The sequence below is a fragment of the Blennius ocellaris genome, assembly GCF_963422515.1.
Source record: "Blennius ocellaris genome assembly, chromosome: 7".
Lineage (NCBI taxonomy): Eukaryota > Metazoa > Chordata > Actinopteri > Blenniiformes > Blenniidae > Blennius > Blennius ocellaris.
This window is the reverse complement of record NC_137656.1, coordinates 9,564,861-9,636,949: the sequence shown is the minus strand read 5'-3', so window position 1 is coordinate 9,636,949 and position 72,089 is coordinate 9,564,861. Positions and strand designations below refer to the sequence as shown.

The window sequence follows — 72,089 nt, the reverse complement described above, 5'->3', positions numbered from 1 at the left end:
TCAATTCCAAACACAAAAATAACCGCTGTTGGAAGATATGCAGGGATTTCTGATCACGTCAGACAGGAACAGATGCTCGCTTTGTAAATACTCACATTTGCATGCACAGGAATATCCCACATCTGCAGGAGTACACACACACACACCCGTGGTGGGATCAGGTTGGAGGCCAGTGTAAAACCGGAAGGTTCTTGGTGATGGAGAAGGCTCATCATCAATCAGTCAGTCCGTAAATTGTTAAATCAATCACACAAACACAATCAGGTGCAGGGCCTGAGGTCTGCTGCATGCAGAGTGTGCATGGCTGCATTTTGTTCTCTGGCATTAAACTCAATTCTCTTGGCTATTTGACTCACCTTGTGTTTGACGGTGATGATACAGACTGTGGTTTCTCTGTAGACTCATAACATTTTAGTCCCTAAAAAAGGTCCGTAACAGTTATTTTAAGTGAATTATTTCTTCACTGTCTGATTAAAATTTCAGTCCTAAAATGCAAAAGATCAACTTTATGTCTCAACATACAAGTAAAAAAAAAATTAATCATATCATAAATATAGCAATGTAAAGCGTAGGAAGACTTGTATAGTTCTAGCAAACATGTTCAACCAATGCACAAAGCATTATTTTAACCTGTTGATAACAACTGCAGGTACGCCTACCTCAACATTTACATGTCCTACTTTCTTCTCTCTCTCATACAGTTTTGACATTCGGGTGTTGAAATCAAATCACGCTGTGAAGCAACTGGGTGCCTGATATTTCAGTGTGTGTGACTCACTGTGTTTTCTTTCTTTTCTTTTTTTGTTGTTGTGAAGAATGACGACCGTATGGTCAATACGGGTTAGTTGTTGTTGCCTCATTCTGACTCATTTTTCTTTAGTGAGACCAGAGTGCTGGTCGGAACAGACGAAGCCGAGTTCCGCCCTGACATCGTCTCACATGCGAAATCATCGCGTCTCATCAATCTGAAAATTTGTCAAATTTCTTCTGAGGAGAATTCCATTTCCTTGCTGGAGCGATCTCATCTCGTCTCTACTCATTCCCACCGAGACGCCAACTCAAGAAGCCGAATGAGGATGACATAAATTTCTCTTATCTGATTGGGTTGCATAAAGATGAACGAAACAAGATTTCTTCATGCCCAGCTGTGCCCTGGTCTTTCAGTCGAGACACTGATTTTTTTGTCTTTGTATGATGGAGCAAGTAAACGGGGGTGAAAAGCTTAAGCTTGAGCACTGAAAGTAGGGATATGATTAGACTTTGCCTTTGATTTTACAAACGCTGTTCAGTCTATTTTCAACTAAGCTGAGGTTGGGTTTTATTTAAGGCGCCAAAGAAATGGTTCTGACTAGTTGGAAATTCAACATCAATCATCGTTGATTTCCCTGTTCGCCAAAGGGGGTGCCTCCGACTGCGACCACGAGAGTGCAGGGACCTTTTGAGGTCATGTTTTAAAAATAGTGGTCTATATGAACAACATGAATAAAAATAAAATAGTTACTGAGTCCCTAACGAATACTGAATCAATGGATTGTATAAAAGTGTATCAATGACATTTTGGGTAAAAAAAAATAATTATTCTTTACCTTTAATACATGTCTATTTTTTTTCTATTTTCTGAACTGTTTTGTAATCATTTAACAAACCATATGGTTAATTCTCATTACTGAAACGTGTCCAGATCCCTCATTATTTAGGTGATTTCTTTACCCTCTAGTATCTGCACTGTGCCTTTATACTGACTGACTATTTAAAAATAATCAAAACAATGTGATCGCGATTTTGTGATGTTGAAACAAATATTGTTGTTCAGAAAAACGGAACTAAACGATGTTTTCCTCCAATGTAAATCATTAGGGATGCTTCCTCACATATATGAATAGCTATGGTCATTTGAGGTCAAACATGGGACTATTCGGGAACTGTGTAACAAGTCGGCCTCCATATAACCCCAGAAGACACTTCTGAAAACAACTCAAGCTGTCGACCTTCTTTTGAGGACATGCTCATGCATTCTGCAGAGTCTGTGAGTATTAACATGCTTCTGCCATGTTATCAGATTTGAAAAAAAAAAGTTGGTTATAATGCTATGGAAAATCAGCCCAAAGCTGAACTATTTAAAGTAAATCCCTCTCGGGGCTGTTTTGAAGATAAATGCTTCACTAAGCCCATCCTGGTGGAGTTTTTTCCTCGAACAGACAGTGTAATGTTGCAGGTTTTCTCCGGGCAGCGTGTCAATCAGAGCAGTCAAACTGAGCGGATCAGTGACCCTTCGCCAGACAGACTGACGACATCTCACACACACACACACACACACACACACACACACACACACACACACACACACACACACACACACACACACACACACACACACACACACACACACACACACACACACACACACACTGCACCTGATATTGAATCTGAAAGACCCACCTGTTAAAAAGGTGGTGTGATTGGTAGATTTAGACTCATTAAATAATTTAGTCTGGTAACTGTATCCTTTAAAGTGGGAACGGGGATGGGCACTACACACTTCCAACTACCAACTTCCACACCTAACAGAGATAATGGCTCCTCATCTCAGTACTGTAGCGAGAAAAACAACACAACTTGCTATGAACTGAATAATATGAGCTTTTTATCTGATGATTTTAATTCTATTCAAGATTTAGAGAGTAGTGAAATTAATCATCATAGTTTTCCTGCAAATTAATAGATGTTTTTTCTTCAAAATTATATATATATATATATATATATATATATATATATATATAAAATCAAGATGCAGAAAGACACTCATAGCTGCACTTAAATGAGCACAGACCACTCTCTTGATTGTATGGACCAAGAAAAAAAAAATAGAGAGGCACATGGCTGCAGCTTCAAAGGATAAATTATTGATTAGATGACATTGTGATGGTCATACATGGTATCTTTATTATTGGTCAATATTCTGTTTGCCGTGTGTGTGTGTGTGTGTGTGTGTGTGTGTGTGTGTGTGTGTGTGTGTGTGTGTGTGTGTGTGTGACAGAGAGAGAAGGTGGAGCTGATAATTGAAACATGGCTTCTCTATTGCTCGGAGGCTCCCCAGAGTATTAATTCTTTCTCTACATGAAGGCTCACACATCAATATAATACTTGCTCTTATGCTCTCTGTCTCTCTGTCTCTCTCTCTCTCCCTCTCCCTCTCTCTCTCTTACACACACACACACACACACACACACGAGCACAGGCAGCCTGCTGTCCGTATGGATGTGCCGTCCTTCCCACAGACACCCTGATTCGTGTTGACAGCCATCCTGAGAGGCTCAAACAGTCAGGACACAAATAGTAGCAGCTTTCGACCATCGGCCCGCTCACATGCATTTCCTTCATGATGCCACTGATGACATGTGTAGAGCTGCACTGAACCGCTTTCACAAGAACAAGAATGAATTATTCAGTTTTTTTTTTTTTTTTTTCCCAATCAACTTTGGATAATGATTATCGTTCTGTTTTCAATTTCATGCAACAAAGCTAAAACAGAAGTTGCTTAATTTCTGTGGTTTTTAATTAGTTTACAGCATCTGTGAGGCTCTTTTACAGCTGTCGATTGTTTTTATTCTGCCTTTCTTTTCTATAAAAACTTCAGATCAGTTTTATTGGACCGACTGTGCAATGTGTAAACAACACAACAGTCATTCAACATGGAATTCTTAGAGGCATTACTCAGTTTTACTGTTGTTTTTTTTTAACTCATTTTTATGCATATTCTTTGGTGTGTGTTGTTTTTTTTAGTTTTTTTTTTACATTTGATGTGTCTGTATTTCAAACTTGGTGTTTGCTGCTTGTTATCCTGACCTCCAGTTCGGATTTTTGATCTTCCGTGTCGCCCCCATGCTGTGAGATGACAAAAAAAAAAAACTTCTCACCAAATTAAAAAAAGGTGGGGCCTCCAACGACCCAGAGGAAGGGTTTCGCACCCGCTCAGACCGTTTTTTGCGGCTCCACTCCTGCAACACACTCAGCACCAAACGACCCACCTCCCTGTGAGTGTCTCTGGGTTGTTCTCCTGAGATCATTTCACTCTTCAGGAAATCCTGCGCTATGTGTGAGAGTCTTATTGAGGATTCAGTGAACTGTTGCCTTGATGCTGTCAGTCTTTATCACCACTCTGCTCTTCCTGCCTGCTGGCCACTTTTCCTCTCTCCAGTCCTTCTACACAGGCTGGCGGAGGCCTAATCCACCTCCCATCAGTTCGGATCCCAGTTAGTGTAGGCCGGCGACAGGTGACATTATAGTGCGGATGAGGTGTTCCTGCAGATGGGGCAGAGATGGAGAAGGAGTGATTGACAGTGGAATAAATTGGGAGGAATGAAGAGGTGACGAGACAGAGCGATGGAGGGCAGATTTTTTGCTGACATCCAGACTGAGGAGAAACAATTAATATTAATGTGAGCACTAATGAAGACACTGCTGTTTTCCGTGTGTGTGTGTGTGTGTCTGTATACATTCACCTTCAGTTTCAAGTGAGGACTTTGTACAGGAGTGACTGTACTCCTGTAGATTGATTCCATACTTGGATTTTTCTTTTTTTTATGTGTGATAAACAATAAACAGAATGAAAGTAGCTCAGCAAAACACAAGATAAAAGTAAGAGCTGTAGAAATTAATAGTGACAAAAGAAGCAGTTTTTCCTGAATACCATTAACTTTTATTATTTTCTTCATTTAAACGATGACTTCCTTGGTAGACATGAAGTGCTTATTGAAGTGCTGTTTTCATTCTTGCGTCACAGATGTGCAGTCAACAATTATAATTGTGACAGTTTTTAACGCTCAGACCCTGTAGCAACAATTAGTATTTATTACCTTCCCGAAAAAAAACAAACAAACAGCTATCGTCCCCTTCATGTTTCCAGGCTCACGTTTCTGCTTCCAGAGGGACAATCGTAAAATTGGCTGTATTTTTTTAATATCAGCTCACATTTTTGTTACATGTTGTCTTTGTTTTGTTGTCAATTGATTGCGTGATGTCAGTGATTTCCACATTATTGCATTGTTGGTTAGTTTTTACACTTTGTCCCCAACATTTGATGAGAGCAGACAAATGCAGTAATTCACTTCAGCTTTGAACTAACCACCGCCCTCTGAACTTAATACAGGGCCATTTGAACGTTTGCAGCATGGGAAGGTGGCCAGTTTGTTGGATTAGTGAAGGATGTATAGCAAACTGTCTGTGTGTGCGTGTGTTTTATAGTCTGTGCACACGTGTATGCTTTTATGTTGCTCTTTACCGTCTTCTGTATGGTGGACGCGGATGCGGAGCCGTTATTGTGCAGTGACCTGTGTCCTGTGTTCATGCAAGTGTTCGGTCAAAGTCCTACACAGTATCCTGGATGAATTCAAGCACATGAAAACTGTCTGTTCAAATCTCTCTGTTCTGTGATGCAAACGCAGACAATCATTTATGTTGTCAAAACTGACAGATGGACACTGATGTCATGCGCAGACAGGAAAATGCTATTTGACGACAGGAGATTAATAGTGTTTGTCTGGCCTGTCTCCTGCACTATGACCTTGACGGAGCAGTGACATCGAACAGTGCTCAGTGCGTCAGTTTGAGTCACACTGAGCAACATATCTGATCTGCTACCGACTTTAAAGCAGAACACACAGAGTGAGACTCTGTCGCCGCCTGCCTCATCACTTATAAGTTATTAATGAAACTCCCATCCACTAATATAACATTACAAGATTTCACCCTGCTCTCTCCCTCGCATTTCCTTTGCATCACTTTCACCTCTCCCTCCATCAATGTTTTCATGTATTCATGAGCTTCTCTCATCATCTCTTCGTTCTAAAATTTGCTTCACTGTCACATGGTCATAATCAGCGTCATAAAATAAAAAGTACTCCCAGAGCAGGTCATCCAAGATTTAACATTTGCTGGCACGAATATGGGCAAAAAGAGAATTGTGCTGTTGCGTTTGGAAACATCTCAATTCCTAATTGCTCCAAATGACAAGCACTAACAATTGAAGTTGTATTAATCATTTTAATGTGTCTTTACTGCTTCAACCATATTAGCAGTAAATACGGACATTGAATTAGCAGTCATTAAACAGGTCTTTTTGTAAAACCTGTAAGTTGAAGCTAAAGTCTTAAAACGTGTCTGAATTACTGCAAAAAGTACTTGACAGCTGAAGCAACCAGTTAGTCTTTTGTCAGAAAATTAACAGTTATTGGTTTATTTATTCATTTTGAGGGTTTTTGTTTGTCTGTCCAACTGACATTTGGATCTCTGTTTTATAATAGTGAAATATCTTGAGGTTGCTTCCTGAGAGGAAAACCATCATGTTTTAATTATAAAAAATAAAAAAAATTTGGTGCAGCCTTTATTGCTAATAATATTAACAATCAATAATCAATGTTTTATTTACTATTTTTAACCAAGATTGTCTTTCTGTCTGTGTTTTATGGAGATTATTTAATTTGATTTAACCTGTTTTGTTGTCATAGTTGTTTTACACCTGTATTTTTTAGATTCGGGTGTCCTGAAAACACAACTTTCATCAAAAATCTTAAGCGTTTAGTAGCATGACAGCCATAACTCTGTCTCAGGAATAGTTTGCAAATGGAAATTGGAAATTTGGGCCGGAGCGCCACCTTAATGTTTTTGTTGTTGTTGTTTTATGCTTGTTGAATGTGTGAATTCATGCACCTCAATGCACCTCTAAAAGTCATTTGATTCGATGGAAATAGAAAGAAAACAGGGAAACGGAATGATAGGATGGAGCTGAGTTCAGTATCTTGTGTTGTTCTGCAGGTTTTCCCTCAGGCGCTGACATATTGTGCTGCTTCCATGGCAATGTCAGTGTTTCCCCACAGTAAATATTGGATTTTTAGTTTGGTCGGAGTGTCTTGAACTTCTGGTATTTGGGTTTTATTTCCGTGAAGAATGAGCTGTTTCTGTCTGGATGTGGACTGCAGAGTAGCCGGAGGTGATGCTCCTTCTTGCTGCCATTTGGCCGCAGCATGGTTCTCTCCGTGGCGCCATGTTTTGACTTGTCCCCGTGATTGCAACCACCAAGTTGAGGACACAGTCAGAGCCCTTCTGTTTTCGAGTTGCTTACAATGCACAGATTATGTAAAAGTCTGTTTGTTTGTTTTTTTTCTTACATGCTCAGAGGTTGCGAACTTGTTTTTAACCTTGTAGATCGATGTGCAGTGTGTTGGTGTTGGGTACAATAGAGTAACGGCATGTAATGAGGCCACAGTTTACGCTTCATGTAAACCAATATTCACTGAACCAGCAGCGCAGTGACTGATATTTAATAATTTATGACAGAGCATCGTGATGTGCGCTGCGACGCTACCCCGTGTTTGCTTTGAGCGTAATGAGTATATGCTCCCGTCTTATGGGATGTGTGCGTCTCGTTCATGTGTTTGAGGGGATGCTGTGCAGACGTTACATGAGGGAAGTGCTGCCCCTGGTCAAAGCCAGCTGAAGCGTTAAAGAACAGAAGATACTGCTGGGAAATGTGTCCAGTAGTCCATGAATAAACAAGTAATGCAGCCATGATTTTTCTTCTATTTACACTGTGTCTCCTGTGCACGTCTGCTCTGTTTGTCTCGCAGCACGTTTTCCCATTTGTGACTTTCACTAAAAAGCCACAATGGAAACTATTATTCAGTCTAATTTACTTCTCCAAGGAGGCAAGTCATTTCTCTATAATCTTTTCTAAACATATTACTCCTCTCTATTTTGCCACAGTTAATATATAAATAATCAGACATTTGGATGAATAGAATTTTTTTTTTTGTAATTCCATTCTTTTGTCGTTCAGTACCTTCTGAACCAGCCATCAATGTGGATGTGATGTTTTCTTTCTTCATCCTTTGCCATCTTTTCCTCTCTCAACTTTACCTCTTTTTGTCCATCTGCTCATGTAGAAGATGCCTCGAAATAGCTTTGAAAATGTATTCCCCAGTAAAGTGCTTTCATTTCTCCACCTCCTCCTTCATCTTCCCATCCTCAATCCCTCCGTCCTCTGGCCGTCCTTTGCTCTTCTTCTCTGATAGGCCGTGATTCATTATGCTAATTGACTCCACTTCTTCCAGGAACAGGAGCAAACCTTGTTTTCCTCACATCTCTTTTCTTTTGCTCTCTCTCTTTCCATTCTCCATTTCTCATTCTCTCCCTAACCTTAAAGTAAGGGATTTGCATGGTCAGACTCCCAAGTCATCAAATAGCTGTTTAAAATCCCCTTAAAATCTTGTGTGTGTGCAAGTGTGTGTGCGTGCCTGTGCACATGCAAGTGTATGCTACCTCCTCCCGTCTCCTTCGTTTTCTCCCTCTGTCATCCCTTCCTTTCCTCTCCTCCCCATAGAGTAAACAGAGCTTCTGTTTGTTCAGTCTTCACCTCTTTCATCTTTGTGTGTGTGTGTGTGTGTGTGTGTGTGTGTGTGTGTGTGTGTGTGTGTGTGTGTGTGTGTGTGTGTGTGTGTGTGTGTGTGTGTGTGTGTGTGTGTGTGTGTGTGTGTGTGTGTGTGTGTGTGTGTGTGTGTGTGTGTGTGTGTGTGTGTGTGTGTGTGTGTGTGTTGCATGCGCCCAGCAGGAGCAGCTTAATGGGGCTTCTCGAGAGTTTAAAGAAAAGACATTTTCCCTAAATCAGTTCACATCAGATCAAGTCGGAGCTCGCTGGATAAGAAACTGAAACGAAGGCGAGATATGATGGAAAGATGTATTGGAGCAAAAAAAAAAAAAAAAACAACAACTTTATCAGCACTGATGAAAGAGGATCCATTCTGAGTATAAATGACTTGGATGGAATTGGTCTTTGCACGGTGAGAGTCACAGGGATGAAGAGGGGGTGGATGATGATATGAAAATGAAGTGAATCAGGCTTGACGCTCACCTTAAAGTGAACTGAAGTGGTTTCTGCGCTCACACCTTAAAAAAAACACACACACCAGAGACCCGAACTCTTCTCAAATCATAACCGCTCTGTCAATAAGCTGTGGGAGAAAAGATTCAAAATGGCACAGAAGAACATGAAGAATCAGCTGACCATGTTTAGCCTCATGAATATCGTGCATATCGATCAGAACACGCAAACTGCCGGGAGGAGTTTTACTTTTAATTCAACCATTAACATGATTTACAGTGCCTGAAAGCGTTTGCGTTGTTAATGACTATTTCCGTATGCCTCTTCTTTGGTCTTGCCATCTCTCTTTTCCACAGCGTTGACTTTGCGACAGATCTTCTCCCATATTGTGTTTTTCTTGTCTTCGCCAATTCCTCTGATATGTTTGATAACTTCTCCCACCCACTCATCCAACCCACTGTTATCACATTTCATTTTCATCTTGCAGGCACTCGCTGATCCAATCAGTCTTTCCATGGCAGACGCAGCAATAACACACAGTATCGTCACTAAATACCCCAGGTTTCTTGTGGTGTCACTCACACTATTATTATTAGTTGATCGTCCCCAATAAAGAACCACAACAGGAGTCAAACTAGATTTAAATACGAACAACCTCATGAAGTAGACATGAAACAAATAGAATAACACATAACAGCAGGGCTGCCCCGTGGCATTTTCTATTTTAGCCTTAAATTGAAGTGTATGTTTTTCTATTGTATCTCTGTCACTCACTGATTGTTATGAGCTGCCAGATTATTGTAACCCAGCCTTCTTCAAACGTTTTGAAGGCCGTATGGCGAGTAAAGCTTCATTATGGCGTTCCAGCCTGTGGAGTGAGCATTTGAAAACAGGCAAAAGCTACGTATTATACCACAGACAAAACATTGTTGATGGATTTAATCCTTAAAATAGAAACCAATTCCATTATTACCTCTAAAGTGATGCAACTCAGAGAAATCTAACCGAACTCACTCAGATTGTTATGATACAAGATATCTATCTTAAAATCCAATGATTCACGACATTTACAAAGAAAGATTTATGAAGTAGTCAACTTATTTTAGTTCAACAGCTTATGTTTCATTCAAAAACTATCTCAAGACTATTTTGACTTTAGATTTTACTCAGCTGAACACTATTGAGTCTAATGATCTGAGGTATATGACATCTGCCCAAACACTTTAAGGCCACATTTTGGACTTTTAGACAGAGAAATATCATGTTTCACATTATATGAATTTCATGTCAATGTTGTAACATATTGAGATGTTGTGTTCATTATGAATGCTGCATACAGTTGTGGAAGTCATTCTTTCAGCTGCGTTGATGCATTTGAGTTTTTCGCTTCGACTCTATGATTCATTTGGACTTTCTTGAGATTATGGAAGCATACATGCGACTACAACTAATGCTAAAACAGTGTTCTTGAGAGGCAATGTTTTGCATTCAATAAAGAATAAATATTATTTATTATCAATTTCGTATTTCTATACAAATAGTTTATTACTCTCACAGAAATGACTTTTGGATGCCCACTCTTTACTTTTACTTACTTTTCCTTAAGTAATATTATGCTAAATTAACGATTCTTGAGTATTGTCATTATCACTGAGAACATGTTGAGGGCTGTCTTGTGTAACGCTGCCCATTACATTATACATTGTGTGCATCATTCAACCATTCAGCTACATTATGCAAAGAAAAAGAAACACAGTTTTTTGGGGGAGGAGAACAACTGTCAAATTAATAAGACATAATAATGCATATACTAATGATAATCTACTTAAGCAGTTGTATTTGAGGCAAATCATATTGTTTCTGCACTATTCAATAATGTAATTGCGCATTCACCTGGTATAACGCAGCCCTACTTTAGGGACTCTGCATCCTATTAGGGACGATGTGATGGAGGACACTTTTCCATCTCTGCAGTTCCTATCATGCGGTTGATCCACTTGAATTTTGGTTTCTTTCAGGTTGTTGTTTTGATTTATTGTGACCACTCCAATCAGCATCCCGTTTCACTGCGGCTGTTTTCATTGAAGTAAAAGCTCCAACACACCTCCAAAGACTCATTAAAAAGAAAGAGCTGGAGACGTTGTGTTCTGAACTCTTCCTGAACCTCTTTATGGTGTTCCTAAAAAACTTCCAGATCAGAAGCTAATCTCCTGCTTAATTTAGAGATCTCCGCTTGCTTTGTTTAATCTCCGTTTTGACCTGTACTCTCTCTCTCCGTCCTCCTTCCTGCTTATCTCCCTCCAGGCGGATGGCAAGGTGGTCGATGGGAGCCTGCTGGGGGACGCCAACGGCGTTGAGCCTGCGCCCGGCAGAGTGAAGGATTCTGGGAAGTGGCAGAAGCCACGCTTCTCCCGGAAAGCTCTGATGAAGTGCTGCCTGGTGAAATGGATCATTGCCAGCACGCAGCCACAGGACAAAGGTGAGACGGAGGAAGGAGTGCGAGAGAGAGAAGTGTCGGTGAAAGTGACGGCACAACACGCAGTCTTTGAATTGATCGCCGAGTTGGACTGATGGCCCTCTCCCAGCCTTCAGGATTGTGGCGTGGAGTTGACCCCGGGGCCAAGTGCCAAGCAATCATCTGACTGAATACACTCATTTATCAAATGAATCTCCACCCTCATTTCGTCATTATTATTCCCCACACAGAGAGGAAACACAGCCCTTCTCTGCCTTTTGTGCTGCTTTTGAGCTGACCGACTGACACTTTCTCCCTTTTTCATAAACAAGAGTAGAAATGCACACTTCTATAGTGGAAAATCTCAATGGACGCAGATAAAAATGTTGCAATCTTGTGACATAAACATAACATAATTCTTTAATAATCAGGTACTGATAAAATGCTTACGGGCCCCTACAGGTATTTAAATGGAGAAACGGCTGCCCGGTGAGCACAAGTGACTGATAACAAGACCGTTTATAAGAAATAAACTATAAATTATCAAGTAGATTGTAAGTGCTGGCTAACTGCAAGGTAAGTATTGGATAAATACTTGATCTGCATCCTTTTCATTTTTTTACAATATAATCGTGAGAACACAGTAACAACAAGACTCCCTGTTAAATGTATGCATTGATCAATCCACCTCTCTTTAAGTGTTGGTGTTTAACAGACAATTGTCGGTTATAAGTGGTGAGCTTGCTCTGATGATTAGTATTTGTCTCTGATTCATGTAGAAACACATCAGGTTACAGATTTGACTGAAGCTAAAGACTCAGCCCTGTGTTGTTGACTGACCTGAGTTCCCGTTTCAGGTTTATCAGAGTCTCGGTGCTCCACCCAGTGGTTTTTCTGAGACTGTGCAACATCTGATGTTTTTTGCTGAAGTGTGTTCAAATCAAAGGTTTCAGTCTGCCTGCTTGACACCGAGCAGTGTTCACATTTGGTGTAACATTGTGTGGTTAGAACGCCTCTCATATTGTTACTGATGTGTCATGATCATAAAAAGCTTCAAATAAATTGAGTGAGGATATAGTGAGCAGTAATGGACCCCCCCATCTTAACACCAAGAAGCAACATTTAGAGGCTTTTTCTCCATCCCCATCAGCTTTCTGTCCTCGTCGTTCATGACCTCTATTCCTCTCCTTGCCATTTGCTGTCACATCTTTTTTTTGCTATTCCCTCGTCTCCTGCTGGACCTCTTTCTGCCGGCTCCTGCTTCTTTTCTTCCTTCACAACTTCTCCCTTTCCTTTTTCCATTAAATCCCCTCCACCACTGCCCTTTTATCGCCTCCTTTCCATTTCAATTCCCTCCTATTTTGTGTTAATAATGCCCTCATTTTCCTCACTTTGTCTTTTTTTTTTTGTCATTCTCTGGCTTTTGCCAGAGTCTTCATTTCTTATCTTCATTCTATTGTTAACTTGTTCCCTTGCTCTTTCTATTCGTTTCTAATGTCTCCATCATGGTTAAAGTCATACTAACTCCTTTTTTAAGCTGCTTTTATATGACTCTGTGTACACCATGATCTTTTATACCCCTTTTGTCTTCCTGTTGGCCATTTTTCTTTTAACTGCTGAATTTTATCACATTGAACTTGGGGGGGGGGGGGGAGTGTATGGGAGGGTGTGTGTCAGGTCTGAGGTTAGTTCAGCTTCACGTACTGTGTAATTGTAGCCTAGCAGGTCAGTGAAATGTGAGCAGTTTGATAAGAGCGGTCATTGTGGCTTCTCACACAGTGCTGTTCATCACACACACACATACACACACGCACACGCACATGCACATGCACTTGCACGCACTATCAAGTTCATGTCTCCTATTCTCTCCTGCTCTTGGACAACAACTGTGTCTTTTTTTTTTTTTTTTCCAGTGTCACACAGATGCTTCAGTGGCCCCTTGTGGCAACAACAAACTGCTGCTCACATGAACTGAAGGATTTTTAAACATTAAACGTGCAATTCATCAGATTTTATTCACACTAAAAATGGCTTGATATGCTGATGGATGTTTTCACAACACATGAAACATGTGTAGTTCATCAGAGCTTTTAGAAGAGAATCCAATCGCTGTAGTAACGTCCATGCCTAATTTGCACCCACTCAATGGGAGCAGCATGTTTATAGCTGTGAACCCAATTTGACACCGATCTTGATGCACACTAAAACAAATAGCCAATATTTTCTAGATGAATGTGATTGTTTAGGTTTTACTGCAAAACAGGTGTATGAAAAGGAGCTTGTTGTACCTAAAAAAAAAAAAAAAAAAAAAAAAAAAAGACGGCATGAAAACTCACAGAAAGTATAAAGAAAAGACATGCTGTGTTGGGGTCATTACATCTCTGTGGTTTCAAGGGAGCAGAGATTCAGCATCAGCAGTGGGCAAACCCTCCACTCGATAATGGCCAGGATCTAAAAATAGCAGCAAAGAGAAAGAGACATGTATCGGACTGAGGAGGGTGGTGGGGGCGGTGGTGGCTTGTTTTAGGTGTGAAGAGGTTGAGACACAGAGCATGGCTTGAGCATTTGTATAGACCGTTGGATAAGACGCACTACAGGTAATAGTTTGTGGTAAGAAATTATTTGATAATGATGATAAAGAGATGAGACGCAGAGTAAAACAGCTTCATGTTCAGACCAGGATGTTTCTCTGGTCTGCTGCAGGCTGTTAATCACTTTATAATCATCCTGTCGGCAGTTGTTTTTCTTGGTAACCAACTGATCCTGTGGGTTTATGTACTTTAATGACAAGTGTCATCGTAAATCTGATTAACTGATTATTAGAGTTGGGTTCACATGCATTTGACTGAATTTACGACACACACAAACATAGCATGCTCTTGAGTTGTAGTCCTGACAGCATGACGACGACTTTGAAATGGCGCAACAATAAAAATGCTCTTGAACTTCACCGTCAGGACATCATAAAAACCTCTGCTTGCACTTCCTAGAAGGATGGGAAAGATTTGAAGGAATTAAGGGCCCGATAATCTCAGAAAATTGTTTGTCTGGCTGCAGCCCTGATCTTCTGATTTTGTGTTTGCACATGTTTTTTTTGTGTGGCATCGGTTTGTGTCCCTTCTTTGACATCGCTCGTCATCTTTGAAATGAGTCCATTTGAATGGATCTCAAACCGAAATGTTACGTAATGTCCTTATATAAAGGAGATTTTGGAAAAGATGTTGAATGTGGTTTTAATTTGCGCTGTGCTCCTTTAAGGGTCAGACGCTGTTGCCAGTCTGTTCGCATAACTCAATGTTTTATACCCAGATGCCGCTTGTTTTCTGCGAGACAATGGAATTGCATTCAATGTTTTTCAGCAACAAGGCAACTGAAAGTGTTGCACACAAACAAATATTCACATAAAAATAGAATAGGAGCGGAGGAAGCTTGGTTTCAAGAGTAAACAAGCTGAAAATTAATGCTATATTGCAATGGAATACTACAACTTAGGTTAAAGTGCAACATAAAATTAATTGCTTTCAGAAAAGGGAGCATCGACCACAAAATTGATCAGTCTCATTTTGAGAGGACTAAAAGGTCAGATCCATCCTGCAGTTCTCTGTGGGCTTGTGCATGAAGCCCAAAAGCAGCTTTTCCTGTTTGTTTCTGACTCTGGGAACAGAAATCAGGTTTGATCCAGATGACCTGACGAGTCCGGGTCGTTTGTAACTCAACTGAAGGTCAGAGTTGTGTCTTTGGCCTTGTAGACCAGCAGTAGTAGGTTGAATGCTCAGTTTGACAAGAAGCCAGTGCCGTGACAAGTTAGATGTAGCTGTCTGATACTTCTTCTTTTTTTAACTAGAGGAAACCTGTAATAACAACATCGCAGTAGTCCAGTTTCGTAAAGATGAATGTATGTCGCTCTTTAATTCTTGCTCATCTTCAATAAGATGTGTCTTTTTTATACCTGGTCAGATTCTATGCCCACAAAGTGGTTTCTTGGTGCTTTTTGACCTCACAGATTAACGGTGAGCAGTAACTTATTTTCTTTTCTTTCCTCTTCAGCTCATTCATCTCGTTATTAAGCTGAAGAAAGTTTTGTCCGACTGAAACGCAGACATGTTCAATACACTCACTCAGTGGTTGTGCTCCTGGTTGAAGAAGTGATGTGACTCTGCAGGATTATGTGAACACATTGTTTTGTTTCTCCATATTCCGAGTTCCTGTGGAAAAAAAACAAACCCTGTGGAACTCCGCACGTAACTTTGTCCAGCTCAAACTGTAAATTTCCTTATGACACAGAGTAGTCCCTGTCATTTCGATGGGATTTAAACCAGAGATGTCCTCCCAAGTTGTGTCTTTGTTGAATGGAAGATTTGATATGGGTCTGTCATTATTGATAGGACCGATGAGTCTCGAGTCCTCTTTTGAGAGGGTAAGAAAGACTCCTGAAACAAGAGAGGCGTCAACATAACCAGTAATGTTGAATGTTTGAAAGAAACCTGTTGCTCTATTATTCTTCAGGTGAGTCGGGTTTATCGAATGGGTTTGAAATTTTAGGCTTGAAATGTTCTGTTTGTGGGTGGTTCTTTTCTAAATATGTTTGTTTATGGTATTAACACTGGAACATGTGTTGGCAACAGGGAGAATAGATTATGTCCAAGGTGGGTTGGATCCCCAAATTTACTCTATTTTGTCTCATACTCACGAACATCTAATCTCAAAGCAAATTGGCATCGGAGATTATTGTTTATACCACACACCCATTATCATATGTGATTAAGTTTACAGTGATGTAAATTACACAACAACTAAATATATAATTACCAATAGACTGATCGAACTCTAACCAAACTCTCGTCGACACATTTTTTTTCTTCTTCTCCGTATTAACGAAGAATTTTCTGAGTACAGATTGTATTTTACTACTTTCCACTCCCTTATGAGGGAAGATAATGTCTGTATGTTTTAACCTGAAGGGTGAAGAGGAGAGGAGGCATTGACTGTAATATGAAAACTGCAATATGAGCCGGATTCCATATGGAAGCGCTGTGACGAAGGGGGGGGGGGTAGGTAAGAAATGTGGCTGCATGACTTTTGCCAGTCAGAGAAAGTGAGATGAACTTCAGAGGACGAGCGGTGACCACGCAGCCCTGCGGCCTCATGACAGCTGAAACAGGAGGAGCGTTGACGGGTGTTGTTGCGTGCTGCGGCGTGTCAGGAGATTCGCGACGGATTCAGTTGAAGTGTAGCAGGGAAGAGGAGGAGGAGGAGGAGGAGGAGGAGGGAGTGAACATCACCTGTAGGCAAACTGGGACACCAGTAGAGAGCGGCGTTTTCTAAAGAGAAACCAATACCATCAGAACAAAGAAACTTGGTTTTGTATTAGCTGCACAATATGATCTTCTTTTTTTAATAATAATTGTTTTATTTCACTTTTTCTGAATTTTCCCATTTTCAGGAGATGTTTTGACTCGTTTATCTATCAAGGACTTCTTTTTTTTTTTTTTTTTACTCTTTTGTGGCCCAAGTGGTCAACGTTGGTAAGGATGAGTGCACGCAGATCACAGTGTGAGAAGGAATTCACAAAGCTGCTGCGCTGCTTCTTTGGCTTCATCACTGGCTCTCTGGTTCAAGGTATTTTCCTCTTTGTTTTCTGTAGCACAGAAAACAAATATAAAACAAACAAAAAAAGTTGTCAAAAGTTTTTTGTTTTTTTTATTTATCTACAAATACATTTTGATCTTGTTTACTTGTTTTGTTTGTACACGGTTTCAGTAAAATCTTAATGTTCACAATGTGTTCATTTATTAAAAGTGAATCAGTGGGGGACCACAAGTATCCAAGCCTGAGCTTCAAAGAGGTTTTGGGTTTTTTTTCCTCCATGTTTTATCGTGATACTTGATTCCTGTCCACTATAGAACGCCACAGGAATGAGTGAACTTTCTAAGTTTAAGTACAGCTATCTGACATTAGTAGCTGGAATAGGAATTAAGATTCAGACATTTAAACAGAATGTGAATAATATAGACATAATGATGTAAAAATTCTCTTTTGAATCAGTGATGATTTGGAACAAAAGAAAAACAAATGCTTCTCATCGAAACACACTGCCAGGAGCTCTTTTAAATGTTTGATTTATTATCATCCTAATAATCTAAATTTCTTGAACAGTATTTCTTTCCTCACATCTCAGTTTTTTTTTCTTCTTGGAATAGAACTGAAATATGTTATACTCCCAGAGGGAAATGTCTAGTTGTTAAGACACGAAATTGGATCCCTGCGTATAAAGTCATTAAAAATGTTTGCATCTGGACGACTCTTTATAAGGAACATTAATCAGATTTATTAACCAGTGACGTGAGCTGACTTAGTGCATGTAAATCCTCCAGTGTATAACTGAGTTTGTTCGGTATTAAGCCTTGCTCTTCTCCTAAAAAACAGATCTTAACTTTAACAATGCAGTGTGGAGTAGTTTTCTCATTTCTTCACATTTCATTGTTCCTAATTTCAAAGAGCTAGTACTAAAATCAGGTTTTTTCCCAAACTTAGTTTTTCTTATTGAGTTGTTGATCTTTTTTCCCCCCTTTTTTTTCTTTTTTTTTACTAGTCACTCTGTCTTGACTTGGACTTCATGTCCCTCCTTTCATCATTGATTAGATGTAAGTCAATCCTCTGTCCTCCTTCTTTGTCCTTTGGTTCAGAAACATGTGGCTTTACCGAGGCACCGCCTGCTGAATCAGCACTTTGTCTTCCTCACATCTCATCACTCCTGTTCTCTTTATTCTGAAACATAATTTCTCTTCTGACCTTCCACTTTAAATATTTCTATTTTATGAACGTCTCTGCTTTCCTCTTGCATGGTGAACCACGTTTCTCCGAAAGATTGAGAGGCATAGACTGGTGAGAGCCCCTCTGAGAGCAGAGTGCACGTTGCTATCAGAGGGAGAAAAAGACAGGACAGAAATATGTGGATGTCCTCCACTGCTTCCTCGTGACTCTTGCTTTCTTGAACCTCTCTGCGTCTGCTTGTTGTCTTGACAGGTCTGAATTTCAGGCCCAATATAAAGATTTAATTGGTTCAGGTCTCTGCTGATCCATTAGTCAAATATAAATCTATCTTCAGCAGGAATGAAAAGACTGAATGGAAGGAGAGAGATTTTGGCGTATTGGATAAAGAGAAATAATAAAAAACCAAGCAGGGTAGGCACCGTGGAGAAAATATAGGTTTGACGCAGAAGCCCCGATTTTAATTATGCCACTAAAGCTGGCTTTGAATCTGTCTTGCTCAAGTGGTTTTCTGAAAATGAGATTATCTCACGTGGAAGTGGTGTGGAGGTTTGGTTTTAACTGGAACTTATTAGGAGGTTGAAGGGTGAAGCAGCGATAGCAAGATGAGGAAAATCATAGAAGAAGGGACAATCTTTCTCCCAAAGCAACATTGTCGGATTTTATACTTTACTTGAATGAAGTTTCAGAATCCAAATAACAAATGTATGCCTCTGGGCTGTTGTTGACAGTTGAGCCTGCAGTTTGTGTCTGTGCTTGGTGCAACGTTAAGTACGGTTTTAATATTTGGTCCCTGGAGCAGCTTGTTATAGGGAATATTCAAGCATTAAAAGTCTTAAATGGAGACATTTACTTCTGCCAGGTTTGAGGAGCAATTTGTTTAAGATCGCTGAACAGCTTGTTCTGTGTGAATATATTAGAGTAGAGGAATCTCTCACTGTGCAGGTTCTCCCCAGTGAGCGAGATCACATGGAATGAATGTGGAGAGCTGAATCAGGCTGCAATCTTTACTTTTCAGATTTCTGTGTGGGGTTTTTTATTTATTTTTTTAATATATTGGCGATTCATTGACTGCAGAACCTGGTGATGTGATACTGCAGACTGCATTCATCACAGTATCATTTGCAGCTGAGCAAGCTTGCACATAATATTGCCATAGAAAAAAAAAAATCCGATCCGGTCTCTCATGTTTCATTTCCTGCTCATTCCTCTGGTTTTGTACATGAATGAAAGTGAGCAACTCATTTTCATCTGCGTGTTGTGGGTGTGCAGCGTCCTCTAGTGGACAGAGCCAGTACACTCCATGAGTGCCTGAGAGTGTACTGACCACCAATTATAGATTATAGTTATAGATTATTAATAAAATAAGAAGAAAGGGCCTAACCCTAACCCCAATTGTTCAAAGTAAGTATATTTAGATTGTTTTTCATAAAATACAAAGTTATAATACATTTATGATTAATCATATTGAGAAACAGCAGTGCCTATATTGTATCTTTGTCTCTTTAACCTTTTTTTCAGGTAGTTAACTTATTAACAGAGCCTAAGACTGCATCAGTGGTAATTAATAAGAAACAATTAATGTGTTATAGTTCACTCAATGCCAATCAAGTGACTTTATCCAAAGCAGGAGGGAGGGAAGTTTTTCACAACTATACAAATCCATTTACTCCTAATTAATCTAACTGTAAAGGCTCCTAAGCAATTCAACAAATGTCACTTATGGCATACAGATCTGCTGTTACAATGATGTGTTTTATTTGGAGTCTGGGATTTTACCAATATCTTATTATCACCGTGAAGCACGGACTGGAGTGTTTAAATCTAATAGCATGAGTTTGACTCTCAATGAGTGTAATTTCTGCTTGTACTTTAAAATCTAATATTTGATGTCCAGTTTGCTTTTCAATTATCTTTAGTCGCTTTGCTGCTGAGATAAATCAGATCCCTGAATGAAGCATTGCTCCATTGCTCTTCCATTGTTTTTATTTCTTGGGTTCGTATTAGAAGCTGCACAGCTCCAGTTAAGTTCTATTTCCAGGATTTAGAGTAAAAAGCCTACATGCTATGGACTTTCTGAACCTGAACTACCGCATATGAATCAGAGAATACCTTTGAAATTAATCAAATACATTTATGGCATTGAGTCAGCCAAAGAAGCACATGATTAGAGGGATAAATAGCAGCTGAACTTGTGCACCAAATGCTGCGAGCATTTTACTCTACAGCCTTTTATCTAGCATTTGATGGAATGTGTTATATTCTTTTCTTGTTAATGAAACAGTAAATGCTTTTTATACTTCATGTGTAAACTCACATTCAGTAAGTTAATTGAACTTGATGCACCGGTGTCGACTCCTCATAAAACATCCTCATCAATGTTAGCGTCACTCACATTTCGCAGAGCAGAATATTTTTTTTCCTCATGACTCTTTTTGCCCCTTCAGCCTCATGCAGGTAGAAACTGAAACAAGCAAAAATATCTCCTGCCTTCATTATACAGAGTTTTTTTTGGTGTTTGGCATTTTACTGTGCTGCTCACTGTCGGATGTCACCTTTGTGTTACATAATTATTTCACCGGAGACAAACCAGTCGGTGTATCTGCAGTAATACTTTCCTTCTCTGTTTATGTTAAATGAGCCAGTGAAACACAGTTGTGACAAAGATTGAGGATGGAAGCTTTGTTTGTTGGGTTTCAGCTGAGGTTGCAGCAAAACTGTGTAACAAGGTAATATTTGTGATCAATCAAGAGAAGAAAAAAAAAAATCACATCCAAGCGGCTGTTCGGTAGTATAGTGGTTCATACCCGTATCGGGACACTCTCAGTTTGATTCCAGGCTCTTGGCCCTCTCTATGTTGGGTTTTTTATGTTTTCTCTGTGTGTGCATAGGATTTCTCAAGGAGCTCTGGTTCTCTCCGACTCCCACAGTCCAAAAACACATGAGGTGAATTGCTGTGTGAGGCTATCTCTGTGTGGAAGCCCTGTGATGGACAAAACACTAAGTGAGAGACAGAGTGATATTAAAGATGGATGCTACACAACAGGTGTCTGCAACCTTTATAACATAAAGCATTGGTTTGTTTTTCTCTTGTCAATAAGTGTGCCATGCTCACCACACTATAACAAAATATAACCACGCATGCAACACATGCAGCTCCTTTACAACAGGGTTTGTGGATCTCCTTTTCAATCCTTGACCCTTTTTTTTTTTTTTTTTTTTTTCATAATGGTGACTGATTTCTACCAATATGCATAATGAGAGGGTCTCTGCCAGCCCGCCAATGACATTGCCTGAGATTGAACAGTCCTGCTATTCAAGACACACAGAAAGCTCCTCATATAAACCCAGAGCTCGTCATCGGATACCCACCTAACACTATAGCTTCAGCTATTGCTCATGGAGAGCGACAAAGAGAGAGAGAGAGAGAGCAGCTCCACATCTGTCTTCATATCTGATGAAACTAACAACACTCATGAAGAGTTTCATAATTGTTACAGCACTGATAATTGTAACTTATAAAGCATTATCCTGTCAGTGTTCAGGGATTCGAGCCGCGGTTGTTAAACCATCAGAATAAGACTGAGACAGACAGAGGAGCAGAAATGTGGAGGTGTGCACTGTGTGTGATGTGAAAGGTCAAAGGCTCCGTGGTGCTGTTTGATCCCTGCCTCTTTTCTTTTTTCTTTTTCTTTTTTTTTTTCATCATCATCTCTCGCTGTGATGTAGTGTCACAAAGTCAAACAGATTTCCAAATGTGGCCTCTATGAAAAGCTCACACACGTGCACAGATCTCACCCGTCGCCTCCTCCTCGCTGCCAGGAGATGGTCCGTCGGATTCAAACTGTTCAGGCACTGCTCGTTTGCCTTCTGTCAGACGGAGCTGACACTTTCCGCACTCAGACTCAAAACTTTGCAGCTCAGCGATTTCCAAGCATTCTGTTAGCATTGATCTCCGCCGCTGAGCTTTCACGTTTAGCCCTTTAAAAGTTTGGATCTCGTCTTGTTAGACCTCTCTGGATCTCCAGCCTTGCCTAAAGTACCTTAGTCAGCTTTGTTGTAGTTCAGCTGCATTATGGGAGCTGTGATGGCCGCTCTGTCTGTGGAGGCCCGGAGGCGCCTCTCTCGACCCAGCTGCCTCTCTCACAGTGCAGCCAGGTACCTTCGCTCAGGTAGGCTCTCACCTCATTCATGTGTCCATTCTTATATTTCTGGTGTCCTCTCATTCGTCACTCTGCGTTCATGTTACCCTTCACTCTTGCTTTTGTCAAAACAATACATGGCTTAGTTAGTCCATTGCAATATAGACTGGCATTTGAACGTCTTCCTCCACATTGCATTGGTCAGTGTACATATAACATTCATATTAGGTTTTCATTCAGTATAAACAGATCTTTGTAAAAGACATCCTGTCTCCAAAAACAATACTTCAATTGAACTAGTTTGTTTAACATTTGACATTTTGGTATCACTTTTCTGTTTCTCCTTCATTAAGAAAATATTTTGTGATCCACCCATTCAACACTTTACTTCTTTGTTTCTTGTCCGAAAAGCTCATTGGACTTGTTTCAGTTTTTGAGAAAACTGATGAATCCTCACTGATGTAAGGTACATCACCTGAAGTAAGTCCAGTTACCGTTTAGCATTAGAAACGGGCACACTTTAATTCTTGTTTACCGGTACCTTAAAGGATTCATGTATATCGAAGTATGTCTCACACTTTTTGAAGTGCAAGTGAAAGACTGATAATTTTTCTTAATATTTGTTTCTTAATTTTAAATTACTGTGGGGACGTTTCATGGAATTTGTTAAGCATTTCTCATGATTCACTGAAGGTGCTCAAGAGACTTAAGTATCATCACAGAGTCTGTTTCTTTCTGCAAAGATATTTGCTGATGTGTCTGACTGGGAGGAAACCGCCTCAGTCCTTTCTACCTATTTACTGACTGTTGTGTCAGCACCCAGTGTACCTTTTAAAAACCTGTTAGTGTCCTAATGGTCCAGCCAGAGGCATGCACACACACACACACACACACACACACACACACACACACACACACACACACACACACACACACACACACACACACACACACACACACACACACACACACACACACACACACACACACACACACACACACACACACACACACACACACACACACTTACCTGCATCAATATACAAGAGAACTAACTTAAATGCTCAAAATAGACCTGAAATGCAAACTGCCGTTCCCTGTTAAGACGTCAGCATGTGCACTATGCCCAGGCACCTCCATGCGTGATGAGTTTCTTTTTTTAGTGTCCAAATAATGACTGAAATGTGAGTATTCCTTTAGGGTGACGTATCCACTTTAAACGGCACGGCGGACTCGGTTATTGAATACATTTGTGAATTTAATATTTTTTGGTTGACCTCCATTGTTTTCTTTTTTTCTCAGTAAAGTACAAAAAGTGGAGGATGAACGTGGGGGAGCACCACCTCGCCACTGAGATATCGATCTCTCTCACTCTGGCCTCCCATCTGTGTCTCCCATCTCCATCCCAGTCAATGCATTAACACACACACACACACACACACGCACACACACACACACACACACACACACACACACACACACACACACACACACACACACACACACACACCTTGTCTTGATGCATTTGCGAATGCAGAGTCATCAGTTATCCTCTCCTGTCCTGCTAAACACACTCACACAACCATATTTATACCCACTAACACTCATTATTCTCTGTGTAATCGGTGGCACATATTCCAGGAATCATTAGGATAATGTAGTATGTGTGTGATAATTGAGGCGTACGTGGCATGCAGATGAAAACGGAGGACTTGAGAAGGAGCTGGGGTGGAGGGAGGTGTGCTGTCTCTGATATTTGATCTCTTGTCTACCAATACGTTTGTGTTTAAGACCAAATATTATGTCCGTCCTGGACAGACTGTACGAGCTTAACGATGGTGTAAATGTTGCACAGCTCTTCCTTGTATTATGACGAATAATCATAGACCAGAGTCTCCGTATAAAGTTGTTTGTAACCTTTTTTATTTGAAAGTCATTCAAATGATTATGAGTAAAGGCACAAAGATGCAACTAAAAAAAAGTAAAAAAGATAAATAAAAATAAAGGCTCCAACTAATTAAAAAGACAAGAAAATGTCAAATTTAAAAGAACACAAAAAATCTGTCTTCAATGAGTGCAAATGGCAACTCAAAGCTATGTGCATATCTATTCTTGTACATGTGAAGCAACAACAAAAATAAGCTCAACATTGTGACAAAAATATATTATTACATGGTTAGATATGAATAAGTATCTTGTAAAATGAAAACACAAACTACAAAACGATTATCAACAAATATATTTAAAAAAAAATGCAAAAATCATTATTAAAAACGTGGATAAATGTATACAAAACATGTCAAAACAGTATTTGGGGCTTCAAGCTGTGAACTTGTCGGTGATGATGATGAAAATCTCCTGGTTGTGTCCCTGTGTTTTTACCAATCCTTCTGCTAACTAAGAGAAAAGTGTTGTGTCTTCTCAAGTGCAGACCACCTGAGATGAAAGTGAGTGCTAAATGAAATTACAGCAAAACAGAACAAAAAGACTCTGCCGGATCACAAAAAGATTATAAAGTGACCTCGAAAGACACAGTGCTGCCTCTTTCAGTAGCAGCTATTTATTGACATACTGTCATACTCGAAAGCTGCAAGTTGTCTGACATTTGTTTCATCACAGTTTATTATTATCAGGGCTTCTAAATATAAGTCTTAACACAATTTCACTCATTTTATAAATATGCCTCCTTTTTAAAACTCCTGCTGTCCGGACCCTTTCAAACATTTCCAAATCTGCCTGTGAGTGTACTAGGAGAAGAAGAGGAGGAAGACCTGATGTAGTAAAGACAGAGGAAAATGTTTGAAGAGAAAAGAGGGAGCCCGGCAGAGGGAGAGAGACAGTCCGTGGTTGGTCAAAGTTGTGGAGTTACAGAGGAGGAGGAGGAGGAGGAGGGAATGCTCCAGTGTGAAAAAGCAAATCAGAAGGAGCAAAAGCAGGAGTTCAGAGGAGCATAGAGTGAGACCATGAGACGGACAGGAGAGGAGGAAGGTGGAAGTTGGAAAGGGCACTTCATGATTCAGCCTCAGCGGGAGCAAAAAGTTAAGCGTGGAAGCAGCAACAGATGAAGTGAGGAAGCTACAGAGAGCGAGACAGAGGGGAGTGGTGGAAAAGTACGTGCGGAGGAGGTGGACACCGAGGGAGGAGGCTCTATTCCCCCACAGCTTCTCAGGATTTCCGTCCCTGGATGTTACCGCTGCTGCTGCTGCTGCTGCTCTAAGTGCCTTCAATCCAGGATCACCTTCTTCCATATCAGGAGCTGAATTTGGACAAAGAGAGAAGATGGGACAGGAAAGCTGAACTATGGGCGATCACATTATGTCAGTGCTTGACATGAGGATTATTGACTGCTGCGATGGGGACACAGCAACGGAAAAGGCTCGCTGGATGGTTTCAAACGTCTGAGGTCTCATTAGTAAACTTGTGCGTTTGGGCAGATTATAGTTGTTTGACCACATTTTTTGTTCAGCAATTCTTTTTCTCTCCCTTGACTGATTTTGTCTGATGCAGCCGAGACCAGAAAGTCCAGATTTTCCTCAGCCTGCAGATTGAGCGTTTTCTCTTTGTTTCTGTTTGCAATTTGAGGTTTAAGAAATTGCCCGTGTGGTTGCAGCAAACAATGGGCTAATTTATTTATGACTGCTAATGCTGTTTTGCCACTTTGTGGTGTGGAAGATGAGAAGACTTGGGTATTTAGTGTTGCCCGCTCGCATATTTTGTTCAATAGGTTAGTTGTATTCACTCAGACTTTCTCTCAGCTAATGGGAGCAAAGTCATGAAAATGGACACCGATTGTATACCACGTTCTCCCAAATGACATTTTCACCTGAAACCAAGATGTGATTTCCTGGTGTCAACTATGACGTGACGACTGATCGTTGTTGTTTGGATTAAAGAGGCAGAGCACAAAGGTGTGTCGTTGCTCCTGAGAGTTGTGGACAAGAAGAAAGTCTTGCAAAGTGACTCTAAACATCTACTTTAATGCTCCGTGATAGATGGCTTGTGACACAGCCCCCGTTCTCCCTCATGGATCCAGAGAGGGAGGTTTTCCATATATGTCGGCTTCCACATATTTTCCACTTCAACATCGGTGTTGACATTAGAGCAGCCTCTATCCAGTTCGCCGGCCTGGTTCTCATGCTGTGTCCTGGGCCTGGAAACAAACTCATGCGGGCAGCCACCGGCCAGATTGATTCCTTCTCGCCTCAAATCTGTTGAAAGCCACTGTTGTCGACTCGCTTTGCCCGGCACAAGTCCGGCCGGCCTGGGCTTTCCTTCGTCTCTCCCCCTGGGGGCCAGGCCTTTGTGTGCCGGCTTGGCCCTGAGCCACGCCACCCCCTCCATCCTGCAGTCATGGGGATCCAGGGCATGGAGCTGTTTGCCATCGGCGTGGTCATCATCCTTTTCATGGCAGTCCTCAAACAGTTTGGCATCCTGGAACCCATGTCATCGTTTGAAGGTAAGGGCCCACTGGAGGCCCTGCATACTGCTGCTGCTCTTACTAAACAAAGATAACTTCTCTATTAACAAGGTAGCACTTTAAGCACCATATAAACCTATAAGTATCTTCAACACTATGATTTAATCATATGTACTTAAAAAGACATTTGCAATTGTTTAAGGCAGTATAAAGTGTATGATTTTCTACTTTATGGCAACAGACTTTATTATACCGTTAAATCATAAGGCAGTAGTCTCTACTGGATGGGTTGTAAGTGTTGTACAAATGCTTACGTTTGTTTACATCATATGATCTTTTAGATTTATTTTCAACATTACATTTTCAAGGAGTGCATGAACTCTCAATAAAACACACCTAAATTATATCATTTTCAAAGCTTTTGGCCATGACTGTAGATGCTAAACACAATTAAAAAAGTTATATGTTCAAAGAAAAGTTTCTACTACATTTGAGGTGGGTACTCCCGGTACTGCATGGAGGGCCACAGCCTTGCGTGTTGTCAATGTTTTTCTGCTTCAACAAATTTGAATTAAATGAAGCACCGTGACGCTCTGCACAAAGATTGATAATAAGCCAATGAATCAGCTGCGTTGAAGCAGCGAGACATGAAAACATGTAGGATTGTGAAATTTCCGGAGTAAAAATCTAGTAAATCCCAATGTAATGTTGAGGATGTTTCTGATTTCAGTGATAAAAGTGAAGATATATTTTAAGAAATAAGTAAGAAAAAAAAAAAGCCACTGGCCACATACACATAATAAATAAGGAGTCACAGACAGGAATACGTTTTGTTTCAGGGTAACACTCAACTCCTTTGATTACAAAATGAATGAAGTAAATACAGCTGAATGAATAAATGTAGTGATTTTCAGTTTTCATTTCTGAAAAGGGCAATAATTATTGTTGATAGTTTTCAGATATATAATGTTGATATGTTTTTTAAGTTTTGTGTTTAGTTATCATATCTGACTTTATTTTGTGAGCACAGTTTTAGTGGATCTCTATTGTGTGTGTCTAATATTGTTTTTATGATGATGATAATAATAATGATAATAATAATATATATTATTGTTGTTGTTGTTATTATTATAATTATAATAAAATGGTCGGTTTAATATAAAGTTGTATAAATGTGTATATATCCCTTTAAAATATGATGGTCTAAACCAACTGTTTGTCAGTTAAATTATAGGCTTAAAAGTACCAGAGTGGAAAGAACATGTTCATGCACATGTACCAACAATAACCCAATAATAAGAAAATGAACCCAAGCAGTTTTTTCTTCCACTTTTAATGGAGACACTCTTTAGGTACTGATGCACAGTTTGTTGATACTTTAACTCACCTAAGAATCTTTTAAATACTAATTCAAAACTTGTTCCACGTGATGATACTTTTCTTTATATTTACCATTACAATGATAGCTATCAACATGCCAGAGTTAAACACAAAAGTGAGATGAAATGTCTCTTCTGTTTGTAGCATTTAATGGTTTTATTAAAGTCCAAAGGTCATTACACCTTAGTTACCCTGTTTACAGCAGATATTGTACATTGTACTAGAGACGACGTACATGAATCCATCACTGTTAAAAAAGACTTTCCAAAGCTCAGGATGCGTCCATATTGTTCTCTCTGCTGTGTATTTCCACCCATTCCCTGTTAAAAGCAACACTTGCCCCCTTTAATGTATATGCACTCTAAGTGTAGTGCCATTAATGTTTGTTTAACATCTATAAATACACTATTAGTTTGGGACTATCAGCAAATCTGTGTAATGCCATCCTCATCATCATCTTTCGGAGGAGGAGGAGGAGGAGGATGAGGGTTAAGGGGGAGTTTTGTTTTGCCTGCTAAGGGTTATGCCATAAAGCGTGGTTGGCCCAATAGACATTGTGCACATTTGGGACTGTAAAAGAGACATCAGATACTGCTGTTTGAATGATGCAGTTCCCTTTGATGAGAGTTTTGGGCTGAAGGCCAGCCAGTCAGAGTGCCCTGCCGTCAGTGTGCCAAGACAATTACAGCCGGAAGGCTCCAGTCGGCACATTAGTGCTTCTCATATGGCTCGGCATCATAAGTAATAAATTCAACAAAAACGCCAGTAATGTCCTTTCATAATTTATCACTCCTCTCAATCTCTCCAATCTTCAATTCCACCATGAGCACCCCCCCCCCCCCACCCCCTCCTCACTCCACCAACCCCCCCCCCCCCCCCCCCCCCCCCACCCCCACCCCACGCCCTGCCTCTGTGACAGGGCTTACACCCCGGTATAGCATTACTTCACATCAATTATACATGCAGTATCGAACAGGTTTTCTCTGAGGCTGCCTAAAAATGGAGTCCGGAGTACTCCTCCAGGACCCTGAAGGACACTGGCCATTCCTCAGTAGCCTCCAAAATTCACCTCACCTCCCAGCGAGACTCACTCGCTTACCGCAGCGTCATTATCTCACCTGAGGCCAGATCGTCTTCTACTAATCCTGTTTTACTGTCTGGCATAAGATTATTTCTGTGTTCAGTGAAGAGTATTTATATCAAAGGGCCGTCATACTTTACGGAATCCACAGGTGCACATGTTGTCCTCTGTGCTTTCTGACCTTTGACAAAAATGGCATCCAAATCGCCGCCGTGCCATAATTATTGACTGACTGATACAATTTGCTGGGAGTCTCTGACTCAAATCTGTGTTTTTGTTTTTCATAATTTGTTTACTGTCAGTCAAAGATGTTGCATCGTAGAGACTACCAAGATCATTGAGCTGTTTTACAAACGCACTACCTCATTATATGTGTGGAGTATTGTGGGTAGTCGTCGGGTAATTTTTTTTAATGTGATCTGAACACTGTTGGAAGACGTGTTACTTCTTATCAAATCCAGTGTATTTCCTGAAGTGATGTTCATTCATTTCTCCATATGGATCGATTCAACATTTTGTCAGTCCCATTCTCACCTGTGGGCAGTTTTACATTGATCAATTAGCCTAAAACACCCTGTGGCAGGAAACCAGATAAATCCCACACTGGCAAATAGAAAACATGCTAATTCTACAGAGACAGCCGCCTGAACCAGACTTTTAACAGGAAAAATCTTCTCATGGATACTCGCAACTACACCACTGTGCAGCATGGAAATTATGTCAAGAAAACATAAAAAACTTCCACATGTTCAGACTTTGCTGATCAATCAATTAACTTGCTCATATAGTTGCTCACATTTTCATGTTTTCAGGTAATGTTGATACTTTGTGAATGTTTTTGTTGTTTTTATCATAAAAATTTAAACAAATATAAAAGAAATGTAAATTCTCCTTAAAAAATTGTCAATAACTGACCTGTATATTTAAAATCGCCCGAAAAATAAAGCAGTTTGATGTTTAAATGTGATTTAACTAACCCGTCTCACAACGATCAAACTCCAGCTCACATCAAGTGACATCACATCACTATCCAAGAGCCAATATCAAATCTTATTTAACTGTTTCCATGCAAAACATTTGAGCTACAGACAAAGCGTGAAACATGAAAATGAAAGTCTCTATGGATGCTTAATATTTCCCAGTAACACACTTTCTAAAAATAATACTGTTAAGTTCAGTGCTTCGTTCTATTTTATCACTGTTAATATTCACCCGATGATAGTTTATTGATATTATTTCCAAATGCTATAAAACTGAATGAAAAGTGGTTTAAGAGCTGATGAGTTGTAGCTCTTCCAAACGTTAACATGGATTATTCTGCTCACGTGTGCAATGTTGTGAAACAGGTTAGGGAAACGACCTCTGGTGTTTTCCTTGTTGTTTTCTCCCCTTGTAATCTGTGTTTTCACTCTGAGCATGATCACAAACCGTAAATGGTTGCGATTAAATGTACTATAATCTACTACTACACTCTGATATGAAACGGTAAGAATGGCAGTAACATTGCATCTCCCAAAATTAGTTGATTTCAAATCCTTCTCCTAAAGTTTTTGATGTGTTGGAGACTTGTTAAAGGTACACATACACAGTGAGAGTTTCTCAACAGTCGTCCAGAACATGAGTTTAAGATGTGCACATGAAAGATGATTTGAAAATGACAGCACAAAACTCAAAACAAATATATATTGTGTGCGCGTGTGTGCACGTGTGTGTGTGTGTGTGTGTGTGTGTGTGTGTGTGTGTGTGTGTGTGTGTGTGTGTGTGTGTGTGTGTGTGTGTGTGTGTGTGTCTGAATGCCTAAAGTTCAGATAAATGATTGTATCCAAACAAACCCGCTGGCCTTTGATGGTTGCTTCACTCTGCTGCTCGACAATGTCGATTTTGGGCTCAGTCCAGCTCGGGCCTATTTTGGGATGATATCAATGTCAGAAGCAGCCTTGTCTTTATAGATATATGAGCCCTATTTTTGAGGCAGTGTGATAGCCATATGTGGTGTTTTGTACTCCACATTGGACTCTTGTTCAGCAGTACAGTGTAAATAAAGATGAGGCAGGAATTTCTTCTTCTGAGACTCATTGGCTCATTTCCATATTTGACAGTTTTAGATCTCCTAACTTGGCATTGATACTCTTGTAAATGATATCATCCGTCCTTTTAACAAGTAAAACTAAAGCATTCATAATTCAAATAGTTATAAAGCATAACATAAAAACACTCATTGTTTCCAGCACGTGTCGCAAGATTATAACAATGAAATTGATGTTTAGTAGATCATATTATTAGATGTTGTCTTATTAGATCCAATAAAAAAAATCAGTAAGCACTTTTTATTAGCCACTTCATGGAAGAAATCCAAATTGTGTTTGTAGACTGTGCATCAGCTAATGATGAACTATTATACAACCGTCAACAAGTCATAGATAGAGATATATAGTTTGACAGCACCGAGACACTTAGTCCACCTCACAAATGTCTTTAACATTACAAACAATAACTAAAATGATCTCATTAGCATAAAACTGTAAATAATAGAAATACAAAATAAATGTCAAAAGTATTTAATCTATAGTATTGCAGATATACAGGATTGACGAAAAGTGGGGAAAAACATGTCTTGATGAGCAACAATCACTTTGTGGTGTACTGGCTGCACAAAATAATAATATAATGAAGAAATCAGTTGTTCAAGATTGTTCTGTCCACAGTGTAATTTTTCTTTATGAACTAGGTTTTTATGTCTCAATCTATTGTTTATTTCAAATATACAGACAAATGTGAAAGGGTTAACAAGCAATGTGGTGATTAATAACGACTACATGTTAAAAATGTTATACAAATCAACACATTTAAGCTTTGCCAATTGTTTACATAAGAATCATTAAAAAAACTAAAAAAACAATGACTGTCCACAGTGGAGTGTTACAATTCATTCATGAATCGCATTCATTTTTATCATGGAATAACTTATAATAATATGTGGCCCCATAATTTAACAATGGATTTGCACACAATGTAATAATGTATTTTGTGTCCATGCTTCAGGCTCCAGCGCCTCTTGCTGTGGTCACTCTGCAGTGAACAGCAGAGGGCATCAGAGACCAAAGTGAGTTTTGAACAAGTGTGACAGTGCCCCAGGGAGCCTGTGCTCACGCTTTCTCTTTATTACACAAGTGTGTGACAGCACTGCACAAAGTTAATGCAAGATTAAATCTGTTCTAAGGACCCCGAGAGACACCGGGGTACAATTAGAAAGTGGATCACAGTGCTGAGTGGAAAAATGAGATTCAGGACACCTGTGAGCGTCTCGTTCCTTAAAGGCAGACTGTTTCTCATACGTCGTTTTAAGCAAAGAAGATTTAAATACTCTACTTACTTGGTAGTAATCCGGGCTCTCCCAAACTGCCTCCATGTGTTCGCTTCATTCTAATTATTATTTTGTGTCACAATATGGAAAAATGTCACTTTTTCTCGCTCCTCAGGAGTTCACAGGTTAACTACAAGAAATAACGTGGATGGTGAGAGGATTTAGAGGAGTATCAATCATTTGTACTGTGTTGGGTTCAGGATATGCTATAATGATTTGTCATTCGGCATTTGTTTTCCTTCTTTGAGGGTTTTTGACAGCAGCTACAGGAATATTGTTCATTGGAGGGACCCAAACTATGAGCAGCCTGAAAGCCTAAACATGTGGTTCCCGAGTATTTGAAGCGTCCTCTCTATCTGATTGGATTTCCCGTGGATTAATGTGGTAGTCTAGATTTGGGGGGGGATTTCTGTCTCACTCCATCTCTCACTCTCTGTGGAGGTATTTTCACAGCTTTAATCAGAACTACGTGACCTTGATGAAGGAGCTGGATCATCACACCCTGCTCTTATCTGAGGGAAGAAAAAAAAAAAAACATGCTGAAAGATCCATTAGTGTTTGACAGCGCACGGCAGGGAAAAAAAGCAGTCAATTAAAAAGGGAGAAGGGGGGAGCTAAATAGAGTAAGAGATTTGGCAGAGGGAAAAAAAAAAAGTGACAGAGCGATGAGTGAGTGACACTGTTTCGGAGACGGGAAGAGAAGAGCGGGAGCGAAGGGAGAGATGGATTGAATGTGATGTGCGCGGAAAGTCCAGCGATGTGAATGTAGACAAAACAAGAAAAGGGATCAAGATTGAGGACGAGGGGAAGATGAGTGTGAGATGGGAGACGGAGGGACTCCAGACGGTGGGCATCGTCTGCCTGGTGATCATGTTTCTCAAGCTGATGCACCTGCTGGGCCTGATCGACATCACCGAGACCGGTGAGGCAACCCACTAGAGGGGCAGTGTGGATGAAGAGAGGCATGGAGAGCGTGGAGGCTAGAGAAACCTTTCTTTCTGACTTTCAACCACTCGTGGATGTTTGTCGATGTTGTTTAGCCTAATTCGAACACTGATGGATCATTGTAAGCGGAGTAGAAGTGGCTGTGAAGTGCTTAGGACATTAATCGAGTTATCTGGAAATTGAAGTTTAGTCCTGAGTCCTATTTTTTTTCTGAATCAAAGCAGCTGTGCATTGTAAAGTTTAGTGAGTGTTGCTAGAATAGCAGTAAAAAGTCTGTGTTTTCTGATATTTTCCGGCGTGCATGAATCCACGTCAGGATTGACTATGCCTGGACGGTAGCAGCATCGCAACATAAAATACAGGCTCATGTTTTTAGTATGGATATTTCTCACTGGTTTGTTTTTAGATGAAGTTGAATCAGTTCATTGTTAACTGAAGGGATTTTTAAAACAAATTTTTTTGATCAAAAAATGTGTTTATAGCTTTATGCTATATCCTCATGCCTCAGTTAGATTTTGATATAAAACTATGTACCTGTGCAATCAGTCTTCAGAACGGACGTCTTGTGAGAATTAGTTTTTACACAGTTCTGTCTGATAGTGCCAAGCTTTTACACTTATTTCAATTAAGTTAAATTCAGATTTCATTCATATCACACTAATAACTACAATGCCATCTACAGCCACTTAACATGCAGGTCAATTAACATGCAAAGAAGACAAAAACACAGTGAAAGCAATAATCTCAGCAAAATAGGCAATATATTCTGACAAATATACCTGATACCTCTTTGTTTGACTGTGTTCTGCTTTATAATCAGAAGATGACAAAATACTACTGAACTAATTTTGATCCTGAATATATTTCTAAACAATTAACAGGATAAACAATTATCTTTTATGGCATACCTTCAAGTTTTATTGGTAGGGGTTACCACTAAAATCCTTCTTTTTTAAATGACCAAGTCTAAGTAAACCTTTACATTATTTAGCTTGTATATTTTTTGTTTGTTAACTAAGTTAATTAGTTCCTCAGTGAGGAGGCTGCATATGACTTCTTTTTTTCCACTGCCAATATTAATATGAGGGTGTCTCCTTGGTTACATTGTTCTCTCCAACACTGGTTTATTGTCGCTATTAAGCAATTCAACACAATCAAAAGTGGCTCAGTTGTTTATCTCAAGAACAATGGCATCTCAGCATCAGCATTTATCACATTGAGTGTCATATTTATTCCTCTTTTTTCAGTGGATAAATATACTGACATGTCTTAAAAATGGAATCTGTTGATATTGCTTCCAGGTTGGAGTTTTGTTTTTGTCTCCTTTGTGGCACCAAATTAATCCTTTAGCAACAGCCTGAATTTGCATACAACTCTTATTATATCTCACCTTTCGTTCCCTTCTTGGTGGTTTGACTTGTGTTGCTCTACTGGATGTTTTATCAAAATAATGTTGAGTCCTCTCCTCAGAGTCCCCAGCACCCGTCCTAATAACTCTCTCAGCGTCTGATCTGACTTGACTTGTTTTCTTTTTGTTTTTTTTCCTTCCTCTTACTGTCACTCTATCACTGTTCTCCATTTACTCTCTTCCACTCCATCTCGATGTCAACATCCTTCCTTCTCTGTTCTCTCTGTCTAAAGATGGTAAGTATGTGACAGCAGAAACTCAACTCACATGGAGAAAAGTTCCCTCCTTTTTTTCAAAGCCCCTCCCCCCCCAGTAGTGCCGTGCTTTCTCTTAGTGTGTGTGAACTGGTGACTAATCATACTGCAAAACTTGTTAATTGTGATTTAAGGACAAAGTGTCTTTGATTTTCTCAAATTTAGATGTTTCAATAATGACATTTTTGAAAGAGGACACAAATCAATTGAAATTTAGTGACATTTCCGCCATAAAGAAAGTACCCTCCTTTTCTTAAAAAAAAAAAAAGAGAGAGAGATTCCCCCTTTTGCCTGCATTTTTCTCCTTTTTTTTTTTTTCAAGCCTCTCTTGAAATCGCACGTTTTCCCGACCTGCCCTTCAAATCCCTCCTGTTAAATGTGCGAACCCACCCTTCTCCCCAAATGTTGACCTGCATCCACTCACTCAAAGCCCTCCCATTCCTCCCTCCTTTTCTCCCCATTTCTCCCCCCTGATATCACTTCTCTTCCTTTCCTTCTTTCTACCCCCCCCCCCCCCCTTTCCTGTTTGTCTATCCATCCCTTTGTCTCTCTGTCTCTTTCTCCCACAGACAGCAGTGACAGTGACTTGGAGCTGTCGACTGTGCGTCACCAGCCGGAGGGGCTGGACCAGCTGCAGGCTCAGACCAAGTTCACCAGGAAGGAGCTTCAGTCCCTGTATCGAGGCTTTAAGAATGTACGTCTGGCTCCAGCCACTGGCTCCAGCCCCCTCAAGCCACCATTGATGTGTTTCGTACAGACCTGTTTTGTTCCGGTACATTTTATTTTCTTTCCCTTCTATCTTGAACAGGAGTGTCCCAGCGGCCTGGTTGATGAGGAGACATTCAAGACCATCTATTCTCAGTTCTTTCCCCAAGGAGGTTAGCCATTTAAACATTCTCACTTCTGTCTTTTCTTGTCAGGGACACTACGGAAATGAACATCCATGGAGGAGGGGGCGGAAGTATGCAGCTTGTCTAAACTTCTAACAGAATTAATGAATGTAGGAGGGGACCACTTGGTTGTGGCTATTGTAGTGGGAACGTGAAATTCATCAAGCACTGATGTCATCAAATGCAGGAAGTTGAAGTAAAAAATAATAATCAGGTGCAACACAGACTGCTTAAAGATCTACTTGTCACTTCTGGAAACCTGTATCAACAGCTGATAAAAAGATTTTTTCTCTCATTGGTTTTTTATCTGTGCTTTGATAGAAGAAAAAAAAATTATAAACATTGTGAATTTGTCTGTCCCCTTGTCCACAGATGCAACGACCTACGCTCACTTCCTCTTCAATGCATTCGACATCGACAGGAATGGTTCAATCCGCTTTGAGGATTTTGTCATTGGCCTGTCGGTGTTGCTCAGAGGCTCAGTCACAGAGAAGCTCAACTGGGCTTTCAACCTCTACGACATAAATAAGGACGGCTACATCACTAAAGAGGTACATGTTCTTTACAGGATCTGCAGCTCTCTGTCCAAAAAAAGTGACAAGAAACCAAAGAGATGTCACATCATTTTATATTCTGTAAAGAGAGTGTAAGACTGACACTGGGGCCAACATGACACACGAGGCACTGTCCTGTCCAGTAAACATAAGGTGAGCAAATAATGATTAAAAACATGCTGACAAGAGACATACCCAAGAGTTATGTGCCCAAAATACTGACAGTACAGTAGCATTTGTTTTTTATAATACATTATTCCCAATGACGGTCATCACAAGGTGACACACACACACGCTATGTGCCGGCTTTGCACTTTTATTTACAAACGCAATGGAGTGTCTGAACACAAAAACGGTAATAGCGCATCCAACCACTCAGGTTTAAAGGTCAGCTATGAATCACAAGATCATAGGAATGCTGTTGGGATGTTTTTGCATTACATGATGTCGACCCTGAAAACAAAACGGGGGGCGGGGTTACTAGATGTGTGAACTGTGAAATTGTGTTGGCAAGTGGTGCGCTACATTGCACCATAGCAGCATTATGCACTCCTGAAACTATTTCACATATTTAACCCAGATGCTTCACAAATTTCTTCACTTTCACTCACAAGTATTTATAAGTCCAAATTGTTCAGGCTACACTCTGGCTAAGTCATAAATCCATTATAGGACAAACACAGAGAGTCACACACTACTATTTAGTCAACATTTAACCGCAAATATTTTTGGACTGTGGGAGGAAAGAAGAATACCAGGAGAAGACAGCTCAGGGAAAACATGCATACTTTACACAGAAAGACCCGCAGAGGATGAACATTTCCACTCCTAAGGCGAGATTGCTTACCAATACACTGCTATGCTTCCCGTTACATCAAGTGGCGTCAACATTTGGATGTTGGTTCACATGGAAATCTGCTTGTTTTCGGCAGTTTCATTTGATTTCTCTTTTGTGATTTTTGGCTTTTGAGTCAAATGTGTTGCAGACATTTAAATGAATGAATGGCTGTAAGACATTTAGGGTGAATGAGGGTGTATGTTCCAATCCAGTGACAATCATAGCCTAATAATTCTGTGCAACAGTATTTGCCATGTAGTTGTTCACACTGAAATACTGTCTTAAGAGAGACAAAACCTGAATTGTTCTTTCCTAACTGTTCAGGTTTACGCTTCATTGACAATTTCAATCAAGTAAGAGAACAGGTGTTGTTAAAAAATTAAGTTAATGATCAAAAAATCGAACTTACCTAATAACTGTGCAAACAGTGTGAATTATGACATTTTGCAGGGACAAAAGTTAATTTATCAGCCCTGCAGTTCCATACCAGTGTAATCTCTTTGCTGGTTTGAGGGCAGATCTGTGTTTCTAAAATGACCTTTAGTCACATGTCATGTGCTTATAAATGAGTTATTCCTTCCTTTTTCTCTTCTTGTTTTTAGGAGATGCTGGCAATTATGAAGTCAATCTATGACATGATGGGGAGGTACACCTACCCTTGTGTTCGGGACGACGCCCCCTCTGAGCACGTCGACAAGTTCTTCCAGGTTCTAAAAAAAACTCCAAATCAAACAGTAAATATATGTAAAGAATTCGCTTCCTGAAAGTGCGCCGACTGATGTGTACTTCTGTATCTCTCTCATATTCCCTCCCTCTGCTTGGCCCAGAAAATGGACAGAAACCGAGATGGTGTCGTTACAATTGAAGAGTTCATTGAGACCTGTCAGAAGGTGACTCACTTCCCCACTCAGACACGATGTTCTGAACGATCAAAAATGAACTCAGTCACTCACTATCACATGCACTATAACACAGGTCGGGGTCCTTGTCTCTGTGCCAGCGTGAATGATTTCACTGGCTAATCATTCACTGGCAAACATGATGCACCTTCACAGTTACAGTAAAGCATCGCTCATGCTTCTGGGGACCATCACACCTCTCTTGGATTACATTCAGACCACTACTTCCTTTCATTAAAACATATTTATAAATTTTTTTTTTTTTATCAATTTTGCCTTTAATAATGTCACCTTATCCTCAACTGTTTCTACATAGACATCATACGTGGAGAGAAAATTAAATATTCATTTCATTTCTTTACACTTGAGGTTCTCATAGCTATTATAGTATCATTATGAGTATCATTTGAACAACAGTGGAGGATTTGAAGACATTATTAACATGATGCCTCTCTGATCAATGGCTTTTTGGCTCGCCCATCCATCTATGCCTTTCTTGGAAACATGACGCATTGCCTCTAAATTAGTCACACTCTCACTGTCATTACAAAATGCACCAGTTAAGTGTTGATGTCCAAACATAAAGGTCCCAGGGACGGTGTGTTTGTTCCATATTTTGTCAGGGTATTACTTCAGGAAGTCTGTGTTATTTACCACTCATTAGTCTTCACCACCTGTTTTATATACAGTACATCTCAAAAGACTTTTCCCATTTTTGCTTCAGTCGTGGTGAAGGCACACAATCATGAGGAGGTGGTTTTGCAACTAGAAATCACCCTTTTCCTCATTTATCCTGCTATCATGAGCAATTTAGAAGGAGATTTATGCTGTCATTCATGTTGGCTTTGATTGTTCTATTACCGGGGAATGTTTTACTCATATGAATCAATATGGTGAGCTATTTACTTTAGTTTGATTCAACTATGTATATAGTTTACCCTGTGCAACAAATGTTGTGCAACTTTTCAGATGTTTAAAAAATAATGTGCAAAAATTAGCATCGGCGATTTTCTCTCAATGTTTCACTAAAGTACATATCAATTCAAATATGAAGCATTCAGATTTTTTTTTCTTGCCAGAAAGTTGCAACTTATTTACACTTTACTGTGAGTAATTACAATAAACATGAAGATAAAATGTGTATAAAAAAATCATAAACCCAAGCAATTGTGCACTGATAAACAACATGAGATTGCTAGAATTTGTTTAAAAAAAAATTAAGGTTTCTGTGGCCACACGTAAACACCGTCTATGTATGTTTTAAAAAGTATTTGAAAAAACCTGCTATAGACCTAATACTATTCTTTGCCTTTCTTCCAGGACGAGAACATCATGAACTCCATGCAGCTGTTTGAAAATGTGATATGAGGAAGCAAGAACTCTCCGTTGTTTTCCTGCATTAGCACAACTCACATGTAAACACAGCACAGTCATGCACCTCGCCCCGCCCTCAAACTCTACACTAAAGACATCCTGGTACATAATGTAGCGACTGTGTGGATACTGGAGAATACTTCTTCCGTCCTCTCACCACGCTCCCGTTAGCTGCATCTTGCAACTGCTCCTGGATTGCTGTACTCAGATAATTGAGAGCTTCCTGGGTAAATGTGTCTGCAAATGATGAAACACAAGAGCACATTGTGCTTTAACCATCGAACAAAAGAAATCAAGGAATGTAGATGCTTACAATAACCCACTGACCTGAACCCACGTGGATACAAGCTTGAACACGAGAAATATTCACACCCACATACACACAAACCGTCAGTCTCCTTGAGAGTTTTAGACCACCGGATGAAGTATTACAATATCACATTGACACACAAAAAAGAGAGCATGTTTATCATGAAATATGTGATGTAAAATTTGCTTGCACTACAATTTTATGACTATGTATTATATGCGCCTGAGGAAAAAAAAGGCACTGTAGATACCTGCACTTGATACACCACTGATGGAAACCAGAGGGTATGTATATATGTATAATTAATAGTTATATTCTGCATTGTGATGGTCTCATGTGTTGCACTGAGTGATGGAATAGGACCAGGATTGAATATTTGTTCAACAAAACTGTGATACTCAGATTATCATCATGTTTAGTAAGCGTTACTCACAGAAATTGAATGGACTATTAAGATATTTCTCTTTTTTTTTGTATTTTGGACTGCTCTGTTTAGCTGGTCAGGTTTGAAATGTGAGTCTGTACAGTACTGGGAATAAACAAAAAGACCTGCTAAAGGAGTCATCCTGCTGAATTATGTCTTTGTCTTGTTTCTCCAGTATCTGCAAGCATGCTGACTCAAAGTGCTACAGTATTATGTACAGTAGGACATATGTGATGTCAGTTTATTAAAACCTCTGTCAACAGCCATTATTTGTCTTTTTTTTTAACGTGTCCCATCACAATATTTCACCACCAAACAGAAACTGTAAAGCAGCAGAAATTGGCTGGAAAAAAACATGACAACATCCAGTAGGGCTGCACAAAATATTGCAGATGTATCATTACAGCAGGATTGACTTGCATGATTCACATATCGCAAAATGCTGACTGAACAGCAATAAATAAGATTTCCACCCATTGTGTATTCATGCTGTGAAAATTCAAAATGACAATCGCAAATATGAAGGAAAATCATGCTGAATCATGATTAATTCACAAGAATTGTATGATTAACGTAAAAAAAACTGTTAGCTTGTGAACCGCCTTAATTGCCGTATTTCATATCTTGATAATTATCAAATTAATTTATTTGAATTATATGGTTTAAAAAAATACATTTGTTTTTAAGAAAACGTCAATGACTCTAAAATATCTCATGTTGGGGAGGTTAAAGTGGTGGATAAAGTGCTTGAGTAAATATACTTTCCATTACTGCTTGCAGATTCATCCCCACTTACCGAACCTTTTGCCAACTGGGTTATGAGAGCATTACATGTGTCGTTTGAGGCCAATAAAAGCAGTATGAAGAAACAACCATCGGGTGGCACTGTGGCGAATAACAAAACTGCATGGCAAAAAGGCGCAATGAAAGACCTTATTTTAACACTGTTTGGAATACAGTGAGCGTGCTGGATGGGCATCTGCACAGCAGAGGAAAAAAACAGAGCGCTTATGCAAGTGAGGTTATGATTACAGGGATGGTCGGCGGTCCTGTCACAGACATCTTCGCAGGGAGGGAGGCTGTGACGCCAGCACCAGCCCGCCTCTTCACTGGCCGAGCCGCCTCTCCTGGGCGGGGCGAGAGGTAGGCCCCTGACGTCACTCGTTATGTGCGCATGCGTGGTGACGGACGTCAACCCCCGTGGCTTTATGAAAGTCGAAATCCCTCCATGGGCATCGCGTCGGGCAGCAGCCACAAAACGCGTTCGCTCGGCTAGAAAGGAGGTCGCCTCGGAGGACCCGGGTTTGAAGACGTTCCCTCCTCCTCCGCCGCCGCCGTGTGTCCGAGCCGTCCTCGTTCCTCTGCTCCCGCCTCGCCGTGCTCCCACAACACAAGCCACGGCCACGAGACAGTGGACGTAACGCTCGCCGAGAGAAGGGAAGTGGGCTCCGTTTCCTCTTCCATCAGGCAGGTGAGCCCAAAACATACCATTTTTAACACCGCGGTCACCTCGCGGCGTGAACGGTAGTTAGCGGGACACGCGTGTCCCGGGTGCTCTGTGGATGCGGACACTTGACGGTCCAGCGGCTCGCGCGCCGAGACGAGAAGGTCTCGCGGGCAGCTTAAAGGACTCGCGTGCCGGCGTGAGCGAGTGTCTGCTTGATGCTCCGGTGTGGCCGTGAGCACCAAGGCCCATTGAGTCAGCTCAGCCTTGATCCCTCCACTGTTTATTACCTCTTCCTTCGAAAGCGCCACAAATGGTCGCGATAAACAAAAAAGAAAACCCAATGTTTTTCCCGCATTAACTATTTGTTTGGTCTGGAAAACCAAGATGCCTCCGCGCTTGTAGATAATGACGGCTTTATTGTGACTATAAAGCAAAAACACTGCGGGCTGGAGATAAAGCATGCATTACCAAAAGGTCTTTTGAGCAACATCAAAAAATGATGAGATCCCAAAAAGGTAAAGTCTGAAACGACCACTGGAGCCGGGACACTTGATGGTATTTGGTCGTTAAGATTCATTGGTTCTTGTGATGGCGGTGTCCTGGAAACGTGGCTCTGCAGGTGCGTGTGTATTCTCCGCGTGCGCTCACATGGGCATCTGTCACAGTAGAAAACACACACACACACACACACCTGAAACGATCACATGTTAAAGGTAAGGAATATACCAGGTACAATGCAAGACGATACTGGCCGTTCATCAATAAAGCCCAAATTCGTTTGTTCCATAACTAAATATAAACCCCACACTTACAAAAGAAGAGATAATTTAAAGCTATTTGTAGATAAAGTCCCAAATAAATTCCCAAACCAATTTTTTTTTTTTGTAGTGTTGTCTTTCTTTATTCAATGAACATTTCTTATTAAGCTCCTTTACTCTGTGTCTCAGTGTCACCTGAGCATTTTAATTGTCAATTGTTACGTTTGTTTTGCTCGACCAGATTCTTGGCGCTGACTAATCATATTGCTATGTTGGTTTAGTCGTTATTCATGCCCTAAAGCCCAGAATAAAGTTCATTAGTTTAGTTAAACACATCAAGGATTTGTGTTTTAGCAGTTTTTAAACTGTAAATTGAGAAATACAATAAACTAATAATTCAAGCTACAAATGAGGACTCGAGCTGAATGCTATTCTGTACGCTTCTGTATTGTACTTTTTCAGCGTCACCTCGGCTAATCTGCCGCCTCTTGGTGAACCCAGCTACTCGACTTTCTTTTTTTTTGCAGACGCGTCACTACGTCAGATGTAACCCGTGGCCATTAACAGATTTCATAATGTGCTTCTCAGCATGAAGTTGCAGGTCCGTATGGGGGAGAAGAGCTTAACACAGCGTTGTACAGGTTGTTCAGCCGCTAGTCGGTAAAGAAGACTGTCCATCTTCTATTGCTCGTTTTGTGACTTTGACATGTGAATCTCTGCCTCCTTTTGGGTTTTCACTGCCATTTCAACCTTCGATGGATGACGGTGTTTTTGCTCCAGCCATTAATGACAAGGTTTTGTTTTGTTAACTTTGATTGACTGGGTCATTTTGCTTGTTTTTATGGTTCTGTTTTATACCAATCAAAGATCACAAAATTTAAATATTTAAAGTAAAGGTTGCATCAAGATTGTGAGCGTAACTAATGTTTCGTTTGTTTGATTTATTTTTTAGCGAGTGTACAAGTGCCTTTCGCAGTTCATTTATAGGGCGCTTTATTACCATTCCTACACCTGTGTTACAGTGGAGGGATGGGTCCGATCCAGTATTGGTGTCGGGTTCTAGTATCAATGCAATTCATGGATCCGATATTTCCGATCCATGAAGCCTCCTCTGTGCTTTACTGTCCGCTGAAATGACTCCAAAAGTGTTTCCCTGGGCTGCTGTGCTCACTGGCTGCAAAATGTGAAATGGATTTCACGAAGGGAGACGGGTCTCAATGAGACTTAGAGTAATGAGTCAGGAAATCCATTCCACAGTTTGCAGCGAGCGACCAGGCTAACGTAGTAGCCGTCCAACTTTTCATGACAACATGTCGCTGTTTGGACGTATTTTACACTCAAAACACAGCAAAGCAACGCAGCAGTGAAAATAGTCCCAATCGTTTGTGCTGGATAAAATTGTGTTAGTGCTGCCTTGCTTAAGATTTTCCCCAGGGATTATTAAAGTGATGGTTTTAAAGATATGACAAGTTTATTATGAGACGACGACGTCACGCAGATCCCCACATTGTCCAAATGGAACACAAATAGTTTGTACTGCTTCCTTTTCTGATATTATGCTAACCTCAAGGGGCCTTTTGAGAGAATAAATGATACATTTGTACATTTCATACTTGACTGAGAGGAGTTTATTTCAGCCTCATAAAAAGTCGACAATAATGATAATAACAATATTAGAACAACCGGAGCTCAGAATGGTATTGGTAGATATCCAAATTCAGGTATCGGGATCAGATCAGAAGTGAAAAGCTGTGAATCCCCGTTATAGCGCTCTCGCTATGATGCACAAATCACATCATTTATTGTGTTTTATCCATCTCCTAAATGAAACTGCAAGCATTGCTTGTATCACTTCCTCTTATTGCTTTACTGTGATTGAAGCTTCTGAGTCAGCCTGTCTGGTAGATACAGAGCAGAGGATCACCTCACAGGATGCCAGGCTTGGCCAAGAAGACACACACACACACACACACACACACACACACACACACACACACACACACACACACACACACACACACACACACACACACACACACACACACACACACACACACACACACACACACAGAGGTAAACTGAATCGCTGAAATGGATTCCTGGCCCTGTTTGCTGTAGGCAGCATGTGACTGAGATTACACTGTAGTGCTGGGTCATGCTGTGCCTTCCCACTGTATTCTGTAAAGGTGTGTGTGTGGCAGATTCTTGGCATGTAGTTTTACACCCTGAAATAACATTTGTTTTGATTTATTTTTTTATTGCGCAATTTTGTACCGCAAGGAAATACATATTGTGCCCCTCTTCAAAGTTCTTTTTTTTTTCCTGTCTGTATAATAAAATAAATTTAGTTAAATTGGGATTAAATGGTCTAATATTACATAGTATTCTCTGTCATTCTTGCAGAATCGGGACAAAGTAATTTGTTTCACGATCATATCTCGTCTATCGCCTCCTTAGCGGGCGACTGATGTTTCTTTCTCAAGGGTATGTCTGGTGTAAAACTTAGTTTTTTCTTTGAGCAGCCATTCCTCATATAGGGATGTCTTTTTGTGTGCTTGTTTGTCAGAGCTGTGAATGATTGTCCACGTGCAGCTGCATTGGTTCAAAAAAAAAAAGAAAAAAGAGGCAAACCTTTGTTTGGGTGAATCACATCTGGTCTCGTGTAGTGAGTTAAAGAACAAAATGAGCATTCAGTTACGTTTGAATGGTCCTCCCCTTCCCATGGCATGTGTGTGGCCTGAAAAGACCACTAGAACCAAATGTATTGATTTATTGACTGAAAGCAATTGTACTTTTGTGGAGACGTTCACTTTTTGTTTTCTCATCCCAACAGAGCATTTTCAAGCTAGTCCATATGCGTATTTATGATCATTACTCCAACAATATAGCAAAGACTTCAACTGTGTGTTATTGTTCACTTTGGGGGAGTGTGACTTAAAAGGCCATTGTATAAACTGAGACCTGACGCACATCCTCAGGTTTCCTTTGTGGAAGTCTTCACGGGTCCAAATTGATCCATGGGAAATCTATTTGAGCCAAACAATACGAAGAGCAGTGCAACAATTCGTCAATTAAGGCACAACGCCAGCGGTTGTGCTGGACTTACTACTTCACTCACTCATTTATTTATGTATTTATTTTTAAGACAATCAGACTCATTCATACATCTGCACAGAGACCTAAGGGAATACTACTATCACACTGTAGTGCTCTCATGTAAAAATAAATAAATAAATGAAATCAGCATCATATTGAGACACTTCACCTGATCTAGTAATGAATTGTCACATTTTGCTCTTTGTTGCTATCTGGTCATAGTTTGCTGCACAATTTGTAGCTTATAATATTAGTTTTGCTTTTTTTTTTTAAAACAATGTATCATTTAATACTTTGCATAATATGATACTGATCTTTTTCATTTGTTTTTGCGTCATGGCTGCACATTTTTAATGATTTATTCACCACAGCAATATCAGTCCCGTGTACTACAATAATGACTGATACTCACCCTTTTCTGTATCCAAAGAAATCCAATTAATTATATATATTTTTGAAGAAGCACTTGGAATGTTATCTTAGATATTAACTAGTTATTGTTTCAAATGAAGATGCAATTGTTTTTGTGCCTTATCTTTACAATTGGATGTGTCTACACTTTGCATTCCTGCATTTAAAAAAAATTTCATCTATTTCAGGGTTCTTTAAAATCAGTAGAGTTATATTCCTAGGAAGCAGTAGAGGAAAAACGAGTGGTCAAAATAATTGAACAAAGAGCATCATAAGTGCAGTGGAGTAAATGTCAGGATGAAGCACAGATTCACCCGTGACCCAGATTTGGTGCCTCGCTTTAGAAATGGGTTTGTCTCGTGACATTTCTTCAGGCCAATTAGTGCGGTTCTGAAAATACTGGGACAAATCAACGACCCACATCATTTGTAAGTTTCATAAAAATTTAATCGGCAGCACGGCCTGTGATGAATGAACTGGTAGCAGCAAGCTGAAGAGGATTAGACTTGAATTACAGTTTCCCCATTCATCTGTTGAGGCCTGGAAGGCAGGACCAGTCTGTCCAGCTCACAGCGTGCATCTAAAACTTGTGTAACCTGGGAAATAGAATTCTGCAAAGTTGACTTTAGATCACTAAACGTTTGCATCTATTGAGAAACTATTTTTGGCCGTTGTATTTCACTGCAGTCATAAGTCATATTTTATAACCAAAAAAAGTGTTGAAAGAAAGGGGAAAAGGAGGGGAAAGATACTATAAGCTTCAACGTGCAGTTTTAAAGTATGCAGTATGATGGCGCTGTAGTTCTGACTTGTGGCGCGCAGCTGCATTACAATTAAACCATGTGTTTATTTGTTTAGGTGACTGTGTTACCGGACTGTCCACATAAGTAGATCACAGTAAACTCTGCTCTTATGTTACAGCTTTAGCTTTATACTCCCCTTGCTGCTCACCTTCAGTGTACTGGCCTGTGTGGTAGTGTGACCTCGCTGCAATTTGAGAAGTATAGTTCATGCGCTCTGCTAACAGTACTATCCGGTTTTCCATCTGAGGACCCACATTTGGTGACAGCCTGTGTCCTCCTCCAATCTAAAGCCTCTTCTTTTAATCTCCCAAGCCTTACTTGTTTTGTCTGTCCTCAGCCACACCACATGAACACAAAGCACTTTTCCATAACCTGCATGTGTTTATGTGTCAACTTATTTTAACACATGAAACAATGATAAAATCACTATGCATGAGAGTCTGTCACAGAAAAGATGAATAAATGTGGGTAATTGAACCGATTCGGATTATTTTGATAAGATCTAATTGTAATGCAGTTTTTCTGGTCAAACATGAGTAGTTTTGTTGCTTCAAACCAATCTCAATAAGCAGCAACAAATAGCTGAGTGATTGGTTTGATTATAAAAAAAACTATGGTTATCATCCATTAAGTTGGCAGCTCCTAACCTCAGGGTGAAAACATATACATTTGGTGATTATTTTTCAGATTTTACTTGGAAAAATAAAATGACTTTCCAGATTATTCTGTAGCAAGTATGATTAAAAAAAGAGCCTGAGCTGGAGTTTCAGATTTTCACCGAATACTGTGTCATCATACCTGTATCTTCGCTATAGCCTCGCTTTGCACATTCCAATTGTGTAACCCTCCAATGTGCTGTTGGTTTTGTAATGAAAACCATCAAAATCACTTTCTCTGAAATGGCCCAGTCATAATGTAACCAAGTAACTTTGTTTGCTGTAAAAACAGTTAGTGTTTTAGACCTTTTCGGCTGATAATTGTCAAAGTGCAACGCGGTGTGAAGGCGGGTAATCTGTCTCCACCACTGGTTCCCCCCCGGTGTGTGCAGCAACAGGAGTCTGGCTCTGCCGGGCTTAAGGGATTTCATCAACCTCAAGCAACAATGGATACCTTTTAGTTTATGGTGCTGTTGGGCTCGGTGAGAAAGAATGCCCGAGGCCGTGGGAGGCGCGGCGACCTATAAGAAAAGTGTACAGTTACAGTACAAACCCACTTTGGGAGAGCGAATGTGTGAAACTGCACCCATTCATGTGGCGCTGATGGCATGCTGCGTGGGTGTGTGTGTGTTGCTTTAACAACGGGATGAGAATGTAGGGGGAAAGACTGCACACGTCTGTTCGCCTCATCTCAATGTGATTTCGGAATTCTGGTCCATTTGCTTTATCACAGTAAAAACCAAATATATGCACAGCCTACTTGTTTAAAACACACCATGTAGAACAGTAAAAAAAAATGTTCTTCCAATATTCTGCTGAATATGATTCAATGTAAATTTGCATTTATGTATTTTGAGGTGATGCCAAAGTTCGGACAGCTTGATAATTTTATTAAGATTTCCTGCACAATTGGTGTAAACTGAGATGCTGCTAATGTGGCAACTAATTTCTCTATCAACTTCACAAAAAACATGCTCCAAAAATACTCAAACTCAATTTCTATCGTTATTTTAGTGTTTTAAACATTGCGTGTATGATGTTGTCGTAGTGACGACTTCTGTGTGTCAGTCCAGGTTACGGTCGTCACAAAGGTCCTGATGCTACACAACAAATGGAGTTGAGCCTCTGCTCAATATGTGATTTGCTGTGTCGCAACAAATCTCTGTGTTTAAAGGGGCATTAAAGGTTTGAATCATTTCCTCTTCATCTCCGAGTGCCTTCAAACCAGTGCAGGAGTGGTTGACTGGCTGATCACATTAATTACTTGGTATACAAAATGTCACCACCTCATTCAGCGCCACTCCTCCACTGGTTCACCACCTTTTGAACCTGCCCTTTGAAATCTTTTATCTTTGGCTCCAAGACACGTGATATATTAAGATATATGTCTCTCTGCACTTTTATCTGTCCTCGACAGTGGCAAACTGTTTCAGTTCTTTTTTTTTTTTTTACCGCACCATATCATGACCAGTAAAATCTGTAAGAAGTTGTGGTCGTGTGAGATAAAAGCCAGTGGCGTTTTAAGTTATCCGACCGCCTTGACTGGGCTGCCGCATCGTCACGTTTCGTTCCGCACTGAAAACGGCCGCCGTCTGCGTGGATGTCCCATTCGAGTCGTGCTGTTTGAGCACCACTCAACTCCACCGCACTAACAGGAAGTTGACCACTGTAAACACGACCTTGTAGCCGCTTTACTGCCTCGCACTCGCCCCTCGTGGTGAAATCTGAGCTCCTCACGTGTCCCCTGTCATGTAAGGTATCGGTCACCGGCCCCACTGTCTCATGCCTTGTGTGTACGGATTTCACTGGGCTTGCGGGTCTGTGATTGGGATGCGTCGCAAATGTGTTGTGACGTTTCTTTGGCAGGGAATTTCAATGTTAAAATTTCTTCTTTCACCCTTTGCGGGGGAGGTAACTGTATTTGGTAACTGGTGTAACTATAGTTTCCTCTGAATTGACAATGGTAACTTGAAGGGAATAGTGGACAGTAGGAAAGCAAAATGTGCTAATTATTCAGTGCCCTTCATTACAAAGGACAGAAACCCATTTTCAGAATTTAAATGTTTTTTTTTCCAATTAATTAATTAGGTTAAAATCTTCAATTCACATATTTTACTGAATATAAATTATTAAACTTCAGAGAAAAGGTCTTAATTAATGAAGATTGGATTTATTGAGTTATACAACTGTCTAATAACTTTATTATATTGAAAGTGGTTCAAAACATTCCAAGTTGGTTTAATTGGTGTTCTTGTTGCTCTGTGGCATTATATTACGCCAGTCATCATCATTTTAATGGACGAGTCGTACACAGAGCTGGTGTGCATGTGGCAGGTTGAGAAAATCTTTAAAATTACTTTAAAACTACTACTTGCCTTTAAAGTTGGAAAAAGAAAATAAATCACAAATTACATTGTGGCCCTACGGCAATATTTATCCTGCATCCAGCCTGTCAACAAAACGTTGAGAAGTTGCTGTTTCCTTGCAGTGATGTATTGTTTTCTATCTACAAGTCGTGTTTTCAGGCGCCTGAGCAAAGTAAGTGTTTGCTTGATGCGTATGTAATTGTTCTGTCTCTCATTGTAGTTCCTAGAAACGAGACTCCACCACAAACTGAAAACTACTGTGTGTGCTTGAGGTCATAGTGCTGGTTGCTATTGCTGTATAACACACCAACAAGGGCGGATGTGTTTATTAATCGGAGACACAATTGCAAAGAGTGTTATTTACGGCCCCTTATTTTCATGAAAAAGTAATGATGCTTTCTCTTAATGGCTCCAATACACAAAGACACGTCATCCTGGAACTTGTTGCTTTTAGAGTCTTTATTTGTCTGTATAACAAAAGGGTTTGTTAAACATGCCTACACAAGAATATGGGAGGATTGCGTTTACTCATTGTTTTCTTTGTGTATTTTTCAGTTACTATGACAGGCCATGTCATAACTGATTTGTGGTTGCATATTGTTCCTATATCAGAATAGTGCCCATCCAAACAAAAGCAAGTCATAATTAATGAAATTCTGAAAATATTCCAAAATGATTGTTTTTATGCAAGATTAACAATCACTTCCTGTCCAACTTCTCCATTACTGTTTATACAGCTTTTTAATTTGAGTTTGTATTGTTGTCTGACTTAATGAGTTTTGTGTGTATCTACAACATGAGTCACTTGTTTATAATCCGTTAACTGTATATTCAGCAGTAAATCAGGTGTAATTGGCACAGTAATCTAATCTAATCTCTATAGTTGCATCTTTACTATCCAAGTCTTTTCTTTTTCAGTTTACCAGTCTGTCAGCAGATCTGCTCAGTTGCATTTTCAGGTATTAAAACTAATTTATTAACCATTACACATTAGCGATGGGATCCCAAAGCTCTTGCGTATAGAAGCCTAATCTTGCCGAAGGCACGACGGAGTCTAGACTGGGTGCAAATTCTATGAACACGTACGTTCACTCACAGGTGAATTTAGAACTTGCGACCAAACCACCAATCCGAGCATCTGGTGTGAAAGTTGTTCACCGGCAAGATCCCACACAGCTCGGCACAAGCCTGCACAAGATCCACAGATCAGGTTACCATGGTTATAGATCCAGGCGGGAGGTGTCCACCACTCTGTGTATTCTGGAAGTTAAAATGACCACAGCAGTTTCTTTGTTCCTCCTCGTCTCGCTCACTTTGTTCACTTACTTTTTCCCCCTCTTTCCTCTGATGCTCTTCCAGGCAAACACCCACTCTTTCCCTGCTTTTATTCCCATCGATGTGTGTTTACATAATGCATACAACCCATGAAACGGCAGATTTCTCCACTCTTATGTAATCACGCAAACTCGATTTCACGTCTGCCCTCTCGCTCCACTTCCCCCATGTGTCTCTGTTTTCTCCTGGTTGTCTGAATGTGTGCGACTGGACGCATTCCCAGTCAACACCAGCAGACGGAACGGCTCGAGCAGAGTGCTTTTGTCTCTTGGGCGACAGTGGAGCTGGGCGTTTGAGGATTTCATGCTACAGTAGCACGGCTCTCCTGGTGTTAGCACATGCCTCATCAGACCCGGCGTCCCCCCAGAGGCTTCTGGGATCCGTACTGTCGTACTCTGCATCTCACAGCTGGCTCACAGAGCACAGAAAGCCACAGGCTGGGCAGCACTGTCCTGTGTGTGTAATCCAGTGGTCTGAGAGCCACTGGATGGATGAAACACTGACTAACCATGTCATTTATTTTCCTTTTTTTTTTTTTTACAACATAGCGGTTGAATTTGACACATTTCATTTGTTTATAATAACGAAGTCTCTTTAGGAGAAGTCATGAGACAAGGTCTCATTCAGCACAGAGTCCAACATCAGGTTAAAAAATAAACCTTTTTCTTTTTTCTTTTGTGATTCTCAAAGCAGAAAATTGACAACACACAAAGAAAGCTCTTGTGACTCTTCAGTGTTTATGCTTAACAATGAGTATTTATTTCACTTTTCCCATGCCTTGCAGCTGCTCGGTGCTCGTCTGTTTGTCACCTTCGAAGCGGTTAAAGTTCACTCGATTTAGCTTTTAAGCTGCGCTTTTAGCACAGATATCCAGTTCATGAGCTTCAGGTAGTTTCACTCCCTGTTTAAAATGGTGCATGATCATCTGACAAGTTTTTTTCTTTTTTTTTTTTTCCCCTATGTGGAATTTCCTTCAATTTAAGGGTACGCATATTAGATCTTAAATTGATGAGTGACTGTTTTCTTTAATAAGCTGTTCATCAGAACTACAAAGGCGAGACCCAAGGAGGTTGAAAGCAGAGCTAAATTTATGATTATTGAATTTTCTAGCCAGTTGGTTTACAGCCTGAATTGAACTTAACAGGCTGATGAAAATGACTTGAGAACGTGTTTGGCGAGTTTACCTTCAACTTAAACTAATCCAACCCCCCCCCTCTTCCAAAGACTGTTCCGCCTATCACTAACTTTGAGCCAGATAGATGTTTTGTTTCTGGTTCAACCTGCCTTCTTGAACCCATTTGTTACCTGATGATCTAAATTATAATCGGCACATCAGTCAGTCACTGGTAACTTGTGCTTGTGATTAAATGCTTCCTGTCAAATTAACTTATGTCTCACCTCCCTCCTCCTCCTGCTCCTCCTTTTTATCCTTGACCCCTCTGTGCTTCTCCTCTGTGCCACCTCCCCATCTCTGTATCTCTATCTCTCTCTATATCTATCTCTCTCTCTCTCCTTCCTTCTCTTTCCCCCCCTTCTTTCTTGCTCCTTCCACACAGATGCTCCCAGCCGCCCAGCTTGACAGGAGTGATGGGATGTGTCAACTAGGTATTACGCCTATCCCAACATCTTACACTGCAAGCAGGGGTCCTGGCTGGGTGGGAGATGATCTTTATGAGCGGGGGTGTCGGGGCTGAATCTATTAAAGTTCAGAAAATCAGGAAGGCATCTGCCGACAATTCACGAGACATTGACAGGCACGTCGCGGTAGAAAACCCAACTGTGAAACTTCTTAAGTAGGACGTCGCTGCAGTTTTATTCTCATTGAACACAATAGAGCCAACAGGAATTGAATAAGGGGAATCGAGATGACATGACGCAGCAAAGTTATTTATCCAGGCCTAAACCAGATATCAATGTTTTAAAGCCCGAGGCGATCAGAAAGCCACAGTGACCCCATTTGTCTTTGTGATTGCATTTGTTTGCTGTGTAATTGAATTTGGACATTTGTTTGGGATCAGAATGGTAAACGGCGAGATGCTCTGTGCTTTGGCAGGGTTCATTCACGCATGTAAGCAACTTGTGGCAAATAAATTAATCACTTTATTCTTTGTTGCAAACATTTGATGAATAGATTACAGCTGTAAATCATTTTTATTTAATATTTATATTCAAACAGAAATCACTATTCATCAACTGTGAAAACCTCAAAACAACAAACAACAAAAGCGTTATTAGAAAATACCAATGTGACGCAATGTGTATTTTTAGTTTTAAACATTAACGTATATAAGATGTATGAGCTTAGTTTCCCTTCTGCTGAGATCGACGAGCAATACAAACCAAACTCTTCTCCTGCTAATAATATGCATTTGATATTAAATATTTAGTAAATCTTAATAAATGGTCTGTAAATGTATTATGCTTTATTATTACTGATTTACTTTACTTATTTGTACATAATTCATAACGTTCTTAAAAATTAAAGTGGGGGGGGAAGTCAGTATCGTAGCACACTATACAGTCTGATAATACAGGTAGTTTTTTGCGACTCTGTTCTATTTATTGGTATAAAACTTGTATATATTGTTTATAAGCCTGTCCAATAAGTCAAACATCTCATTTTGGTTTCATTCTCACATAGATCACAGTTCAACAGCTTTTCTCTTTCAGTACATTGAAACCAGTAAGACAGAAACACTCCTTTTGTGTGGAAATAGATGGTGTCGCACATACACTGTGCTCAGTGGAACAAATTGAGATCTTTCTCAGCTCTTTCTTCCTCCTCCACCTGTTTCACCATCTCTCCACTCTCCGATTATTTTGTTCCTCTTCTCTATCAAAAATAATCTCTCATCTGTCTTTCCCCTATCGTCTGTGAATGTGTCTGTCAGACGGTTAATTGATGGTGACATGGATTAATACCTGAAGTGTACAAATTGTTCATCAACATTTCTAGTTTTTAGATGATTTGCAATTTGCAAAGAGGAGCATTTTTGTCTGTTGTCTTGGTGCAACTTGGTAAAGTGTATTGAGTTCATCTTTCACCAAGAGTGGTTCACTAAACACTGGCTGACACAGCTGGACAATTAGAAAGAATATTGATGAGAAAAGTTGCTTTGATTATTTATAAAGCAACCAATTAGTCCTGAATCGGCAAAACTGACAAAAAAAAAACAACCCAACTTATAATGTAAAACTTTGTAGCTATGTGGACATAGCCCACAGATGGATTTAAAAAAAAAAAAAAATTTTTTACTTTATACATTTTCTAGTTACTTGTGTGGTTAAACCTCAAGGCCAGGTGGCAGCTTCTCAGGCATTGTGATGTTGGAACATCCTAGTAAAGTGATTTCCCTCGGAATGAATCATTAATCTTTGTTTATCTGTCTGTTTTTCTCAAGCAGGTGAGGCAGTCCTGGACAATGCGATTGGACTGAAGGATTCATCTACAGTGTTCACGCCAGAGAGAGATAAAGGAGGGACGGGGGCAGACGAGGACGAGGACGACGCGAGGATGGGTGTGGGAAAGAATACCACCTCCAAGTCCATGGACAGTGGCAGTGAAGGAGGGAAATATGAAGAGGAGAGCAAACATGGTGCAGACATCTACCCCATTCCGGTACGCAGCTTCGTTCACCTTTTGTCGTCAATGCTGCTTGTGCGACGAAGACAGACGGTCCTAAGACGAGTTGACGTGATGGACAAATATTGAAGACAATATTTGTACTCTGCCTTATGCTGACATAGCTCTTCTTTGACTCCCTTGTCATGTTTTAACATTGCATTTCAGTGGAAAGGCACACGTTGACTTTCATGGCCACTCAGCTGCCGTCGCTCCGTCTTGACGTTTCCTTTTTTTTTTTTTTGCCCTTCTGGCTTTAGGCCACTGCATTATCTAGGTCAATAGGTAATTTGATAAGGGTCGTAATTTATCCAAGGCCCACTGATGAATCAACACAACACGTGTCACATAAACGCATCAACTGTACTAATTACAAAGTACAAAGATCTTTTTGAAAAGGGTCACCTTTTACTCTTTTCATGGGGGCCGCACTCTGTAACAGCTCACAGTGAGGGAAAAGCAGGACACGCCAGACACCTGTTAGCAGTTGTTCATCAGAGGAGTAACACCGAAAGACAAACGCGTGTATTCACGTCTACAAAACATTTTAAAGTCACCCGTGATCCGAAGGTGCAGGTCTTTGGATTGTGGGAGGACTCCGGAAAAAATCTGCACAGGAAGGACATTCAAACTCGCCACAGAAAGCACAGTGGCCAAGAATTTATCTCAGATCTACTTCCTGCACGACAAACCCAGTGCGAACTACACAGAATGGCCTTAAAGGCTTTTAAAAAAGCTCAGATAATGGGTCTAAATGACAAAGTTTTCTGACCATGAAATGAGTGAGTGTTTGTTATGGCTGTAATCTGATTAGTTCTATATTACGTGGCGTTGTACGTACAAGCCACTTCAATGAAGACTGAAATGGGAGACCTTGACCTCTGATTGTACCCGGCCTTCACTTCAGAGTGTATACAAAGCAGCTCAAGCAAGCTCAACATGACTCGCATGCTGGATTAAAATGCTTTTCACATAAAAGTGTAATAATCATTTTCCAAACATGCATGAACGCATTACATTTGGCTATTGAATTCTTCCGTTTATCTCAGCCAACATTTATGATAAACAATTGTTAAATGTGTTCTGTCATGTCTGCTTTGCCTTCAGCTCTGTTTTTCAGGATGCTGTTTTTGTTTTGGTGGTTTGTTTTAATCTTGGCTGGCAAGGAATTTATTTTGTTAAAATCTCGCTTCAGTTGGTGAAGATTGAAAAGAAGGCTCACTGCACTAACCTGTCCAGCGACATGGAGTCAAGCATGTCCGCTTTTAAAACGTGTTTTGAAACATACCTTTTCTCTTTGGCCTTGAACAACATGTGAGCCAATGCCTTTTTACACAGTTTTTACTTATCTTTTAATGACTTTTATACTACCCATCTTTTTTCTGTATTGTCTGTATCTTTTATCTATTTCATAACCTGTAAATTGTGGACTTTCCAATTTTATATCTTATGTATTCTTTTATACAGCACTTTGGTCCACTGTGGATATTTTAAAGTGCTTCATGAATAGAATAAATAAAAATGGTTTGCTCATTTTTCAGAAAGATTCATCTTATAATGTTTCAGTTTGGTTTCTGTTCGCCTACATGGATAATATTTGTATATATAATAATAAATATCAGTTGATGCAGATTTAAGGAAGTGCTCCCAACATGTTTTAACCACTGGAAAAAAAAAAACTAAGCTGCAGAGTTGTGCAACGGTGAGAACTGTTACCTCACAGCACCGCTTCAATGCTGCAGTTGGCTGACCTTGTAAGTTGACTTTACACGTGTGTTATTAGGTTAACTTGTGACTCCCAAGTTGCTCATCGATGTGAGATTGTCAGCAACTCGGTGTTTCCTCTGTGTTGAAATAACAACTGGGTTTACGCTGCTGTTTGCTCTTCGGTAGCTGAGATGAGTCACTCTGAGTTGGCTGAACTGGGTAAAGAAGATGGACATTAATTAAATTATTGTATTTTCCACACAGCTGTGACAGGGTTTCCTGTGAAAGTTTTCGAGCGATTGTCAAAAAGACAACACCGAGTGATTTTTTTTTACAGTCATTCAGTCACGCACAAATTGAGGCAAACTTCCTTAATTTCTTTCACCCATTTGAGATGTTGTGAAGTTACTTTCTTTTTCCCCACCATGTTTGCAGTATTGACTCAGTAGTGTCAAGAGTTTATCCTCAGTGGACTTGGCTGGTCTGACGTCCAAGCGCTGACAGACACATGGCTTGCTCTATGCCAATCCCCATGTCATTCCATCAGGTTGGGAATCAATCACATAAGCAACATCTATACTTTTTTGTTTTTGTTTTTCAATCTTTCATCATAAAACAAAATGCAGTGACTGAAGTGTCAGGACTGTATTTCTGAGTATGCAGAGAACATACAAGGCCTTGTCGTAACTTGACCACATATGCTCTCAGATAGAATAGTTTGTAGGGTTGGCATTTCTTTTACTGCTGTGAAATTTATCTCTGCAAGTGGACAATGGCTATGCATACTCCTTCCCTTCATCATTTGAAAGTGCCTTCATCAGCCGGCCAACTATGTGTCAAAGCTTTGAACATCCTACTCCGTCTGATTTCCAGGAACCGCCGTGATGCAATTAGGACTTATGTTGCCTTTATGAAACCACCAGCGTGGCCATAACTGTCTAAACTTATGTACGTGTGTGTTTAGGTGGTGGTGAATGGTGTTGGCGGTGCAAATGGAGACCAGGACACTGAGAACACAGAGTTGATGGCCATTTACTCCAAGGAAAACCAAGCAGCCGAAAAGGTAACTGGAGAGTCATTGTAGAAGTGACGCACAAACCAAATGTGCTTTGCTGACAACTATCTAAGCATCTGACAGTCACATGGCTCATAAAACGTAAACCTGCGGCGTCAAGTTCATGACCATCAGCACTGTAATTTCTGAAACAGTCAGCATCAGAGTTTGCTCGTTCATCAACACCTTTACGCCATTTCTTTAAAGTTGTTCCCCAATTGATGTAATTGTTGTACAACAACGAACCCCCTGGTTGTTATTCACAGAGCAACCAAACATGAAAGCTACTGTAGGTTTGCGTTCCCACATGAGGAAGTAGAAGTCACTCGGTTTCATGGAATTTAAAAAGCTTTTAAAACGAGTCAAGTGCGAAATCAGCCCCCACTGAACATTAAATGTGGAACATAACAAATGGTATTGTGAAACTGTCTCGTAAGATTTATTTTTTTTCTGTCTTCCTCTCTGGTCGTCACTTGTGACTGCGCTTTTTTTTTTCTTTTGCAAGAGAACAAACTGTTGTGTTCTGCTTTTTCCAGGAAAGTGTTACTTTTTTTTTTTTTTTTTTTAATCTGACTGTTCGGGGTTTTTCCATTCAGAAATTCCAGCTCTTGTAGGTCACGAGTATTTGACTTATTTCTATACAAAGTAAACCCCATGAAATATATGGATGAATATATTCTCTATGTTCTTTGTCCCTGTGTGCAGAGCTCGATGTCCGAGACCCTCGACAGCACAGACAGTGTAGATGCAAGGAGGATGGATATGATCTATACAATTGAAGACACTCCGCCCTGGTACCTGTGTGTGTTTTTGGGCTTACAGGTAAAATGTACACTTGGGGAAGAACACACCCACACATTCACTGTCGAGTCGGTGCGTGCATGCTTCTCATGCTGAATTTTGCTGCGAGTGTCATCTCCGTGCAGTATTTTTCGTGAACATGTGCCAAGGATTCATTAAGATGATGACGCCAGGCACAGGAATAGAGATTTGCTCAGAGTCGTCATCATGCCGGTGGTTCAGTAGGTTAATGTCTTCAGCCTGTGACTCAGCGTGTTTGTGTTCAACTCTAACACTGGGCTTTTTGCCTTTGGGCCATTTCTCAGAAGAGCTTCATTTGCTGATGTACATGAAGTAAATCTCCAAATTCAAAAGAAATTCAGTGAACAATGGGTTTGACAAAACTGGGCAATATTTTTAGCAGTTGAAATTCAAACGCCTCATCTGGCTTTTAAGACGTCTTGTTTTCATAAAGGCTTGGTCACCTGTGAGTGGGAGAGAATTTTAGACACACCCTGATAGTTCTGTCTGTCTGTCTGTCTGTTATCCCTCATGGCGTGAGATGTCTTTTCTTTTTTTTTTAAATGAGGTTTCTTTAGCAAAACAAAAATGATCATGACTCGGTTCTTTCAATTTTACTTCAGTGACTGGATGTTTTTTGCCAAACTTACCCGATACTTTTCTGACAAAATATTGATTTTGTTCAGGATTATAAACCAAAGACAAAATGTGGTGGTGGACAGGTGTTCATCCGGTGTGTGCTAAAAGCGCACTAAGCGGCCACAATTCTGCCACCAGCGTCTTCCCTTCTCCCTCCAACCAACTCCACATCAGAATCGGCCCGACAGACAGCTTTTGTTACCAGCACTCACGAGCCACAAGTTAGTGTGTGAAACTCCACAGTAAGCCAGACTTCTCAACTATGGCAATGGAAGTAACAATATTGTCCTATCATGTTCTTTCAAATGATGAAATAAACTGATGGGATCACCAAACTACATAAATGGGTAAAGGCCCTTGATCTGGATGCGGAATATGTGTAATTTCCCTGTGTCCATGTCTACCCTTGGCGTAGGTCAGAAATCTCTGATTGCTCTTGTTGTGAGTAGAAAAATGAAATCCATTTTTTTCCTCTTGACTGCTTCGAGCGACAAACTGCAGCTCATGTCTTAGTAATGGCTACAAAGAAAGCCTATGTTTGACACTTCCGCTCCAAGTCATCACGAAGCACTGAACTCGTAGGTGCATGTAAATACTAACTCTGTGGCACTTCTCTTTCCAGCACTACTTGACATGCTTCAGTGGAACTATCGCGGTGCCGTTCCTCCTCGCCGACGCCATGTGTGTTGGCTTTGACCAGTGGGCCACAAGCCAGCTCATAGGGACCATCTTCTTCTGTGTGGGCATCACCACCCTGCTGCAGACCACGCTGGGCTGCAGGTACACACACAATGAATAGCCTATAGGAAGTATTAAATCCATGCCCGCATCCGAATAATAAAGTCCTTTTATAGCCTTTGTGTGTATGTAAAATGTACTTTTCATTATGTCTTTACTGAATTTCCAAGTCCCCATTTTTCGACACTTTCTCCTCCATAAGTACCACTTTAAGACAAGAGCCATCATCTCATATAAGTTCCTCTTTCTCTGCACCTCCTCTTTGTCATTCTGAAGTGTGTGTCTGTGTGTGGGTTTGTTTTTGTTTTTTTTTATCCAATGGAAGGCTCACAGTGATCCACTTAGTTTGCACACTATTTGTATGAAAGGGGTTTGTTTGTTCTGCAGCAGTCGTCTTCTTGCCACCTTTCCTGTGAGAATGTGATGAGTGAAGAACATTTTAAGTTCCTTGTTTTGTTCATGTGACTGGTTGGTTCCTTGTGTGGGAGCACCCAAAAAAAAAAAAAGTAATAATAATAACTTACTCAGAAAAAGCACATAGTTTGCGAACTGAAGGTTGAAGAGATTTTTGCAAGCGAAACGGAACCAAAGATTTAACTGCGGCCTGGTGAAGGGAGCTGCGTTCAGTTCAACTATTGCATCACTCCGGGGTGCACAGCGTGAATAACACTGAGGTTCTAATCGATTAAACACGCAGGCACATCTTTGTCAGCAGCCTGTTGATCGGGAGGGGAAGCCCTGCTGTCGGCCGTGCCAATGTGCTCATGTCGGCAATACCTCATCTGACCCAGTTTCCCACAACTTTGCTACATCCTGTAGGAATGTTTCTCAATCCTCAGGCTCAGCGACCAAGTGTTTGACATGTAACACTTTTCGGGCTTCCAGCAGAGGTTGAAGACAAATTAATTTGGATGTGATGTTTCAGAGCAAAGGTGCAATTGGAAAAATATGTTAGAATCTATTATTAATGCACTTATCTAAAGTGCCTCTTTATTATTCTTTTTTTTTCATTTCCTTTCGTCCTGTGTATGCATATAGTTCATCTGCAGGTCATCTTCATTGTGATTTTAGTTTTGTCATCGTTGTTTGTACTTGCAAATGAAGTTTTCTTGTACAGAATATTGTGTACTTATGCAACCACCTGAGCCAGGTCCAAGGGTCAAAACAGTCATAAAATTCATCAATAGAAATCCACAATATTTCCTGTTGCCATGGATAATATTCCATCTCGACGAAAGCCAGGATGAGTTGGCACAATGTTATATTTTTCTTTCATTAAAATAGAGCGTTTGAGAGATGGGGATTGATCTGTTTTTCTGTTTTTAATAAACTTAATCTTTCCATCGTGGCAGATCAGCGTCATTGTCCTGTTATCAGTGCCAGGGCACCGCAGCTGGGCCCAATAACCTCATTCCTTCGTCTGTGTGACACCACCTCAGTGGCTTGCACCATCGTCTGAGTGAAAATGGTGCACAGACATCCACTTATCTGCCTTTTCTGTTTTGTCTGATTCAAACTTTTAGAACACAAAATGGACAAACATATTTTAGTTTTTATATTATTGAACTGCATGTAGTGGGGGGGGGGGGGGAGTAGTAGACTCCTGTTTAAAAGAATAGTCATTTTAGTGTTTAGATAAAGGAAATCATACATGTTGAGAATGATAGTATCTGATCAGCTGTCCAGTGCATCATTAGAATATACTCATGTGTCATACTTTCCAATAGTCCTCGTCTTTGCTTGATCACCTGCCATCACCGTTTGTAAACTCATAAAGAAAGTGGCACATTTCGCAATTTCCTGTATATATTATTACTCGCATGAGAGGCTACTTTCACCTTGATCTGTTTTGTAGTATCGGCCGATTCCTCAAAAAGTGACTTTTACATTTTGGATCGACTTGATTTCATGGTGACCACACACACATGGCTGCACAAACATTGAACTTTTGAATGAGGATTTTTATTGGAAATCTTATTTTATTCTTAATTCTATCTGCATTGTGAGCACATCAACATATTGTCCTCTGCTTCTAAAAAAGCTTAGCAGATTATGATGTAGATTTTCTTTTTCCATCTACACATCAATGAAGCAGGATCGTTTTGCTAAAATCTAAACTGATATTCCTGGACATTCACATTTTCTTGAAACGTTTCCAGCATTTCATGAGTTTTAGGTCCAAATGTGACTGTATCCCGAGCTCCAAAAATGCTTGATGCTTGATTTTCAGGCTGAACATGGCCGGTATGTGCAGATACTCGGCCACAGGGCAAACATACTGAAATGGATTTTCTCCTGCCAGATGGCAGGCCTCATTCTTTCACTTCAGCCATTCAAGAGAAATTCAAAATTGAGTCACTACTCCTCTACAATGACGGGAGCCAGCTGAGGTTGTTTTCTTGGTACCTTCCTATAGGCCAGGCACGTCAAACTGGGACGAGACCCAAAAATTGTGCTATATATTGTAAGATTATATCTGACGGTCGGTGTGGCATATACATGTAGCAACCAGGAACCTATTATTAAGATAAGAAATTGGAGAAAGGACTGGGCTATTGTTTTCATGGCAAGATTATAGGATTATATTTCCTCACCATTCTCGGATACAAAAACACGGAAGAATCTGCCCCTCGGTTTCCCGGAGAGTGGCAAAGAACAAATGAGTTGAGAGTGGACATCAATGGCAACTCCTGTCTGCACCCAAAGCACTGGGTGGAAAATGCAACTCATCAAACATAGAAGTTGGTACTTTGAACCTGAACTGTATATAATATACTATAGACGTCACGTGGACTGGGATGCTCAGATGATGCATGTGCATGCATATCACTTTATTACTTTATAAGTGTTGCTATCTTAGCCATTTGCAATGCAATTTTGTTCATGTGTGTACCTGAGGTGTGTGTTTTGAATGACAAAGATCTATCTATCCATATACACTTTGGCATTTTACCATATTTGTTTATTTAGTCTGTCTGTCTGTCAGCAGCTTGAAATATGGCCCTCTTCCATTATTAATGTGATATTTTGGGGCGTTAAAGTATTGCTGGTCGTTTATTTTGCTTAGATCACTGCAACTGTCACATGTTGTTATGTGATCTCAAGCTGTGTAAATGGAAACCTCAGTGCACTGAAGGCATCTTTTGTTTGCTTGTGTTGCCTTATTGGTAAATTTAGTCTGTTCATGAAATCCGATTAATGTTGAAAAATGACATCAAACCCCAAATCTGTCAGCTTTCATATTTCTTCCTGCTAGTGTGAAAGGCTGCTTTCAAATTGGGTTTAACCTGCTCTGACCCTCATGTCACCGCACACCACACACTGGTAAACCCCCAAGGCCAGGCCTTTCCTGGGATACCTCAGGGTACTTCACACATTGACGTTCTCCAAGAAAATGCTCAAATGTTTTCTGGGAAACAAGCAGGTGATGGAGATTATGCACACATTTTGTACAGTTGTTGCAATAATTGTGTACATTCATAATACACCAAAATTGAATTATGTCATTATTCCAAAGTGGATGTAAATGTATGATTGAAATTTTGAAAGTTGGACTGACAGAAACTGGCAATTCAGTTTAAGTTGTGGGTGCACATGCACCCACAACTTAAACGGCATGTAATAACATGAACAGTAGATGAAACTGAACAATGCAGATGTCTGCTCACATGGAAAAATCTGCATCTTTAAAAAAAGAGGGGGACTCCTCCAGAGACGCGCTTCATCGGGTGCCATCTTTCTTGCTTGATCTTTGACTATTTTGGTCTGTGACATTGTCGCTCAAGATGACATGAACTGATGTCTAGTGCTCCTTTAAACAATCGTTTTGAAAGCATTATTTTCATATGGTCACATGTTTCAACTAGTTGGACAGTAGGACATTTCTTGTTCTCATACTGAAACTCTTTGATAGAAACTAACAGATGTTCTTCTACTCCTTTTTGTCACAGTGATCACTTCCTTTTTCCTAAAAGGTCTAGTGGGTTTTGTCAGATTTGTTAGATTGTTCACAACTGGTATTATTCTGTTCTTGGTCTTTCATGCCCATATAATCTCTCAAGTTGCCTTTTTTTTTTCCCTCATTGAACTGTCATCACAGCTTTGCTAAAACTGATCTCATGACCATCTGATTACCTGACGTCTGACACAGTGAATAATGTGCATTTCTGAATGACATTTTTTGACAATTTTGTTAGTTTTTAGAATTTGAAAATCGACACGGACAGTTTCTGAAGCATGTTTTCTTGTCTTTAGGTTACCTTTGTTTCAGGCCAGCGCTTTTGCCTTCCTCGCACCGGCCAGAGCCATCTTATCCCTGGACAAATGGAAATGTAACAGCACCGGTAAAATGACCCTTTTCCTCCTCTTTTGCTCCAAATATACCAAAGCTTCCAGTTTCTTAGCTCGTAATGACAATGGCGACTTAAATGGCTCCCAAGTGGGATTATCTACATTTATCTGCATGCTCCAAATTAATAACCACTGTTGTGTTTGTGTTATTTATTTTCTGATCTGTCATCTCATCTTTTTCCCGCAACCAGAGATTCCAGTCGTGAACGGTACAGAGCTCCTCCACACTGAGCACATCTGGCACCCCAGGATACGAGAGGTGAGCCGTGGGAACTCAAACGGGGAAAAGTGGCAAGAGAAGAGGGAGTGTAGACATGTGACAGGATTGCAAAACCTTCTTCTGAGAAAGGCAAACTGACTGTTACAAAAAGTTTGTGAGTTATTTAACTTGCTTAAATAACAAGTTATTTAACTTGCTTAAATAACCTCATGTAATGCCTTTACTCCAGCATGTAGACGAGTGGGGCGTGGCCAGTGGTTGCACTCTGCTCACAGAAGCAGCTCTGTTCTTGCATGTCTGCAGGGTTTAGTTTTGTGTGGCAAGTGTCCTTCATTTGCATTAACCTTTTCCACTGGCGAGGAGCCAGTTGAGTGATGGGTTTTTTTATGCGACACATGAGATAGACAAAACTTAATCAGACTGAATCTGATTGTTGAATAGAGGATCAGGCAGGTGATCGAAGGTGACGGAACGACATGGACAGGCCAATAAAGCGCATGGAAACACGATTATCTCTGAGAAGGATGATCATTCCAATATCCCGTCCCATCAGACCATGATGCAGGCGGCTTATTGTGGAGTCACGCATCTGATTTTACAGATTATTTATCTTAAGGGAGAAGAATAGTCTGTTTATGGACAGTGTCTTCAGTGGTGACGCAGATTCATTTGTGCAAAGCCCGTCCGCAGTGTGATGGGTATGTGCCGCGATACAAATATTTCTTTCTCTCATGATCTGAGTAGCAACGGAAAAATAACCATATCTTTCGTAAATGTTTTTGTCAGTGTCATTTGTAGGCGTGACTCATTTTTCCTGAGTCATAATAGGGCCGTGCCCCCCCCCCCCCCCCCCCCGTCTCTTTTCATTAAATCTTTCCTCTGAAGTTCACTCCATTGAAACAGTGCAGGGACCACTGACTTGGTTTTCTAAAGTTGAAGTGTTCTTAAAAATGGGTTTTCAATAACAACCGACTTCTTCTTGTTTCTATTTACATCTGACTTTATGATGTTGACTCAAAGTGAACACAACTTGTCTGCCACTGTTGATTTATGCGATCGTCTATTCTCCCGTTGACCTTTTTGCTTTTCATCTTCTGGGTCAGATCCAAGGTGCGATCATCGTGTCCTCCCTGGTTGAGGTGTGCATCGGAGCTCTGGGTCTGCCCGGGATGATGCTGAAGTACATTAGCCCGCTGACCATCACCCCCACGGTGGCCCTCATTGGGTTGTCTGGTTTCCAGGCTGCAGGAGAAAGAGCGGGAAAACACTGGGGCATTGCTATGCTGTAGGTACACACTGTTATACAAAGAGACACACCTTAAAGTTCCTTGTTATATACAGCCATATGATTATTATTCAGCGTATTGTTATACAACCGATGGTAGTGTTATTTTTAGCATCGCTAAATGTAAAGAACTGGATATATACTGAACCTGCAGAGCGCTGTAATGCAGCAGAAGCAAGTTTGTGTATTGATGCAGTTTTGTCCGCCATAAAAAAAAAACCTGTAACCATTGGATACCACAGGCACTGTTTGAATCAACAGTTTCAAACCGCTTGAAAGAAAAAACTTTTTGGATACTCGATTATTCAGAAGAAAACATAATTGCTATTCTTGTGTTTTGGTTACTTTAAGTCTTTCCAGTAACGTTCTAAGCAAAGTGAGGCATCTCTTCATCTTGTGGATCTCCAGAGCCGTTAAGCCACAGATGTCTGATTCATGGTGGAAGATGTGCATCATAAATGTTATATTGAGGGTGCAGTGACATCAGCTACTGCTGTGTCATGGCTGTTTACGCAATAGCCAAAGGGCCTCTCCCCTTGCTTCACATGACTGGGGGATATGTGCCAGTAATTGCCACGGATTTCTCACGCACTTAAGATAATTGATTGGCTCTTGAGTCTCTGGGGTCCAGACACAGACAGAACTAAATGGGACGTGTTTGTACAGGATTAGCTCAGTCGCAGGAGAATATACCGTTGACGTGATAAAACGCCATTATCTCTCTGTGATCCACCAAACTAACGAGGGATTGTTTCTGTCTTCAGGACTATCTTTTTGGTGCTGCTCTTCTCTCAGTATGCCAGAAACGTTCACTTTCCTCTGCCGATTTATAAAGCCAAGAAAGGCTGGACCTCTTATCGGCTGCAAGTCTTCAAAATGTTTCCTGTAAGTAAACAACTGCATACATACTTCCGTTTTTTTTCCCTTTCCTGTGAAACCTTTTATAGAATAAGATGAAATGGAATGGGTTTATTGTGTTCAATCCAGTGGAACAATATTGAGTCCAATCTGTCATAGTACTAAATTAATAAGACATGGTATGTTAAGTTTTTTTGATCCCACACATTGGAACTGATACGTTGCAACAGCTATAGCAGGACAAAATGGTAAAGTGAAATAAACTATGTATGCAACATGTGTATATGATTTTTATTTGCTCTATTAGTAGTGATATAAAGATCCACATCAGTTCAGGTCCCATTTACACATCAGTTTGGTTTCCATTGGGCAGGTGCTTGAGGAATTATCAATAGGGACACCTCCAAATGTTTTCCTTCAAATACAAAGAACTATGAGTTCAATATGAAAAAAAGTAATATATTTTTATAAGACCTGAAGAATTCAAATTTATTTAAGAAATAGAAGTATATCAACATTTTCCATCTTTATAAGCAACACATTCTGCTTTCAGGTGAGAAACAGTTCTCGGGAAAGCTTCATTAGAAGAGAAGGGTTGTGATCCCATAAAGGTTTGGGTTATTCAACTGACCTAATTTGTTTCTCAGTGGGAAGTGTGTAAATCAGTCTTTTTCTACCCTCTGCTGGTGAGAAGCTTAACTCGCACAACCAATCAGTCTGACTTACTGCGGTCTAACAAACAGGCGTCCTGGAGCTCCTCGCAATGTTAACAAGCTCTTGATGTTGTATCCGTGGAGGCTGGCACCACTTTTAGCTCGGTTCAAGACCATCATTAACTTTCTTCGGAAGGCCAAGTGTGTTCAATGTTTTCCTTGTCGTGAAAAAGATGTTGAGTAACTTTCAGTTGTTGAACAGGATTTATTTAAAAGAGGCGTTTCAGGCTGACCTTCTTTTGTTTTGACTAATCAAATGATGCCGATTCACCTAATACTCAAATTAAACTTAAACTTGAGCCTGGAGTCAAACCAGTGATGGTCTTACTGTGAGTTCAGTCCAATAATGTCTAATAACTGTTTTGTTTCCTCCTTGCATTTAGATCATAATGGCCATCCTGGTGTCTTGGCTGTTGTGTTTCATTTTTACTGTGACGGATGTTTTCCCGCCGGAGAAAGAAAAGTACGGTTTCTACGCCCGCACAGATGCTCGTCAAGGAATCCTGATAGCCGCTCCGTGGTTCAAAATCCCTTACCCCTGTAAGTGTGTTTGAGCAGTTGATGTTGTTTTCTGAGGTTTTCCAACATTGTGCCATCTTATTGTGACTGAGAAATTATAATTTTACAGATTTTACCTTTGAAAATTTAGTAGATGTAGCATTTTGAATAGAATATATTGAAAGCAATCGGGGACAGTAAAAGCTGCCAGGATGTGTCTTAAGGAAAAAATGTTTTAAATTAAACGTCTTGAAAGATCACTGAGAGATACCGCTCCAGAACATTAGGTTGAAAAGCCTTGTTCTGTACAGATACTGTAGGAAGGTGATTACAACCTCTTGGCTGCAGTCAAAACTCCCAAACATCATGCAATGGAGAGACGGACTAAAATAAGTTGTCATGGAAAGGTTAATTTACAGCCAATCTCCAAGTGTAACAAGGATAATTTAATACCAAAAACATGACCTATCCCAATTGTAACCTTTTAATCTTAACTTCACAATTTTGCTTCGATCTGCTCCTTTCATTGTTTAACAGTTTCTTTTATATTTATTTTCTAAATTGCACAGGTTTCAGAACTTGCAAGTACAGTAGATCTAACTGGATAACTGAGGGTTGAGTTAAAGGAATTGAAAATTTTTTAATCTTTTCAAAAAAGATTGGAAAAGCCCGTGAATGGCGGCGTGTTTTATGTGGGTGTGTTTGCCATGGCATACAGATTTGAGTGAAGTGTAAACTGTGTGGGGAGTTGAAACTTAACCGGTTAACTTTTTTCCATTGGTGTGTGTGAATGTGAAGAACGATGTAAAGCGCTCACGCGGATGCAAGGCGCTATATAAGTGAAGTCCACTTTGTTTTTACCACCGCAGTCCAGTGGGGCCTGCCTACTGTAACAGCTGCCGGTGTGATCGGCATGATGAGCGCTGTGGTGTCCAGCATCATCGAGTCCATCGGGGACTACTACGCCTGCGCTCGCCTCTCATGTGCCCCCCCGCCTCCCATCCACGCCATCAACCGGTAACTCATCCCCGGACTTGTTTGCTACTGCTGCTGCTCGTGAAGGTTCGCCTGCACATTTCAATGTCCAGTCGATATATATAAACGCGGCCGTTCTAATCTGTCTGCAGCGGGATCTTCATGGAAGGCGTTTCCTGTGTGCTGGATGGTCTTTTTGGGACGGGAAATGGCTCCACCTCCTCAAGTCCAAATATAGGCGTCCTTGGAATCACAAAGGTTAGGATACACTCGCACAGCTGCTCTCATTCTTTTCTCTATTTCACTTGATTTTTTTTTTTTTTTTTTTTGCTCATGATAACTTTGATTTAGGTCGTTTTCAATTTAGATTTAATTCAAGCGTTTAAATCTGTATTTATTTTTCCCATTACTTTGCTATCATGACTGTAGACATTTTTAAGCCACTTTTTTTTTTTATCAAACTGTGGAGGGTTTAGTTCAGTCCTCCCCTCTCTAAGCTCAAACCAGATTTTTTATTTTTGTTTTATATTCCCTTGTTTGTTTTTGTCTGTCTTTCTTCTCTTAACCCATCCACTGAAACAAACCACTCCTCTATAATCACTGTGAAAATGTCTTAGAGCGTGTCCCCCTGAACTCCTCTGCCATCTCTTCGATTGTTCGTCCAGGTGGGCAGCAGACGTGTAATCCAGTACGGCGCAGCCATGATGCTGCTGCTGGGGCTGGTGGGTAAATTCAGCGCCCTGTTTGCCTCGCTGCCGGACCCCGTCCTGGGCGCCCTGTTCTGCACCCTGTTCGGTATGATCACGGCGGTGGGACTGTCCAACCTGCAGTTCGTCGACCTGAACTCCTCCAGGAACCTCTTCGTCCTGGGCTTTTCCATCTTCTTCGGCCTCATGCTGCCAAGCTACCTCAAACAAAACCCGCTGGTTACCGGTAAATGCACTACAGAGACTCGAATGCAAAAATGGTCTGCATTATTTTTAGCAGCGTTTTGATCAGAAAGGTTTAATCTATAAGTGTATAAGCTTATTGTCATTTGACATTGAGAACTACACGCGTTGATCAAAAGAACTTGGGCATATAATCATTTCAACACTCACATTTCTAATTATCTACTCTACTGTCAAAACACTTTGAGAGCACAGATGTTTTTGATTTGATGAGTCTAGCAGTGTTTAGGCTTAAATTGTTTTCTACTGTTGTATTTGAGGATGGAGTACGGCCACACATGGGTTTGATACCTCAACTGCAGCCGCCTCCAGTTCCAATTCTCTCCCACCTCAAAGCTGTTTAAACATAGAGGTTGGAGTCCATACTCTTAAGTATATGGTTTAAGAATGATGGCTATAAGATAACTATAATCAACCCACTTGACATGTCATAGTTTGATATTTTGCAGGACGTGTCATTGTTGGAATTACCCGAGCTCACAAACCATTTTCCCTTTGAACCTGAGGACTATGTACTGGAATTATTGAGTGAATCCATCTCTCTCTGTCTTACTCAGGCATTGTTGAAGTTGACCAAGTGCTAAACGTGCTCCTCACCACTGCCATGTTTGTCGGCGGGTCGGTGGCCTTCATTTTGGACAATACTATCCCTGGTAAGATATTTAACTCTCTTTCTCAGTCGTACCAGTGTCAAAGTACTGTTAAATGAGCAGTTTGGAGCATTTTCAAGGAGTAAGATGATGTGGCTGTGACTGGCTTAAGTTTAGAGCAGAGGGAGGAAGAGTTTTTGGAAGTATTGATGAACTTCTTAACGTCTGCTGATGCTCTGATGGTTTTTGTAAATGCGAGATTAGACAGGTCAGTGATGAGCAGCAGTGCCTCTCAAGCTATTGGAGGCTGTAGATTTTAGAGGTGCTGGAAGAAGGAAAGTAACTTAATTTATGATATCGCCACATGCAATTAAAGGTTTATAGGATCCAATGCATCCATGTGAATGTGTTAAACTTAATTTAGAGACAAGTAATTACAACTTTAAATGAAGTGCTCGGTCACGATTCTGCCGTCACTGTTTGCCAGTTTTGTGGCCTTCAGATTGCCGGTTCCTGGTCTAGATCACATTTCTTGACCTCTCAAGACCAAGTGATTTAATATTCTTGTTCTTATCCCAAGGTTCCGCGGAGGAACGGGGCATCCGGAAGCTGAAGCGCGGTTCTGGTCTCAACGCAGCGGAGCTGGAGGCGATGAGATCTTACGACCTGCCGTTTGGAATGGACTTTATCCGTAGACACCGGGTCTTCAAGTACCTCCCCATCAGCCCCACGTTCAAAGGCTACCCATGGGGGCGGCTGTTGGAAGACAGCAGGTGCAGAAGGGGACATGGGGATCGCGGAAAGGGGGGAGGCGGGGGAGCGGAGGCGGGCACGGCGCCCGGGGAGAGCGGGGTATAGCCAAGGTCCCAGAGAGGCCGTGGATAGTTCTGATTTTGGGGAGCAAGGGATGGTACAACCGGGATGTATGACGGGAGTGGAGGACAGAAGCGGCGCAGGACGGTGTGGAGGAAAGTGTGATGCACCAAGCCCCACCCCCACCCCCACCCCACCTTTCTGTCAGTACGTGTTTTCTTTAGCTTGTGTCAGTATTTTCCCACTTCCCACTATTCTCAGCATGCCGTAGCAAGCCACAGCATGCTCTAAAAGATGCCGTCACCATGCCGAGGTCAGTTGGCGCGCGTGCATGTGTGTACAGTGTGCAGCAAGAGACAAAACGGGTTTCCTGCATTAATTGACTTGCACTTGAATCCAGAAGGAGACAGATGGACATCAGAAAACCAGAACTGTTGGTTTTGATGGTTCACTGGACTCAAAAAGTGCTGCTCCCTTCTACTGCCCCAAGTCATTTAAAGAAAACGACTAAAAAAAAAAAAAAAAAAACATGCATATTCCACTAAAAGCACAGTTAAGTTGGATTATGTCAATTGAGGATCATGTTCTGAATCATTGGCGTCCCAACTTGTTATGCAACCACAACACACACACACATACATACACACACACACACACACACACACACACACACACGCCAGCAGCCTCACCAGGACTAGCTTGAGCGCTACAAATGCATGACGGGGGGGCTATGCAGAATGATGGGACTAGTTTGTCAGGTGCCCTTAGCCATGCAAAGTGATTGTGAGATTTGTTTTTGCACTATCTGCCTCTTGATTTTTTAAAAGTAGAATGTCGCTTCACAGCTCGCTTCCCTCGTTTCCTCAGCAAAAGCTCCTCAGAGACCCGCATCACATCTGCTCATCTCCACCTCAAAGCACTTCGCCGCCCCTCCTGTTTTAATCTAGTCGAGTGCTAATTTTAGCAAGATCTCCCATGTGACTGGGCAACAAAAACACTGCTAACCCACCAGTTTACATGTAA

At 40.5% G+C, this 72,089-nt stretch overlaps 2 protein-coding genes across 3 annotated transcripts; both read left to right on the top strand.

The window, feature by feature from the left end:
• The first annotated feature begins 25,200 nt into the window (after positions 1-25,200).
• On the top strand, positions 25,201-40,647 carry kcnip3b (Kv channel interacting protein 3b, calsenilin). Its single transcript, XM_080498996.1, has 7 exons — positions 25,201-26,699; positions 35,662-35,786; positions 35,901-35,970; positions 36,355-36,533; positions 37,977-38,081; positions 38,202-38,264; positions 39,594-40,647. Exons 1-7 carry the CDS (start codon positions 26,594-26,596, stop codon positions 39,639-39,641), a joined length of 696 nt encoding a protein of 231 aa, XP_080355122.1. The 5' UTR covers positions 25,201-26,593; the 3' UTR covers positions 39,642-40,647.
• Positions 40,648-41,739: 1,092 nt separating this feature from the next.
• On the top strand, positions 41,740-71,696 carry slc23a2 (solute carrier family 23 member 2). Of its 2 annotated transcripts, none has more exons than XM_080499779.1 (15): positions 41,740-41,852; positions 54,655-54,872; positions 57,547-57,645; positions 58,342-58,458; positions 59,699-59,856; positions 64,069-64,157; positions 64,356-64,423; positions 65,488-65,669; positions 66,434-66,554; positions 67,624-67,780; positions 68,608-68,755; positions 68,866-68,971; positions 69,379-69,646; positions 70,221-70,316; positions 70,834-71,696. In XM_080499779.1, the coding sequence occupies exons 2-15, from the start codon at positions 54,768-54,770 to the stop codon at positions 71,109-71,111; spliced, it is 1,992 nt and encodes a 663-aa protein (XP_080355905.1). In that variant the 5' UTR covers positions 41,740-41,852; positions 54,655-54,767; the 3' UTR covers positions 71,112-71,696. The 2 variants fall into 2 exon arrangements, with proteins under 2 accessions (XP_080355905.1, XP_080355906.1); XM_080499780.1 differs by having other exon boundaries at positions 41,764-41,852; positions 54,658-54,872.
• Positions 71,697-72,089: the final 393 nt, after the last annotated feature.

Bases quoted from the DNA above. Each gene is read 5' to 3' on its own strand.
- kcnip3b (XM_080498996.1), top strand. From the start codon at position 26,594: ATGGGGATCCAGGGCATGGAGCTGTTTGCCATCGGCGTGGTCATCATC. The intron at 35,787-35,900 runs GTACGTCTGGCT...TATCTTGAACAG, and splicing joins TGTATCGAGGCTTTAAGAAT to GAGTGTCCCAGCGGCCTGGT. The intron at 36,534-37,976 runs GTACATGTTCTT...TCTTGTTTTTAG, and splicing joins ACGGCTACATCACTAAAGAG to GAGATGCTGGCAATTATGAA.
- slc23a2 (XM_080499779.1), top strand. From the start codon at position 54,768: ATGGGTGTGGGAAAGAATACCACCTCCAAGTCCATGGACAGTGGCAGT. The intron at 65,670-66,433 runs GTAGGTACACAC...TTCTGTCTTCAG, and splicing joins CACTGGGGCATTGCTATGCT to GACTATCTTTTTGGTGCTGC. The intron at 69,647-70,220 runs GTAAATGCACTA...TGTCTTACTCAG, and splicing joins ACAAAACCCGCTGGTTACCG to GCATTGTTGAAGTTGACCAA.